This window comes from Callospermophilus lateralis, chromosome 5, assembly GCF_048772815.1.
Source record: "Callospermophilus lateralis isolate mCalLat2 chromosome 5, mCalLat2.hap1, whole genome shotgun sequence".
NCBI classification, from domain to species: Eukaryota; Metazoa; Chordata; class Mammalia; order Rodentia; family Sciuridae; genus Callospermophilus; species Callospermophilus lateralis.
Window position 1 is genome coordinate 111,706,206 of NC_135309.1, and position 72,089 is coordinate 111,778,294.

At 36.5% G+C, this 72,089-nt stretch overlaps 1 protein-coding gene and 1 pseudogene across 2 annotated transcripts; both read right to left on the reverse strand.

Annotated features, from left to right (window-relative positions):
• Positions 1-957: 957 nt before the first annotated feature.
• On the reverse strand, positions 958-36,732 carry Slc30a5 (solute carrier family 30 member 5). 2 transcript variants are annotated; one of them, XM_076857178.1, is made up of 16 exons: positions 36,416-36,732; positions 30,341-30,463; positions 29,273-29,339; positions 27,556-27,641; positions 23,129-23,216; positions 19,721-19,808; positions 18,635-18,711; positions 17,820-17,990; positions 16,620-16,908; positions 16,228-16,436; positions 15,483-15,640; positions 14,178-14,307; positions 10,642-10,843; positions 7,980-8,206; positions 4,122-4,250; positions 958-2,842 (listed from the first exon to the last, which is right to left on the reverse strand). In XM_076857178.1, exons 1-16 carry the CDS (start codon positions 36,499-36,501, stop codon positions 2,672-2,674), a joined length of 2,301 nt encoding a protein of 766 aa, XP_076713293.1. In that variant the 5' UTR covers positions 36,502-36,732; the 3' UTR covers positions 958-2,671. The 2 variants fall into 2 exon arrangements, with proteins under 2 accessions (XP_076713293.1, XP_076713294.1); XM_076857179.1 differs by lacking the exon at positions 958-2,842 and adding an exon at positions 7,802-7,858 and having other exon boundaries at positions 4,176-4,250.
• A 24,620-nt stretch (positions 36,733-61,352) lies between these two features.
• Positions 61,353-61,881, reverse strand: LOC143399399 (cytochrome c, somatic pseudogene; annotated as a pseudogene).
• Between the last annotated feature and the right edge of the window lie 10,208 nt (positions 61,882-72,089).

The window sequence follows — 72,089 nt, forward strand, 5'->3', positions numbered from 1 at the left end:
CTTAATATCTAATAAATCTCTTAGAATGCTGATTATTTAAAAAAGAGAGAAATTAATGAAATCTGCCTTTGAAGTTAAAGTTAAAATAATGACTCCTCAAATTATTTAGCCCTTTGCAACTTTTTATTTTCACATATCCTTTTGTTCCCAAACCCTGGTGAAGCAGATTTGAGCACATTGTATTGCCTTTAAGAATGAGGGGAAAAAATATAAAAAAAGAGGCTGATTTGCCTAAAGTCACATGGTTTCCATGAAATGGAACTAGTAACCTGATTCTTTCAAAACCTAGTTGCTCTAATTTCCAGCTATACCCCTTAACTGTCAGCCCACTTCTCTTCCACCCTGATAGTTCTCAATCAATCACATTAATTTATTTTTGCTGTTATATGCCTTCTAAGGGAAAAGAAAAATTTAACATTGGTGTAATATTTATTGTACCCTCCTAACTGCTTAAATTTTTTTATTTTTTATTTATTTACTTATTATTTTTAAAAAAGATTTATTTCTTTTTAGTTGTACACAATACCTTTGTTTTTCTTTCTTTATTTTACGTGGTGCTGAGGATTGAACCCAGGGCCTTGCACATGCTAGGCGAGCCCTCTACCGCTGAGCCACAATCCCAGCCCCTATTTTTTTTAAAAAATTTTTTTTAGTTGTAGTTGGATACTTGGCTTTATTTATTTTTATGTGGTGCTGAGGATTGAACCCAGGGCCTCATGTGTGCTAGGCAAGCACTCCACTGCTGAGCCACAACCCCAGCCCATTATTTACTTATTTTTTTAAAGGACAAGACAATCAGTTCTTCCTTAGACCTTCTTTTTATTATTTTTTTAAATATTTTCTTAGTTGTTGATGGACTTTATTGTCTTTCTATTTTTATGTGGTGCTGAGGATTGAACCCAGTGTCTCATGCATGGTAAGCAAGCACGCTACCACTGAACCACAACCCTAGCCCTTAAATTTTTTTATTTTAAAAAATCTTAAAGTATAAAAATTGCATTAAAACAACAATGTGCAATTATTTTCCCACCACTCAAAAATTTTAATATGAACTGAAGATTCTGGACCGAAGAAATGTGCAAAGAGAAGACATGGAATATAAAAATAACTTATAGCAAATTTCTAAAATTCCTCACATATTAAAACTGGTAAGACAAAAATATCATTTACAATACATGTTTGCCATTATAATAGATAAGAAAATAGTACCCATATTAAATTTATGCTACTTTTCAAAATTCCTAGCATAAGAATGAAACTATTCAGATGCTTATAAATAGATATTCAAAAGTTTCTTTTGGATAACATTCTTTGGTATTCATAAAACAGCATATATTATATATTTATTATAAAGTCTTTTTGGATGATATATCTATTTAAAATCGAAATGAAAATATAATTAGATATCATTATTCAAAGTAATTATGTCAGTTTGATTTCATGCTGTCTAAATGTTTATGGACAAATTTTACTTATTAAACCACGACATAACTATTTTTTGTTTATTTCTTTTTCTTTTTGGTACCAGGGATTGAACTCAGGGGCACTTGACAACTGAGTCACATTCCCAGTCCTATTTCTGTATTTTATTTAGAGACAGGGTCTCATTGAGTTGCAAAGCACTTTGCTGAGTTGCTGAGGCTGGCTTTGGACTCGCAAACCTCCTATCTCAGTCTCCTGAGCCCATGGGACTACAGGGGCTAATGTGTGTCACCGCACTCGGCTTGATTATTTCTTACTTAGCTACATTTTCCAGAAATTAGAAAAAAGTTATATCCATAGGCAGAGAATTCAACTCTGAGTTGGTAAACATTTTCTTAATTGGCTGTTCTACAACATATGGAGGCACATGAGAAGTTGAAAAGCCTAGGATTGCTTGGATACCAGTGTGATAAACAGCTTGGAATGCCAAATGCATAATAAGAAATGGAATATTCTACCCTGGAGAAAGATGACAAGTAAATGAATAACAAGGACACAACTTAGTATAAGTTTTTTACCCTAATAAATTAATTATTCATTTGCAAATATTACCAAAAGTAAAAAAATTTATTTTACAGAGTGGTTGGTTTTGTAATACATCAAAAACTGTAAAGTTATCCTTCCCTATTCTCATTGCTTATCTCAAATCAGTGGCTGAAGTTTCTTCTAAATAATTTAGTTTACACTTAAAGTGGCAATACAGATTTTACTTTTAAGTTATAATTAGAAACCAGTTTTATATACAGAAAATCCATAAATATAGAATTTTTATTCCTATTTTATCCTCAGGCTATGCAAAAATTGACTAAAAACTTTTAATTTGGGTCTTTGTAATAAACATGTAAATACATATTTACAATGGAGATGCTTTCTGATAGAAAGTAAACATACAGAAGTAATTTTGGTCTTCACTAGAATCCATCATTATGTGTCCATTTTTGAAGACGATGCAGTACATCATGTTCCCTCAAATTTTAAATTGCTCTCATAATTCAAATATGGTAATTATTTTCCTTATACCATTATGCTTCATTCTGTATTTAAATATTCTTTAAGAAAGATTCCTTGATCCAACAGTAGGAAGCTTTAGAAGTTTTTGTACAATTATGTGCAATTTTTGTCCTTCTGGCAATATTATAAACAGCGTCATTTAATCATTGTCATTTCCCAGGTATAATTCTTGATTATCTTACATGATATAAGTACCATCTTTGCAGTATTTCAGGGACTCCATTTGTTTTGTCATAGCCAGAACATCATGAAATCCAGTACTTAGGCCAGACATGTGTTGAAAGTATGCCTCTTTTTCCACTTGAATTGTTAAATTGTTTACTCCAGCATCTTTAAGTATTCCTGTAACCTGTTACAAAAATCCAGACATTTAAAAGCATTTAAAGTATTTAATCTTTACATAAAGTATTACATCTTTACATCTTACATAATTAATATTTTTTACAGTTATAGATAGTCTAAGATTAAACCCTCAGAGAAATGTTTATTATCTAGTTAAAATGTTAGATAGATCTGTGGGGCTGTGGCTGTGGCTCAGTGGTGGAGTGCTTGCCTCGAATGTGCCAGGCACTAGGTTTTTATTCTCAGCACCGCATAAAAATAAACAAAGGTATTGTGTCAATCATCTATAACTAAAAATAAAATTAAAAAGTTAGATACATCTGTAAGAAGGTCATTAAATTACTGACCTGACATTTCAAGTAGAAAATAAAAACAGCTAAGGTTTCCATATGTTGCATCTACCATAGGGCCACAGGAATTTCTTTTTCCTTTTCTTTTATTTTGGTGGTACTGAGGATTGAACCTAGGGCCTTAACACATGCCCAGGCAAGTGCTCTACCACTGAGCCACATCTCCAGCCCTTGGGACTGTTTTGATCCTGCTGCAGTCTGGCTGGGCACAAATAACAGAGCTGCCACAAAGCCTTGTGGGTTCAAACAGCAACTCTTTATTCCCAAACTCTCACTGGCAGTCTACACACACTTCCCAGGACACACTCCCTCCACTGGCTCCTTGCGCCAATTCTCAAGGAACCCCTTGAGAGAACTCCAAAGTAGGCGACCGAGGCAGCAGGCAGCAGAATCCGCCCTAATCCCAGAGGCAACCTATTCCCGGAGCAGTGTCACCTTTCAACCATTCCCTCTGGCAAAATGCCAGGTGTCATTCCGACTAACCTATGGCTCTCAATATGATCCTCATCTCCAAATATAGCATATACCCTGCCAACCTGGTTATTATTAATTTAGGGCATATTTACAATAATTTATTTCTTGATAACCTACTGGGAACTAAGATGGATCATAAATGAAATTTTTTTGGTGACACTGGGGATTGAACCTAGGGCTTTGTACATGGTAGGCAAGCACTCTATCACTAAGCTATAGTGGTAGTCCTTTTTTTCCACTATTTTATTTTGAGACAAGTTCTTGCTAAATTGCCCAGTCTGGCCTTCAACTTGCAGTCTTCTTGCTTCATCCTCCTGAGTAGTTGGGACTACAGGCATGCACTACCATGCCTGGCTAAGACTAATATTTTTGAGGAGTAAATACTGAGCCATATAACGAGGTGTGCAATTTTATGTATAAATCATCTCAACTGAAATTACTAAAACAAAAGAATATTATTACCTGCTGTACTATTCTTTGTTCCATCACATCAGACGTCACCTGTATATGAATTGTTCCCGCCACAATGCTGGCAGAATGACGCCAAAAATGAGGGTCTCGGTATGATATTAATCCTTCAATTTTCTGTATCTGTCAAATCAAAGGAGAGGTAATATAAATGGTCTCAAAGACTAATTTATTTACTTATTTATATTTATTTTTTTAGTACCAAGGATTGAACCAAGTAATGTTTAAACACCAAGCCACATTCTCAGCCATTGTTTTATATTTTATTAAAGACAGGGGCTTGCTGAGTTGCTTAAGGCCTTGTTAAGTTGCTGAGGTTGGCTTTCAACTCACAATCTTCCTGCCTCAGCCTCTGGAGTTGCTGGGATTACAGGCATGTTCCACCACACCCAGCTAAGGCTAATTTATTTAAAATGGGATGTTCTCTGCTAGAAATCAAACATAGATTCCTTGGTCTAGAATCATTATGCTGATTTAAAGAAAAAAAAAAATGAAGAAGAAAATGGTATTAAGGATAGGCCAGAAGTAGTAAGGTGCAGAAGGATAGCTAGCTTGAAGTAAAGGTATCTTTACATAATGTACTTTGCCTATTCTAAACATTATCTGAATATGTTCAATGAAATACATGGTTCAGTTACACTGATACATACATATACACATTATTTGTCATACAGAGCTAACATATTCAAAAGTTTCTTCAATGTTCAACAATAGAGGATTGGTTATATAAATGGTACACAGTCATTAAAAATGTATTAGAGGGGGCTGGGGATGTGGCTCAAGCGGTAACATGCTTGCCTGGCATACGTGCGGCCTGGGTTCGATCCTCAGCACCACATACAAACAAAGATGTTGTGCCCGCTGATAACTAAAAAATAAATATTAAAAATTCTCTCTCTCTCTCTCTCTCTTTAAAAAAAAAATGTATTAGAGGGCTGGGGTTGTGGCTTGGTGGTAGAGTACTTGTCTAGCATGGGTAAGGCACTGGGTTCAATCCTCACCACCACATTAAAAAAATAAATAAATAAAACATAAAGTTATTATAAAAATATCTATTAGAATATTATCCAATCTATCATATTTAAATAGAGAAAATTTTACAAAACAGTACAAAAACAGTTTTTGCTTTTTATTTATTTATTATACCTTTATTTTATTTATTTATTTTTATATGGTGTTGGGGATCAAACTTAGTGCCTCATACTTGCGAGGCAAGCGCTCTACCACTGAGCCACAATCTCAGCCTGCTCTTTTTATTTCTGAAATATTTTTATATAGAAAAACAACTTGGAAAAATATTTCTTCCCAGGTGGTAAAATTTATGTGATTTTCTTTTTTGTATTTTTCTTTATTTTGAAGTTTTCTGTATTGGATTTATATTATCTTTGAAATAAAAAATACTTTTCATTTTGTTTTATTTTATCTTAGGTACTAGGGATTGAACCCAAGGGTACTTCATTAGTGAGCTACATCCCCAGCACTTTTCATTTCTTATTTTCAGACAGGGTCTCGCTAAGTTGCTTATAGCTTCACTAAGTTGGCTTCAACCTTGGAAACCTCCTGCCTCAGCCTCCCAAGCTGCTGGGATTAGAGGTGTGTGCCACATGTCTAGCTGAAATAAAAAATACTTTAAAAAGTAGAATGTATTATGAGAAAGGGAGAAAACTTGACTAACTTAATTTGTGAAAAGTGGGTTAAGATGCTACAGTTTATGTGGGCTGGGGTTATGGCTCAGTGGTAGAATGCTTGTCCAGCATGTGTGAGGCACAGGGTTTGACCATCAGCACAGTGTAAACATAAACAAAATAAAGCCATGGTGTCCACCTTACAACTAAAAAAAAAAAAAAAAAAAAAAGATGGTATAGTTTGTGTCTTTTTCTCTTTCTTTGAAGTGCTAGGGATTCAACCCAGGGCTTTGCATATGTAGGCTACCACTGAGCTTAGTTATGTCCTAGTGCAAGAGGCTAAAGAGGCTAGTTTACACATTCAGAATTCTGGGACCAGGGGTATGGCTCAGTGGTACAATATGTGTCTAGTTTTCAAAGCCCTGAATTTGATATCCAGCACAAACACACAACAAAATAAAATCACAAAATCAACATTTTTCATTCTTTTTTTAAAAAAATATTTACTTTTTTGGTTGTACACAATAACTTTATTTTAATATTTATTTTACATGGTGCTGAGGATCGAAACCAGCACATGTTAGGCAAGAGCTCTACCGCTGATCCACAACCCCAGCCCTCAACTTTTCCTTTTTTAAAGATATTAATTGGCTTTTATGTTAGTCTCTAGTAAAGAAACTCATTCCATAACATACTTTATGGACAACACTATGTTCCACAATTGCAATGCCAACCCCAATTTCTTTAATTTGATATGGCAAAGCACAAAGTGAATAAACATTGTTGTATTTGTTTTTACTAGGAATTGTTTATATCCCCAGTCTATTTTTCTATAAAACTGTTTTTTTCTTGATTTAAAAGGAATATGAATAGTAAATCTTTGTATTTTTATATATACTTCAAAGATTTCCTCTTGATCTGCCATTTGTATTTCATGTTCATTAATGGACTCTTTCTCTAACAAGCAATTTTCAATTTGTTAAATGTGTAGATCCCTGCCTTACTTTTTAGCTTCTGGTTTCACTTTAAGGTTATAAAAGCTTTTCGGGGTGGGGTGGGGTGGGGGCTGAGGTTGTGGCTCAGCAGTAGAACGCTCGCCTCGCATGTGAGAGACCCTGGGTTCGATCCTCAACACCACGTAAAAATAAATAAGTGAAATAAAGGTACTGTGTCCAACTACAACTAAAAAATAAATATTAAAAAAAAAAAAGCCTTTCCCTTCCTTTGGGACTATAAAAATATACTTTTTGGGCTTGGCTTGGGATGTAGCTCAGTGGTAAAGTGCTTACCTAGTGACTTTAGGCCTTGGGTTTAACCCCTGGTATCACAAAAAAAAAAAAAAAAAAAAAAAAAAAAAAGAAAGCTTCTATTTTATTTCAGCAATTTTATAATTTTTTGTCATTTATACATTTAATCTGTTGGAAATATATTTTTATATGGTATGGAATGGAGCTATAATTTTCTTTTCTCGAAGTAGAAATGTAATTAATTCAAAGCGATCAATTCCTTCTCCTCACAGATCTGAAATGACATCTTTGGTGTACATTGAATTTCATAAGTTTCTGGGTCTGTTTCTGGACAAACTATTAATTAATTAATTAATTAATTAATTTTAAAGAGAAAGAGAGAGAGAATTTTTAAATATTTATTTTTCACTTTTCGGTGGACACAACATCTTTATTTTTATGTGGTGCTGAGGATCAAAACCAGCGCCCCGCGCATGCCAGGTGAGCGCGTTACGGCTTGAGCCACATCCCCAGCCCAGACAAATGATTATTTTTAAAAATCATTCATTTGCTTTCTTCTTGTTAAGGACAAAACTGTTAGTTTTATATGTTAATGTATAACTTTATAATAATAAAACAGGAACCTATTAAACTAATTAGTTAATTCTATAAATTATGTATGCTTCTTTATACTCAAAAACTAACTCTTCCAAATTTCAAAATAATACTGGATTGTCTAGTCCCACAAATAAAAAGCAAAACAAAATCCCAATGTGAGGCAACTGAATTGAGTTTTAAACAACAACAACAAAAAAATAAATACCTTTATAATATAGTATCCCCATCCAAGAACATGTCTCTACGTCTCTTTATTTGGTTCCTGTTTTATATCCATTAAGTAAAAAAAAAAAATTTATTTGCACATTTCTTGTCAGTCAACTTACTCACTTTTAAATGCTACTTTAAAAGAAAAACAACAGTAAAGAAATTACATACAGTACCTTTTCTAAGGCAATATGTAATTCTTTTTCACATTCTGGTGGTAGTCTCAGAAGGAGAACTTGACAGGCATCTTTAATCAGTGGGACAACACTGAGAAATATTAATACAGCAATAAAAAGAGAACAGAGGGGATCGGCAATGAACCATCCAAACTGTTCTATAAGAATTGTGGATACAATCACACCAATACTGCCAAGAGTATCTGCCAAAACATGTAGAAATACACCTACAAAGAAAATATATAAAAACATTATAAATAAAAGTATCTAATTTAGCTTTTTTAATCCATCTTACCGATATTGCTGGGTACCTACTAGGCATCACCACTTTGCTAGTGGTACTTTGAAAGGACATGGTTAGGGCTGGGGTTGTGGCTCAGTGGTAGAGTGCTTGCTTCACATGTGTGGGGAGCTGGGTTTGATCCTCAGCACCACATAAATAAATAAAATAAAAGTATCATGTTCACCTACAACTAAAAATTAAAAAAAAAGAAAAAAAAAAAAAAGGACCAGGTTACTGTCCTCAGGGAATTTAACGTACTGTAAAAAGGTAAGGACAGGGCTGGGACTGTGGCTCAGTGGTAGCGCACTTGCCTGGCATGTGTGAAGCACTGGGTTTGATTCTCAGCACCACATATAAATAAATAAAACAAAGATCTATCAACTAAGAAAAAAAATTAGAAAAAAAAAAAAGGTAAAGGCTACTAGGACACAGTGTGGTTAAGATTTAATAAGTTGATGTACTTTTTTTGGGAAGGCTTCCTAAAAACTCATGCTTGAGCCAAGTTTTGACAATCACCCAAGTTATTTATATTAAGCAATTAGTACAAAGAATAACACAGTGGGAGATTAATATATCCACCATACTTTTTTTTTTTTTTTTGGTACTGGGAAGTGAATCCAGGGGCACTCAACCACTGAGCCACATCCCCAGCCCTATTTTGTATTTTATTTAGAGGCAGGTTCTCACTGAATTGCTTAGCACTTTGCTATTGCTGAGGCTGGCTTTGAACTTGTGTTCCTCCTGCCTCAGTCTTCTGAGCTGTTGGGATTATAGGCGTGTGCCACCACTCCCAGCTTCCCCATACTTTTTTTTTTTTAATAGCACAATAAACATCTCCTATTTTTTTGCAGTGAAAGTTCATAATAGCACATTTAGTGTTTCCCTTGCAACCAATATTTATTCAACAGTCACTATGAACAGGACTCTATAGTTATAATTTTTTTTAAATTAATTTTTATTGTTGGTTGTTCAAAACATTACATAGTTCTTGATATAGTTATAATAATTTAAAAGTAGACATTATGAACAAATACATATATATATATATATATTTGTTGGTGTTAGGAATCAAAACCCAGAACCTCGTACATGCTAGATAAGTGCTCCACCACTGAGCTACACTCCCAGGCCCTTGATTTTCACTTTCTAAAAAATCTATTTATTGTGGTAAGAACAGTTAACATAATAACTACCCTCAACCAAATTTTAATGGCATAATACATCACTGTTGCCTAGAGGTATGTTATACAAATAATCTCATAAACGTATAGATCTTATTAACTGAACCTTTATGCCTGTTTACTAGCAACTTTATTTCTCTTCCTAATCACCACTGTTCTATGAATTTCATCACATGTAAGTGAAATCACACAGGAACAGTTTTTCTGTGATAGGCTTATTTCACTTAGCATAGTATCCTCAAGACATGCTGCTGTATATTACAGAATTTCCTACTTTTTAAAAAATAATTTCTTTTACACAATACCTTTATTCTGTTTGTTTGTTTATTTATTTATTTATGTGGTGCTGAGGTTCGAACCCAATGCCTTATACAAGCTAGGTGAGCACTCTACCACTAAGCCATAACCATAGCCCCAGAATTTTCCTATTTTTTAAAAAAGATGAACAATATTCCATTTTAATTAAACAAACATGACTTTTCTTTTTTTATGGGTGGGCAATACTGGGATTGAACCCAGGGCCTGGAATATACTAAGCAAATGCTCTATCACTGAGCTACAATCCAGTTCTTTTTTTATTTTTTTGTAGTACTGGGGATTGAACCCAGAGCTTTGTGCATGTGAGGAAATCACTCTGCCAATTGAGCTATATCCCCAGCCCTCCTTTATTTTTATTTGAGATGGGATCTCACTGAATTGTGTAGCCTGGTCTTGAACTTGCGATTTTACTGCCTCAATCTCTTAAGTAGCTGAGATTAAATGTGTGTACCACTATACCTGGTCAAATAGCAGTGTTTTCTACTGAAGGTATCTTCAGATTTTTAAATTTTAATTTTTAATTAATTATTATTATTATTATTTTTTAGCACTGTGGTTGAACCGAGGGGCACTGAGTTCAATATACCTAGCCCTATGTTCCTAGTTCTTTTATTTAAAGTTTTTTTTTTTTTTTTTTTTGAGACAGGGTCTTACTAAATTGCTGAGACTGGCCTCAAACTCACAATTTTCCTTGCCTCAGTCTCTAGAGTAGCTGGTATTGCTACAGGGGAACACCAATGTGTCCTGCTCAGACTTTTTTTTTAGCCAGATTGCTCTAAAAATAACAGAGTCCTATAGGGTCAATAGTGAATAAAAATAAGCACAAAATATCAATTCAGAACACAATTGAAAGGTAGGAGAGTATTTCATAAGGACTTACCTCTCATGTTAGCATTCATGCCCCCACCTGCAGATCCATGGCTGTGACCATGCCCATGGTCACTGTGTCCGTGCATATGATGCGAATGGCTATGATCAGATGAGTGACAGCTTCCTTGAGAAGCTCCATGGCTGTGGTTATGGGCATGGCTAAAGGCACAGATACCAATAAGGTTTACTATCAGCCCTCCAACTGAGACTGGCTAGCAAAAGGGAGGAAAGAAATCCTTTAAATTTGTAAAATCAAAAGAAACTTGTTATAAAAGCTATTATATGTCTACATATTACAGTTTTGAAAATATTTACAGTTAAAACTTAAGTTTAACTTAAGTCTAAAATGTTAAAAATGTGAATTTTAGAATATTTTGGAAGAATCATTCTTTCAAATACCAAACAAAACTGACAAGTAGAGGGATTGAATTTGTTTTAAACAAGTAATTAAAGAATGATATGTAATTTCTTCATGGCTTATGCACATGTAAATAAATAGCACAAAGTTTTGTTTAAATAGAGTTGGAAAAGACTGTTCACTAGGAGAGGCATATACTATATTTGAAATCTTGTTTATATTACTATGTAAATTTTAACAATTTTATGACAATGATTGTAAATTATTAACTGATTCCAAAAAAATATCATCTTTTTGTGCCTTTATAATAAATTTTCTGAAATATAAAAGATACAATGAAAAAGCAAATATACGGTAGCAATCTCCTAATAAAATGTATGAAATTATCTTGATCCAATGGTGCCACAATAATACTCCAAAGTATAAACAAAGCTACTAATCCTTGATTATTCTCTTATGATTTTGAACAGAAGCTAAGGATGTTATTTAATTTACATGTGTCTACAATTTTTCCTTTAGAGAAATTAATTTATTAAAGGATAATATAAAATTGAGGGAGACAAATAATTTAAACTATATTTCTGTATTTCAAGGCAGTAAGAAAAGAGATTTATTTTAGTGAATGTTTAGAGCTTATCTGCTCCTTCCTGTGATTCAGACCATTTGTCTGCCAGATTTTTTTTTCTTAAATATATTTATTTTTTAGTTGGACACAATATCTTTATTTCATTTTTATGTGGTGCTGAGAATCGAACCCAGTGCCTCACGCATGCAAGGCCAGTGCGCTACCACTCGAGCCACATTCCCAGCCCCTGCCAGATTTTTTTTTTAATTAAAAAAAAAAAAAAATGTACTGGGGATTAAATCCAGGGGTGCTTTACCACTGAGTTACATCCTCAGTTCTTTTTCTTTGTTTAAAATTTTATGTTTATTTATGTGTGGTGCTGAGGATCAAACCCAGTGCCTCACATGTGCTAGGCAAGCACTTTACCACTGAGCTACAACCGTGGCTCCCCAGTCCTTTTTGTTTTGAGATGGTGTTTTGCTAAGTTGCTGAGAATGGCCTCAAACTTGTAATCATCTTGCCTCAGCCTCCTGAGTTGCTGCGATTATAGGTGTGTGCCACTGTGCCCAGCGGTCTGCCAGATTTTAAAATTTCTGTGGGCTAGAGATGTGGCTCAAGAGGTAACGCGCTCGCCTGGCATGCGCGGGGCGCTGGGTTTGATCCTCAGCACCACATAAAATAAAGATGTTGTGTCCACTGAAAACTGAAAATATTCTCTCTCTCGCTCTCCCCCCCCCCCCGCTCCTCTCTTAAAAAAAAATTTTTTTTTCTGTTAGCCTTATAAGCTTGTAGGTAGTTAACTAAGTTTGAATGAAACCAAATATTGCTTACAAAAACCCCATTATCTCATAAATACTCCTTTTCCTCTACTGAGAAACACCTCATTTTTATATATTGGCATCAGGAAAAAAAATGTAGTAGAAAGTGATAGTCCTTCTATGATTCTATCCTCGAGAACTACAGTCTCTTCTAAGAGAATAGTACTTCTTATGTAAAAGCTAACATACATAAATTTACACATTTGAAACTAAAAATAGAATTATATGTTATTTTGTAATTTTTTTGGAGGGATATTGGAGATTAAACCCACGGATGCTTTGTTACTGAGCTATATCCCCAGCCCTTTTTTGGGGGGGGTTACCAGATATTTAACCCAGAGGTGCTTAACCACTGAGCTACATCCCCAGCCCTTTTTTGTATTTCATTTAGAGGCAGGGCCTCACTAAATTGCTGAGGCTGGCTTTGAAATAGCAATCCTCCTGTTTCACCCTCCCCAGCTGCTGGGATCAGGTATGTGCCACTGCTCCCGGCTGCTCTCCAGCCCTTTTTATTTTTATAAAAGGTCTTGGCTAAATTGCTGAGGCTGGCCTCAAAGTTGCAATCCTCCTGCTTTAGACTTCCAGGTTTCTAGGATCACAGGCATGCGTTACTGTACTTGGTTGCTGTGTTTTTTATTTAATACATCTTGAAAATGTTTTTCATGCAAATATATATCTCCTTCTTGGAGAATGAAGAGAAGAGAGGGATTAATGGAAAATATACTACCAGAGAGACATACAAGCATAATCTTGAGGGAGGCTGCAGGCAGAAGTGAGGATAGGGTGTGCCAACTATAAGAAATGCTACATATAATGTTTGGAGGTACAAAGAGAACGTTAAACATTTCTATGGTACTGATATAATTTGTAGAGTAAAACCTTTAAAATTTTAATATTTTTCTGATTTCATTTCTAATGTAAAAATTTCCTCAGGTATTTAAAAATACATCTTTAGCTGGGTGTGGTAGTGCATACCTATAATCCCAGCAAGTCAGGAGGTTGAGGCAGAAGGATCACAAGTTCGAGGCCAACCTCAGCAACTTAGTGAGGCCTTAGGAAACTCAGTGAGACCCTGTCTCAAAATTTAAAAATGTTGGGGAGGTAGCTCAGTGATAAAGTACCCCTGGGTTTAATCCCCAGTATCCAAACCAAACCAAACAAAACAAAACAACAACAACAACAAAAACAAAACAAAAACAAAATAAAACAAAACAAAACAACAACAACAACAAAACAAAAACAAAATAAAACAAAACAACTTTAAGCAAAAATATTTAATAACTCAGAAATAAAACAATGTTTTACAATGTAATCTAGTATTTTGACTACTAAAATATTCAGAGAAAAGAATTATTTCCAAGAATCATTAGTATAAATGTAAACACAGTAGTCTTTCCTTATTCTTGGGAGGTGTTTCAAGGCCCCCAGTCAATGCCTGAAGCTGCAGACAGTAATAAACTCATATATACTATGCTTTTTCCTATATATTTATACCTTTTAAAAAATTTAATTTATAAATTATGCACAGTAAGAGCTTAACAACAATAACTAATAATAAAAATAGGACAATTATAAAAATGTAATAAAACATTTAAAAATTTGGAATTAATGTATGGAATATTTAGTATTTTCAGACCGTGAAAACTACAGAAAGTGAAACCTTGAGCAATGACTATATAGCAAGAAAGGAAGTTATCTTGATTTAAACAAAAATTAAAACTTCTTAGGTTAAAGATAACAAATAGTTAAACTCCAACAAGAAAAACTTTAAGTAGAAATTCAAATAGGAAAAGAAAAAGACTTACTGTTAACATGTTTGTGTCTAATTCTGGAGGATCAATTAATCTAGCTACTGACTCCATAAACACAAAAAAAGCTATTACTATCAGAAAAAGTCCATTAATAAATCCAGAGAGAATTTCTATTCGGCCGTACCTAAAAACAGAAAATTTTTTAGATAAGGAAAATGACAAGTATTTTTAAAGTACAAATATTATTAATTTATAAGTTAGGAAACAAGTCCAAATTTTCAAACTACTTAATAAATAATAATAGAAAATTACCAAGATTTAAAAAATGATATAGAAGTCCTTTGATACATATATATCTTTTGAAATTTTATATAGTCAAAGTCCTTCTTTAGTATCCTGATTATAAAAGTCTTTATTATTTATTTATTTATTTATTTTTCAGCGCTGGGAATCGAATCTAGGGACCCAGGCATGCTAGGTAAGCACTCTACAGCTGAGCTACAGATCTAGTCCTTTTATTTATTCTTGATGCAGGCTCTTGCTATGTTGCCCAGGCTGGCCTTGAACTTGGGATCCTCCTGCCTTAGCCTCCTGAGTAGTGAGGATTACAGATATGTACAATTGTACTTGGTTGCCTTTCCTAATTTCTTAGCAAGAAGTTATTTCCTTTTCCATAAACCCTTGATGTACTCTATCTGTTATGACACACAGATTCTCTTTGTACCAAAATTATTTGTAGCTTTCAAAATATAAAGTTAAAAACTGAATTTATTAATTTAGAGTAGATCTTTTTTTTTTGAATTTTTTAATATTTATTTTTCAGTTTTCGGCGGACACAACATCTTTGTTTCCTATGTGGTGCTGAGGATCGAACCCGGGTCGCACGCATGCCAGGCGAGCGCACTACTGCTTGAGCCACATCCCCAGCCTAATTTAGAGTAGATCTTATCAAAATACCTTATACAAAAGTAATTCTGATAATGCAAAATTATTTAACTAAGGGAAGGATTTTTCCTATGTGGCCATTTCAAATTTTAAATGATCTTTTTAACAACAAAGATGTGAATGTCATGCATAGTCCACTGCTTCAAAGAAACATGTTGGGCAAACATCTAAAGATTTTAACTTTCTCACTGCCTTTTAAAACAAGAATTTGTTAAGGAGTGTAAACTTGAGCTCACTGCCATTTTGTATTTATCAAATGCTTAGTTCACATCCTCTTTCATCTACTTCAAACTAGAAGAAAAATAAATACCTGAAAATTATCTATATTAAAAGTAATATAATTTTATTACCCTAAGATGGAATGTGTACTTAGATTTTTTTCATTGTACTGTATTACCTTGACACTGTACCTACCCGTAGGAGAAAATCCGAGTTGCTTTCCATCGACTCATTAGGGCAGCAAAAAGTCCCATAACCAAAGCAGAGCAGTCAAAGAGCATGTGAAATCCATCTGATATCAGACCCAGACTATTGGTTAACACACCGTAGAATAATTCCACAAAGGTAAAAAGCTAAAAAAAAAGTAAAAAAAAAAAAACAACCAGAAAGAGTATGTTGGGAATGTATTTCAACAGAGATTGATCAGAATTTATTCATGAGGATTTTAACCTTTAATTACCCAAATCATCTTTGAAGATCTGCTTAAACTCTGCATCTTCAGTCATTTAACTGCCACTTATACAAGAAACCTCATTTCATATAAATTCTAAGAAGCTAAGCTAAATCAGATATATCCATCTTATAATCTATTAAATAGGAGATAGTTTTTATTTATATGTCTATAAAAATCAATAAACAAGGCTCTAAAATATTAGCACAACTGGTGGTCTTAGTGATATACTATAAAGAGGAGATTAAACTGCTTTAAAAACTACTGTATTTACTGATTTGAAAGAGCATACAAAACAATGCTTCCACAATTTCTCAAAAATTATTTACTTAGGTAATTTGAATGATTCTTGATCTTGCTATTACTCAAAATGTAAATTTTAGCTCATCTCTAATTATTTGAAATTTGGGAAGTTCTAAAATTATATAGCTCTGCCAAAATTAAAATATTGACCTTTTAAGATATGACACTAATATTTAAAAATCTTACCAGATTCAAGCACAAGAAGTAAAAGATCTGCCTAGAATCACTCTCCTCAAGAATTTGTTTTAGTGATTCCTTAATAAACCTAGGGATCGATTGAGAGCTATGCTGAAAAGCATCACCCATGAAGTTATAAAGAGGCGTTCCTTCAGGAGAATATCCAATAAGGGTACCTTTCTGTCCTCTTTTAGAGGGAGATGATAAGATGTTGGCAGCTACAAAGAGAAAAATGTATATATTATAGAAACTTTCAAAGTTCAAGCTACCAAAAACAAACATATTAACTGTCAGAAAGTACTGAAATGCAAGCAGTGAACAAATTTCCAAATTAAGTAAATGACTTTAACACCAAGTCCATGAAAATAATGTTAAAATAAAACAAAAGGAAAAATGCTTACATAAAATGAAGAACATAGCACTCACTACCACTCCTCCAGACAGGACGTGTTCAGTGCTCTCCTGATGTGCTGCTTTGTTCATAGCCCGAAGCTGGTCTGTTATTGGATGTGTCCAAAAATTTCCAAAAAGGAGAGCACTAATAAAAATGGGAAAGGACCCATAACGAGCACATTTGGAAACTTCCATTTTGACTGAACAAATGGAATCCACATAGAAGTCCAGGATCATGACGAAAAAGATGACCGTTATGAAAGGCATAATGAGGGAAAACCAAGACTCAACTTTACTCTGGGGAAAAAAAAAAAAAGAGTCAATACTAAGTGCACATCAAGTTCATATTTCACACGATGCTATAAAACATTTTTGTTAATCCTTATATGTATAAACAGACTCAATATGATTCATAAAATGCCAACTTAGTATATCTAAGAGCTATAAACAATTGGTACATCTCCCCAGTATTCTCCTGTATGTGTGTGTATGTATGTGTGTATATGTATGTGTGTATGTGTGTAGGTATGTATGTATATGTGTGTGTGTGTATATACACACACACACATATATTTATTTTTTGTACCAATGACTTAACCCAGGGTCTCTTAACCACTGAGTCACATCTCCAGCTCTCTTTATTTTATTTTTTAAGAGAGAGAGAGAGAGACAGAGAGAGAGATTTTTTTTTTTTAATATTTATTTTTCAGTTTTCGGTGGACACAACATTTTTATTTTATGTGGTGCTGAGGATTGAACCCAGCGCCCCATGCATGCCAGGCGAGCGTGTTACTGCTTGAGCCACATCCCCAGCCCTCTCTTCATTTTTTTATCTTGACAGGGTCTTGCTAGGTTGCTTAGGGCCTTACTAAGTTGTTAAGGCTAACTTGCAAACGTCTTGCCTAAAAAAATATATTGTTTAATAATTTTATAATTACTAGTTGACTGACAATCCTTGAACCTAAATGTTATTTCTTCCACTGATTTGTTTGGGCCATAGGAAGATGAGGGATATGTAAATGTAATAATGTTTTGCCCGTATTTTTATAAACAATAACATTAATTCCAAATTTAAAAAACTACCAAGAAAAAAATAACAATAATTTAAGCTACTTTCAACCTCATATTATACTAAAATACAATATACTGGGCTAAAATTTATAAGTAATAGCAATTTATTTTAATTACCAAAAAATTCTTGTTCTTACCTCAGTCGTCACAGAAAGAACAATGACCCATGGGCACAAGAGAAGCACAGAAAGAAGCTGGGATAAAGCCTGAAGACGTTTGGCACCACCAATATCTATAGAGAGCTTTCTGGAAGCTGTATGAAAACCAACTTTGCAACACAAAGCCAGTACTAGCAACAGTACTCCACCCTACGAGTAAAATTAGGTAAGTGTTATTGGAAACACATAGTCTAATATTCAATCCTAAATATACATTGAAGAAGTGGAACCAGTATGTTTTTCCTATATTCCCAATTACCTAACTACTTAAATGGAAGGCAATATTGTAATTTAACCAGTAATTAAAAAATTTATCTTTGTAGTGCTGGGGATTCTAACCCAGGGCCTTACACATGTCAGGCAAGCATTCTATTACTGAACTCTACACCCTGATTATTTATTTATTTTATCTTATTTATTTGGAGATTATTGGGGACTGAACCCAAGGGTACTCTATAACTGAGCCACATCCCTAGTCCTTTTAATTTTTTTCCTTTGAGACAGGGTCTCATAAATTGCAGAGGCTTGGCATCTAACTTGCGATTCTCCTGCCTCAGCCTCTGGAGTTGCTGGGATAACAAGCATAAGCCGTCACACTCAACCCTGATAACTTATTTTAAATGCTTTTTTTTTTTTTGGTGATATTGGGGATTGAACCCAGTGCCTCACAAGGGCTAGGCCAGCACTCTACCACTGAGCTATATCCCCAGCCCCTTAAATGCACTTTTAAAGTTTTAGTTGCTATGACTTTTCAAAATCTTTTGATCACATTAACAACAAAGAAAGGAACATACCTTATGATCTGCCACACCTAAGAAGGCAATGGCTGTATAAAGCATGTGAGTTAGAGCACTGTCATGATGTCCTTCAGCTAAGGGAGTTGGAGTAAAGAAAAAATTCTAAATATTAACTCTTCAAAGCATGAAGTCCTTTTGAAATTTTAGCTACATTATTGTTCAGAATACAGACTAGTCTGGGTGTCACCTGACTACCCTCGATAACATGTTTCTCTTAAAAACAAAACAGTCCAAAATTCAGTTCTGGGAAATAATTAATAATGGAATGTGTTTCTTTTGTTGTTTCCAAAATAATTATAATAGTGCTTAGAATACAGAGGCTAAATTTTAGTTGACCTCCAAAAGATAGGTGTGTATGTACTATAAATAGGACAAAGGAACCATTCCTGTCCTTTGAATTAAAGTTGTACATTTAGACTAACATATAAAATTAGTCTTGACTCTGCCTTCGAAGTCATTGACCACATAAGAACCACAATAAGCAGTAAGCAAAAGTGGATGAGTAGGAGACATTGTATCACAAGCATTCTCGAGCTTTTTCAAAGTGCTACCCTCTCTTGCAGTCACAAAGTAAATTATTATTAGTTTACTAATAAGATTTAGGGCAGTGAGTATGAGTAACCAGAAGAACCAAAATGGGTGCTATGAGTCCTGCTGAATGGATTGGGCAATGGCATGGGGATAGGAAAGAATAGAACTTGTCTGTAGAATAAAATGAGTAGACATATTTGACTGGAAAGGTGGGTTTATACAAGAGAAGAGTGGGAGCTGAGTTAGCAATAATAATTTAGAGCAAGAGAGTAAAAACCAGGTAATGGAATTTAAATGATTTTTTTAGCATAAAATTCTTTCAGCATCTATTTCAGAAAACTGTGGCTATGTAGAAAATATTGAGGGGTATAAGATATTTAGAATGAATTTATTCACTTTTTGAATATTGATTCAGGATGTCTATATTAATCTGTGAAAGTGTCATATCATGATTGGTCAGTTTAACTCATTTATCTCTTTTTCATTCTGCCAGTCTTCTATTTTCTTAAATAAGTTTTAAGATTTTAACTCCAATCTACTACAAAAGGATACGGTGTTCAGCCATTTTAGCCATGAGATCATCATTGTCGAAAAGCAATAAACAGATCACAGCAATTATGAAAAAAGCAGCTCCCCTTGTCTGAAAATAAAAAAATAAAAAGGATGACTTTTTTAGAGGGTTGATTCTTAAAATAACTATACAAATGCTAACAAAATATTTTTTAAAAAATCAACATTTAAATAACAACATCTGACATTAAAGCCCTTAAATAAGTTTACAGTATTAATAGTAAAGTATAAGGAATAAAATGATTTAAGAAATTCTGCAGAATATATATTTTTTAGTATCAGGAACTGACCCCAGGAGTGCTTAACCACTGAGCCACACCCCTAACCCTTTTAACTTTTTTTTAATATTTATTTTTTTTAGTTTTAGGTGGACACAATATCTTTATTTTACTTTCATGTGGTGCTGAGGATCGAACCCAGCGCCCCACACATGCCAGGCGAGCGCGCTACCGCTTGAGCCACATCCCCAGTCCCCCTTTTAATAATTTTGAGACAGGGTCTTGCTAAGTTGTTTAAGACCTTGAGAGAAGTTGGTGGGTCTGGCTTTGAACTCATGTTCCTTCTGCCTCAGCCTCTTGAGTCAACAGGATTACAGGCATGTGCTACCACGCCTCGGTTCCTGCAGAATGTTTTAAGGTTATTTAAGACATATAATATTGACAACTTTGATTATTTCCTTGCTAATATGGCTAGACATGTTAATATGAACAACATATTAATGTTTATAAACTCAAACTTCCTCAATGTTACTTTACTTGAGTGAAAAGCCCCAATTAGCTATGGAATAATTAACAGGGAGTTACTGTCCTGCATACATGTAAAGAATAGAGAATATTATAGTTACTACCATTCCTCTAAGGAAGAAGAACCATGAGACTATGTTAAGAAAATTAGCAAAGTCATTTCTGAGGTCTAATAAGGATGTAAAAAGCTGATAAACTTTTTTTTTTTGTGTGTGTGGCATTGGGGCTTGTGAACCCAGGGCCTCATGCACGCTAGGCAAGTGCTGGACCATGGAACTACATTCTCAGCTCCTGAAAAACTTTAAGTTTATGTTCTCATTTCAGGGAAAGGATTTTGATGAAAGGAAATTATAGAAAGGATACATTGGCCTAGTTGATGTAAATATTTCATAATGTCAGGTATAAAAATGATCTAAAATATCATTACTATATATTTGATATTTACAGGTACTTTCTGCATAATATGCATACTTATATATTTCATATATTTATATGTGAGTATAAATACTTATGAAAATATAACACAATAACACAATACTTCTAGTAAATAAAGTTTTAAAATGAAAAGTTAAAATACTATCCTATTCATATGATTGACCACTATACTTGATGAATTTTCAGTGTGGTGGGCATTATGTCAAATCAGAGTATATATTAAAAAACATACAATTTAAAAGTTCTTAAAATTTCATTGAGGGGCTGGGGATGTGGCTCAAGCGGTAGCATGCTCGCCTGGCATGTGTGCGGCCTGGGTTCAATCCTCAGCACCACATACAAACAAAGATGTTGTGTCCGCCGAAAACTAAAAAAATAAATAAGTATTAAAATTCTCTCTCTCTTTAAAAAAAAAAAGTTTCATTGAATTAGGATATGGTAACATCAAGAACACTCAAATACAGAAAATACAATTTAATCTTATGCTAACAAAGAGGGCAACTGAGAATTCTGTAGTGCTTCAGAACCTTAATTATATATTTATATAATCAATGAGTCCTAGACAGATGCTCTGATTTCATTACTAATACTAATGAGAGGATATGTAAGATCTATACTCTCATTTCATTTCTGTTAGTGCTGCCAAACTTTTTTTTTTTTTTTTTTTTTTAGTGTTTTAAAGTCATTTGTATTCTTTGGTGAGCTGTTTTTCCGCTGCTCTTTGCTCATTTCTGTTGAGGAACTAAGCATTTTCCTTAACTGATATGAGTGATTTATATTTTAAAATAAATATAAAACTTTTATTTGTAGTATTTTTTTCACATTTTACTGCTGCATTGTAATTATACATAATAGTGCGATTTGTTCTTACATATTTGTACATGCACACAATATAATTTGATAAATTTTGTTTCTAAGTAAGTACCTCCCTTCCTCCCCTGCTTGGTCTCCTTTCTCTATTCTACTGATAAATGATCCCTGAAAACAGTTTTTATTTGTGGTAATTTTTATGGTTAAGTTTTCCTCCACTGCTTTTTATGCTTGCAGAGTTCTTCTTCAACCATAAATTACTCTTATGTTTTTATAAATATCTTTTTTTTTTTTTAAAGCACAATATTCTTCAATTCACTTGAATTTTATCTTGGAGTACTATGTTAGTGAGGGGGAATGATTAAAGAGTGGCCTAGGGGAGCTGGGGTTGTGGCTCAGTGGTAGAACACTCACTTAGTATGGGTGAGGCACTGGATTCCATCCTTAGCACCACATGAAGATAAATAAATAATGGTATTGTGTCCATCTACAACTGAAACATATTTGTTAAAAAAAAAAAGAAAAAGAAAAAAGAATGGCCTAGGTTTTCACACTAATGATCTAATTTGAAATCTACAGTCTGGGCACTCTTCGCTCTACTTGGCATGTTACTTTGTTCCCTTTATTATTTTATTTATCTTCCTCTACTCCACTCATATGTGATTACTATTACATTTGATAAATGAGAACATAAACTTAACTGGAAAGTTCCTTTCAGAGCACAGTTATACCTTGTCTTTATTTCTTCTTTCCTGTGTTTCTAGGACAATATACCATGCACAGGAAATGTTTAATTTGGTAATACAGAAACATTATAGCTTTAACAGTTTGAAATTATAGATTGGTAACTCACTTTACCAAAAAGGATAATACTTGAATTACTTAACAGGGATTCTAATTGTCAAAATGTTGGACAAATCTTCATCAGACTTTAAATACAAGTTTATAGGTATTTTCCAAAAATGATTATCAGGGTTAAGAACAAGGTGGGGGAAAGAGATCTTTGTGGTTTTATGTCAGCTCTGTATCTTGGTTGTGGTGGTAGCCACATGAATCTCTATATATATATTCAAGTGTACATAAAACCGATAAATCTTGATAAGATCTCTGGATTGTACCAACATCAATTTGCTGGCTTTTGATAGTGTACTTTTGTTAGGTAAGAAGTTAATCTTTGGGGGAAACTGATTGAAAGGTAGAATCTCTGCTTTTCTTTGAACTTTCTAGGAATCTGTAATCCTTTCAAAATAAACACAAGAAAAATGTTTTTGTAAGAAAAATGTAAAAAACAAAACCAACATAAAACAGCAAAATATATGATTTTTTTTGTTTTGATTTTTGCTTTGGATAATATTTTACAACAATACTTTAATTTTTGAGTAACTGATAATGGAAAATCTACCTTTGCTGGTCCTCCTCCAGAACTAGTGAATAACACACTGAGTAGAGAGATAACAACAATATCACTGTGTTCAAATAGCAGCAAAGTCCTATGGAAAAAAGATATAATTTATGAAATGTATCTAACCTTTATCAGGAAGCATCATCTAGAGTACAAGAAAAGAAAATAAGTATTTCCCTTGATTTCACAAAAACATATACATTATAAGAGTAAGTAGGTATAATTGCTGTGGAAAACGTTTTGATATTATCTACCTTTGAAAGGCGAACACCACAAATATCCAACAAGACCACTCCTAAGGGGAGGGGAGGGGAGGGGGGATAGTAGGGGATAGGAAAGGTAGCAGAATACAACAGTCACTAATATGGCATTATGTAAAAATGTGGATGTGTAACCGATGTGATTCTGCAACTTGTATTTGGGGTAAAAATGGGAGTTGATAACCCACTTGAATCAAACGTATGAAAGATGATATGTCATGAGCTTTGTAATGTTTTGAACAATAAAAAAAAAAAGACCACTCCTAATGTTAATCATATGGATTTCTTGTATGTGTATATCAAGAAATACTTGAGATTGCCCATATCAGCACTGTTTGCAGTAGGTCCAAAGGGCAAACAATCCACTAATCCATTTACCCACTAATAAAAGCATAAATAATATAAACTAGAGTATTTCCATTCAGTAAACTATTATACGGAGTATGAATGAATGAAATCTTATTGATATGTGAAATACTGAAGTATATACTTTTTTTTTGCGGGTGGGTGGGTGGGTGGTGTAGGTGGGTACTGGAGATTGAACCCAGGGCTGCTTAACCACTGAGCCACATCCCCAGCCCTTTTTATTTTTCTATTCTGAGACAAGGTCTGCTTAGGGCCCTCAGTAAGTTGCTGAGGTTGGCTTCCAACTTGCAATCCTCCTGCCTGGCCTCCTGAGTCCCTGGAATTACAGATGTGTGCCACCGTGCCTGGTTAAAGTATACACTTTATTTTTTTGGAGACAAGATCTCACCGTGTTACCCAGGTTGGCTTTGAACTCCTGGGCTCAAGTGATTCTTTTGCCTCAACTTCCCAAGTAGGTGGGACTATCGGTGTATGCTACAACCAGCCCTGAAGTGTATACTTTGAAAAGGTGAATTTTAGGCTGGAGTTACAGCTCAGCTGGACTAGCACATGTGAGGCATTGGGTTTGATCTTTAGCACCACATAAAAATAAACAAATAATGTCCATCTATGATTAAAAGAATTTTTAAAAAATTGTATACTGAGTTGGGCACAATGGTGCACGCCTATAATCTCAGAGGTTTGGGAGGCTGAGGCAGGAGGATTCCAAGTTCAAAGCTAGCTTCAGCAACTTTCCCTAAGCAACTGGGAAAATAAATAAATAAATAAATAAAATATAAAAAAAGATCTGTGGCTGTGGCTCAGTTGTTGAGTACCTCTTGGTTCAATCCCCAGTACTGCCCCCTGGCAAAGTGTGTGTTTATAAAAAAAAAAAAAAAAAAAAAAATATATATATATATATATATATATATATATAAAATCAACACTGAATGGGAGAAGCATGTTGCAGAAAAATACATGCAATGTAATTCCATTTATATAAAGTAATAAAGTAAAAAACTTTGCAAAGTTAAACACTAAAAGAAAGAGGGAGGGGCTGGGGATGTGGCTCAAGCAGTAATGCGCTCGCCTGGTGTGCATGCGGCCCGGGTTCGATCCTCAGCACCACATACAAAGATGTTGTGTCTGCCGAAAACTAAAAAATAATAAATAAAAAAGTTAAAAAAAATAAAAGAAAGAGGGAGGAAAAGAAAGAGAGAAAAAAAGAGAAAACTACAAAAAAGTGGACAGTAATAAAAACAAAATCTAAGATATTGGTTATATCTAAAGGCAGGAAAAGGAGGAGATATAATCAGGAGAGTCACAGGGCTCCAAAGGTATTAATAAGGCTTTATTTTGGGGGCTGAGTGTTAAGATACATGCATATCATTTTATTATTCTTCAAATATATTTTTATCTATATTTATTCTTCTTATGTGGAAATACTTCTTTTAAAAAAATAGAAATCATTATCACTATTCATAAGGAGACTTATGAGTTCTAAATAGTAATTATTTCAGCTGCTTATTAAATGTTTTCAATTTTTCTCTTTACCTAAAAATCTGTAATGAGAGCCCACTGATGATAATCTTAGCTGTATTAAAATTTGGAAATTTAAGAAAATAAATGTCAACAGTAATATTAACCTAAAATTAGATAGACTATAAAACATGAAAGGAATCTTTCTTTCTTTCTTTTTTTGGAGGCACTGGGGATTGACTCCATCACTGAGCTATGTCACCAGTCCTTATTTTGTTTTTTTACCATTTTTTTTTTTTTTTTTTAGTTTTCGGCGGACACAACATCGTTGTTTGTATGTGGTGCTGAGGATCGAACCCGGGCCGCACGCATGCCAGGCGAGCGCACTATCGCTTGAGCCACATCCCCAGCCCCTGTGCTACCATATTTAGCTTGAAAGGAGCCTTTCTCATCAAGTAATTGCATGATGGTTTTAGTCAAAGAATAAGAGGAACAGTGTTGTTGGTGGTAGAGTTATAAGAGTAGAAGGTAGATGACTAAAGAAGGAGCAAGTAAGAGTTTTAAGTTATTTCCCCTTTCCTTCCCTATCTTAATACATAGAGACAGTGATTTAACAGCATATGAACTAAATAATAACTTTGTGAATAATAAATTTAAAATCTTACAAATGATAAGCAACAGTACCACTCAATTATATTCAAGAACAAATTGAAAAAGTTATACCCAGAATGAGAAATTTTGACAGCTTTTCCAAACCTCCTCCAGGATGCTATTGCAGTTGTGGACAGAGATATGACATTTGGATTTAACATACTCTGCAGCTTACAAAGCACAGAGCAAAACACCCAAAGGGACCCAGAAGCTATTCTAATGGCTATGAGAGGGAAAAGAACTTTACACAAAGCATTTCTCATTCATGACCTTCCTCTCTGTTCACCCTACTACTCTGAGTGAAAGTCTTTAAAATATCCTTCATTTTTTACTCCTCACCTCTTGTCCTCACACTCCCCCCCATCATTGGCAAGTAAACAAAACCCTTTAGAAACAGAAAAAATATTAAAAGAAGCCTTACATACAGTTTCATATTCTATTAAGTGTCCTTAAGTATTTCTTTTCTAAACTGGCTCATGTGCATAAAAAAGAACATGAACATGAAATGGGAGTAGTCTACTAATTTACCACCTTTAAGCTGATGACTGATACACTATTTCAAAATATTTGTTTATAAGTGACTTGCTGAATTGGGCCAAAAAATTAGATGAAGGGGAATGAAGGGAAGGGAAGGGGTATGAGACTAGGAAAGATAATAGAATGAATTGGATATGACTTTCCTATGTTCACATATGAATACAAGACCAGTGTAATTAATTCCACATTATGTACAACCAGAAGAATGGGAAACTGTATTCCATGTATGTATAATATATCAAAATATGCTAGGCATGGAGGCACACACCTGTAATCCTAGCGGCTCAGGAGGCTAAGCCAGGAGGATTGCTAGTTCAAAGCCAGCCTCGCAGCTTATAGAAGCCCTAAGCAAATGAGTGAGAACCTGTCTCTAAATAAAATACAAAAAAGGACTGCTGATGTGTCTCAGTGGTTAAGTGCCCCTGATCCTGTCTCTAAATAAAATACAAAAAAGGACTGGTGATGTGGCTCAGTGGTTAAGCGCCCCTGAGTTCAATCCTTGGTTCTAAAAAAAAAAGAAAAAAAATTCTACTGGCATGTTAACTAAAAAGAACAAATAAAAACAACAATAAGAAGCTAGACACAGTGGCATAAGCCTGTAATCCCAGCATCTAAGGACGCTGAAGCAGTATTGCAAATTCTAGGCTAGTCTCAACAATTTAGTGAGCCCCTGTTTTAAAAAAAAAGGGCTGGGCTAGGAACGTAGCTTAATGGTAAATCACCCTTGGGTTAAATTCCCAGTGCGCGCGCACACACACGGACATACAAATGCTTTTAAGTACTTGGGTTTCTCCTTATTGGTTGATTTTATTTACCATTACAGACCTTTTAGCCTACAAATTAGCAAGTAAAAGGATCACTAATAAATGATTAAAAAAAAAAAAAGCCACTTATGATAAACATTTTCTGAAACTCCTTGGATGCTAACTAGTAAAATATCTATGATAGATCATGAACAAATACATTATGATATTCCCCAAAGAACTAATCCACAAACCAGAAGTTCTCTCTCTTTTGTTGAATTCTATGCAAAACTATAGAAGTTATAGAAATATTTGTACAAATAAATATTTGTCAGGAAAAAAAAATAGAACAAAATTAACATTCAAAATAAGGAAATGTAAACAAACATTCTAAATATGCACTTTTATTTACCTTAGTGGTCCACAGAGAGTAAGGCCAAAAAACCACAAGAGTGAAATTATACATCCAGCTACTGCATGTTTAAATATTTTGATCCACTATAAATAGAAAAAAAAAAGAAAAATTTCAGTCACATATTTCACTAAGTAACTTCATTTTAGATAAATATGAAAGACAAATGATAGAAATGGTAACAGAGAAAGAGAAAAAAATAAACATTTTAAAAACTAAATAACTACATATTTTAAAATTAAAATTAGAAAATGTTTAGATCCCTTGATTAACTCCAGATTTGCAAGACAGCATTGCTTTCATTATCTGTGTTGTTGTATCTTGAAATCTTTTTCTTATAGTTTTTCTGTTTTCTTAGTTTCTCACTAGGAATACTGAATGATTTAGTCTTTAAATTCTTTTCCATCAGGAGTTTTTAGTGCTCCAATTATTCAAAAACAGAGAAAGACTAAAAAGTTTCTTCTCAGCAAAAGAAATAATCTATGAGGTGAACAGAGAGCCTATATCTTGGGAGCAAATCTTTATCCTCACGCATCAGTTAGAATCACTAATTTCAAGGGTATATAAAGAACTCGAAAAGCTAAGCACCAAAGAAACAAATAACCCAATCAATAAATGGGCCAAGGACCTGAACATACACTTCTCAGAAGATGATATACAATCAATAAACAAATATATGAAAAAATGTTCATTATTGCTATCAATTAGAGAAATGCAAATCAAAACTACTCTTAAGATTTCATCTCACTCCAGTTAGAATGGCAGCTATTATGAAGACAACAATAAGTGTTGATGAGGATGTGGGGAAAAAGGTACACTCATACACTGCTGGTGGGACTGCAAATTGGTGCAGCCAGTATGGAAAGCAGTATGGAGATTTCTTGGAAAATTGGGAAAGGAACCACCATCTGACCCAGCTATCCCTCTCAGTCTATAACCAAAGGACTTAAAAACAGCATACTACAGGGACATAGCCACATCAATGTTTATAGCAGCACAATTCACAACAGCTAAACTGTGGAACCAAGCTAGATGCTCTTCAATAGATGAATGGATAAAAAAGAATATTACTCAGCAATAAAAGAGAATAAAATCATGGCATTTGCAGATAAATGGATGGAGTTAGAGAAAGTAATGCTAAGTGAAGTTAGCCAATCCAAAAATGAAATGTCGATGTTTTCTCTGATGTAAGGAGGCTGATTCATAGTTAGGTAGGGAGGGGGAGCATGGGAGGAATACACGAACTCTAGATAGGGAAGAGCGGTGGAAGGGGAAGGGAGGAGGAATGGGGTTAGAAATGATGGTGGAATTATTATCCAAAGTACATGTATGAAGACAGGAATTGGTGTGAATATACTTTGTATACAACCAGAAATATGAAAAATTGTGCTCTATATGTGTAATAAGAATTATATGCATTCTGCTGTCAAATACAAATAAAAAAAGTTAATTAAAAAAAAACAGAGAAAGAAATGTAAAAGGGTGTTTAAAATATTAATGCTATTTTAAAAAATGTTCTTGGTCTCTAAAAACAAATACTTAAATTTGTCATTCTGATAAAAATCATGGAATAGGTTTCTAATTTGTGATATAAACCAAATATGTCAAATATGTCAAGAGCAGATTATTTGTAGAAATTTTCTGTTGTGCATTTAAATTATTAAGTATCCCTGATCAAAAAATGAGCAAGGAATAAATGATACTGCAGAAATCTTACCTGGTTTTTGGTAACTGTTTTCCCAGAAGAAAATGGCTTTTGAGACAAAACCATAAAAAACGCAGTCCTGTAAATATTGAGACAGTAACATACTAATCAATATTAAATACAAGATGTGGTTTTAAGTAAGGACACTTATTTTAAACAAATGTACCAGAACTTGAAAGGCATGCTATCTTCTGAAGAATTGTACTGGAAAATAGTACATATTTTAACAATGTTTCCATGGCAACATTTTGGGGAATTCTTCTTTTGTAATTGTCTTTGGGACCAGTCAGTTCACAAGCCACACAAGAGGAGTCTCAATATTTTTTAATACCTTGACATACTAAAGAAAATAATTCTTATTTTCTCTAGAGCTCAGTAATAACAAATCTTAAAACAATGTGACAGAAATAAAGAAAGTACTAATTATATGTTCCCACTTTTGCCAAAACGCTATATAAAAACGTGCCATGTGAGGTAGTAGCACATTCCAATAATCATGGCTACTTGGGAGGTTTTTGCAGGAAGATTTTAATTTCAAGACAACCTGGATAACTTAAAGTGTCTCCATTTCACAATATAACATAAAAGGAACTAGGGATGTAGCCCAGTGGAAGAGTGCTTGTCTAGCATGTGCAAAGCCCCGGGGGGTTCAATTTCCTGTCTCCCCCAGTTGCATACAACTGGTGCTTAAAATTTCCTAGTAAAGAATCTCTTTCCCAGGTTACCAAAATTATACTCCCAAGGGTTTAATATATTTTTAGTAATAGAAGACAGCAGAAAGTAGTCACTATCAATTTCAAGATCCAGAAATCACTATTTAGGAAGAATGGATTACTATATGTAGAAGAGGACGCAGTACACTATGAAAGGATTATACAGGAAATGCAGTTCAGCATGTTTGGTTTTTTTTTTAAACTTCTTTTCTCCAGATTAGATCTTACTATGTTGCCAGGTTGACTTTGAACTCCAGGGCTCAAGGGATTCTCCTGCCTCAACTTCTCAAATGCTGGGACTATAGGTATATGGCACTATGTCCATCTGCTAGCATGGTTTAACATAGAAAATAAGGAACATACTCACCCAAGTTTTAATATGAAAATGAACTGAACAATGTGAACAGCTTTCAGGAGATCATATGATTCAAAAAGTCCCACAGCTTTCAAAACTTTAGTGAAACATAGTAACACAATATATTTTGTTAATCTGGAAAATAAAAACAAACAACTTTCAGTATAATTGAAATCACAAGGAACTCAGTAATTTTCTTCTTATACAAGTAACAGACATTACAGAATACAAAGATATACATATAAACAAATATGAAACAATACAAAAAAGCCAAACAGAAAACAAACCCAAACAACTCATTATCCACTTGGTAACTATTGTTAACATTCTGGTGTATGTTATACCCCTGGTTTCTTTTCAATGTATATGAATGATAATATATATAGATGCAGTCTATTTTTTGAAAAAGCAACAACTAAAAATAAAGATGTTCTTGATCAACCAGTTGCCACTGATCTATACCCCTAGTCCTTTTTATTTTTTATTTTGAGACAGGGTCTCACTAAATTGCTAAGGCCGCCCTCAAATTTGCGATCCTCCATTTTAGCTTCCTGCATTGCTGGGATTACAAGCAAGTGCTACCATGTCTGGCTATAATATGCTTTTTTTTGTTTGTTTGTTTGGCATTGGGGATGGAACCCAGGGCACTTAACCAACGAGCCACATCCCCACATTCCTACCCCTTTTTATGTTTTGACAAAGGCTCTGGCTAAGTTGCTGGGGGCCTTGCTAAGTTGCCGAAACTGGCTTTGACCTCGCAATTATCCTTCCTCAACCTCCCAGGTAGCTGGGATTACAGGCGTGTGCCACCGCACCCAGCCTGTAATGTCTTCATTTTATGTATATAAACACACACATATTAGCTGTAGATTTACAAATAACTTTATTTACTTATATTTTATGTGATGCTGAGGATCAAACCCAGTGCCTCACATGTGGTAGGCAAGCGCTCTACATTGAGCCACAACCCCAGCCTCTATACTATGTCTTTTTAAAAAAATTTAAAAATTTTTTTATTTGCAGATGGACACAACGTTTATTTTATTTTTATGTGGTGCTGAGGATGGAACCCAGTGCCTCACGTGTGCCAGGTGAACGCTCCATCAAAGAGCCCCAGCCCTAGTCCTGTATTATGTCTTTCAATTTATCAATTACTCCAAACAATTAAGGAAAACAAAAATAGGGACTAAATTCTATCTGTGATGAAACCAGAAGACACTAACTTGCTAAGTGATTACAGTAAGGATTGAAAACCAAGTGCCCTGATCCAGAGATTTCTGAAAAGCTCCAGGAACCACATGCATCTGAGAAAGGGTGTGGGAAGCTACCAAAGGGAGGATCCTTAGAGAAGTCTTCTAAGTAACTAGATCCCCACGTTCTTGCCTTTCACAGCCAGGCAACATCCCTTCTCAATTACTACAGGAGTCATAAGTTTTAGCCTCTGGTTAGGTCTGAACATGAAGCAAAGAGAAAAGGAAGGATGAGGCATCGGACTAAAAATGTGGAGATTAAAAAGAAGTTTCTCTTCTTAGCCCTTCTTACCTTCTTTCCTTTAATTTCAACATCCCAACAACCAGACTTCAACCCCCCAGCAGAACCCTTCTACAAAGCCTATGAAAATCTCTAGCAGTTATCTAGGTCTGAAAGTAAATGTATATGATAGGGGAAAAAAGTTAGGACATTAACATTTAAGAGGTAAAAAAACACTTTCAAGATTGTCTAGCCCAGCTCCTCTCAGGTTGTAGATTGGAAAGAAGTAGTGCAGAGAGCTAGGCAGGTTCAATCCCAGGTCTTCTTAGCTTGCTCTTTTTAATATATTGCCCAAAAGGCCAAAGTTCATCCAAAAGGCTTTTGAGGGTTCTCCTCTTCTCAACTATTCACGATTATACATAAATCCTCCGTAGGGTTATTCAGTCATTTTTCACATAGTTCCTTGTTCACTTACTGACAGGGTGTTTTCAGGTATAGCCATCCCTCTTCCACATAAAGGGTCAAGATGTACCTGGAACTATTAATCTCATCATTCCTGCTTTAATAGGAGGATTTTTATTTAAAATTTATCTAAAAAATTTTAATCCCAAACTGCTGCATCCATTTTATAACAAGTCTGAATATGAAAGCCAATACACTAAGAATTAATGGCAGAGAGGAAAAACAAAAAGAATTTGCCTCCCAGATGGTATCACTGAGGGCTCTGAACAAACACCAGCAACATCTGGTTTCTTTGTTGTGAGAAGATAGAATCCCTATTTGTTTCAGCCTCTGTTATTTTTGTTTCTTACAACTAAACACATTTCTAGGTAATAGCTGGGACACTAAATGCATAGTAGAGACCCTACACTCAAGGAGCTTGAGTTCTACTGGGAAAGACTGGCAAATAGACAAATCTATGTGATCCACTTAACAGAGTCTGGAAAGAACACACATGGAAACAACTAACTAGGGAAGGAAAGGGTATCTCCACAGAGTTTGAGATATATAGTCTGTAATGAAGACAGTGTAGGAAATACCAAGCATGGAATAGGAATAATATTTCAAAATACAAGACAGCAGCATAGGTACAACACGAGTACTGGGAAGGAACGCTTGAATGACAGTACTATATTTACTCAGTTCATGAGATGATGCTCATAATAACTCTTAAGTCATTAAGGAAAAGGTAAATTTTGTATCTCTGCCTGTATGCCCCTACATATGTAATTTCTTTTTGTAGTGCTGGGGATCAAACCCAGGGCCTCAGACAGGCAAGTGTTCTACCACTGAGCTATATTTATAATGCACTTGGGAAGGTGATTAGTATATAGATTTCTAAATAATTTCTGACTAAAGTATTAACAAAACTTGAAAAACAGGGCACTTGAATGACAAGATTTAGTCATATGGAGCATTAACCTATGTAAAATACTTCTTGATAATATTATTACTCTTATGGTCTTTCTGACACCAATTTTCTTTACTCCTTTTATGTTCTGGTACTGGGGATTGAACTTAAACTCGGGGTACTTGACCACTGAGCCATATCCCAGCCCTATTTTGTATTTTTTTAGAGATAGGGCCTCACTGAGTTGCTTAGCGCCTTGCTTTTGCTGAGGCTGGCTTTGAACTTGCAATCCTCCTGGCTCAGCCTCCTGAGCTGCTGGGATTATAGGAGTGCACAACCATGCCTGGCTTCTTTACTCTCTTTTTTAAATTAAACACACACACACATACACACACACAGCCTGGCATGGTGGTGCATACCTGCAATCCCAGTGACTTGGGAGGCTGAGGTAGGAGGACTACAAGTCTGAGGCCAGCCTCAGCAACTCAGTAAGACTCTATCTCAAAATTAAAAAATGGGCTGGGGATGTGACTCAGTGATTAACCGCTCCTGGGTTCAAGCCCTAGTTCTGCAAGGAAAAAAAAAAAAAAGAAGAGAAAGGAAACTTTATTTAAAATAGTCCAAGGGGCTGGAGTTGTTGTTCAGTGGTAGAGTGCTTGCCTGGCACATGTAGGGCACTGGTTTGATCCTTAGCACCACATAAAAATAAATAAATAAAATAAAGATATTTAAAATAGTGTGAATTCAGGCATAATATCTTTGATTAAATAATTTATCAATTAGTTGTTGCTTTTTTGAGATACTGGGGATTAAACCCATGTTAAGCAAGTTCCCTGCCACTGAGCTATATCCCCAGGTCTTTAATGTTTTATTTTGAGACCGGGTCTTTAATATTAAATTGCTTTGGCTGGCCTCAAACTTTTGATCCTCCTGCCTCAGCGTCCTGAATAACTGGGATTACTACAGGCATGTACCACTACAGTCAGTTTTTGTTAGAGATTACAACCAGTTTTGGTTTTTAGCCTCTATAAAGAAAAACTTTTGTAACCTGGAATCCAAATTCAGCCAGTCCTGAATTGACTTTGGTTCTGCAATGATAACTGTGCTGAGCAAACAGATGGCAATTGTTTACCACATTTACCTACCTAAGACAATAAGTTCTTGAGTAAAAAAGTATTTAAACAACTCATTTAAAAATAATTTCAAATTAACAGAGAATAGTATGCCCTTTTTCTAGACAACTTAATTGTAAATATATTGTCTCATTTGTTTTATTGTGCTCTCAAATAGATTTTTTTCCCCCTGGATTATTTGAGAGTGAGTAAAATACATCAATGTTTTTTTACTCCTAAATAAGAACATGGAGGGCTGGGATTGTGGCTCAGCGGTAGTGCACTTGCCTAGCACGGGTGCGACCCGGGTTCAATTCTCAGCACCACATTAAAAAAAAAAAGCATGGGCTGGGGACGTGGCTCAAGTGGTAGCATGCACACCTGGCATGTGCTGGGCGCTGGGTTAGATCCTCAACACCACATCAGAATAAAATAAAGATGTTGTGTCCACTAAAAAATAAATATTAAAAAAATTATCTCAGGCTGGGGATGTGGCTCAAGCGGTAGCGCGCTCGCCTGGCATGCGTGCGGGTTCGATCCTCAGCACCACATACAAACAAAGATGTTGTGTCCGCTGAAAACTAAAAAAATAAATAAATAAAAAATAAATAAAAAAAAATTATCTCTCTCTCTTTTAAAAAAAAAAATAAGAACATGGAGGGCCTGGGGTTGTGGCTCGGGGGTAAAGCACTTGCCTAGCACATGCTTCGATCCTCAGCACCACGTAAAAATAAATAAAATAAAGGTATCGTGTCCAACTACAACTAAAAAAAAAAAAAAAAAAAGAACATGAAGCTGGGTGCGGTGGCACACACCTGTAATCCCAGTGACTCGAAGGCTAAGGCAGGAAGGATTTTGAGTTCAAACTCAGCCTCAGCAACTTAGTGAGGCCCTAAACAACTCAGGAGACCCTGTCTCTAAATAAATATACAAAAAAGGGCCAGGATGTCGCTGGGTGGTTAAATACCCATGGGTTCAATTCCTGATAACAAACAAACCAGAAAAACCTCACAATGCATATGGGCATTCTGCTATAAAACCACCATGGTTATCAACAGGAAACTTAACAATGATATAATAATACTTTAATCTGTAGTCCATAGTCCAATTTTGTCAAAAGACATCTAATGTCTTTTACAACATTTTCCCTTTGCGATTACCAAATCTAGACTACAACTCCCCTATATTGCATTTAGTTGTCATGGGTCAAAAATTAATATCTGATATGCTGTTATTTACAAAATGAATTGCTCAAAATAGAAAATTTATGCTACAAAAATGCAGTTGGTTGAAGTTCTGCTCCAGCATATGTGATGTTTTGATTTTCACGTGCAAAAATTACATCAGTAAGGCTGTTACTGCTATTCTAAGGAATTTGTCAAAATAATTTTTAAATCTCAAAATTGTGAAGAACCACAAAAACTTAACCTCATTAGAAACGAAGGCAATAAGTACCAGTTCTAATCAAATTGCTGGGCCTTATTTTACGCATCCTATAACACTACCTCAGAATTTAGGGCAGGTCAGGAAAGACACTGGACAGTGTCACTGTGCTACCTGCTCTCTGGCCTTTAGGTGTTGGTGGGAGGACCTTTATGAATTTTTTTTTTTGACAGCGAGCATACATTTCTTATTTAAATAATAAAAGACCCCCCCCGAAAAAAAACAAAAAAAAAAAAAAGGAAAAGAAAACTCAACGATGGGGCTTAATTCTTGCTGTGGCTGGGTTAACCTGCACACCCAAGTTAATCTGCTTGTACTTTGATTTTTTCAGAGATGACAGTGACACCTTCCCCCAATTTACGCAGGGAGACGTCGTTAAGGTTAAGTTGTCACCAAGCTACTGCTCCAGGGAGAAACAACCATGAGAAATGTTTCTCTGATTAGAAACTGGTTCTAAGGCTGACGGTCTGCCCTGAAACCTAGGGAATCTAGCAGAAGCTTCCTGGATCTCAGAGAGTCCATTCTGCAGTGGGCGCCACAGACGCCAATGAACCTAGAGGCAGGCAGCAGGCTGGGAAGCAGCGGGAGAGGACTCAAGGCTCCGCAGCGCGTGCGAGTCCAAGGGAGGCCGGAGAGAAGGTGTGTCCGAACCGCGGGGCTGGCAGTCCGGGGCCGCAGTGCGCGAGCGGCGAGTCGGGATCAGTCCCTTACCGAGAGCTGGGCACGTCTACCCGCCCGAGGCCGCCGCCGCCGCCGCCGGGGCTGGTCAGCGCGTCCCCGCTGTATTTCTCCTCCATCCCGGGCTCAGGAGCCGCCGCCGCTACCCCTGCCGCGGGGTCTCCTCATGTCTTGTCGCTGCCGCGGAACAGCGGGCGCAGGCGCGTCACTCCCCCATGGCAGCAGCCCCGTCGGGTTCCTGTAGGCCGGACGGCCACCGCTGTTCCCAGCTCCGGTTTACAAGCGCACGCGAGTAGGGACTAGGCCGCGAGCAGTTTCGATTCGCCGGTTCCCGGGAGGCCGCACCGGCAGGGACGTTGCCAGGCCACGTCATCGGGACCAGCATCCCTCACTCCCGGGGGAGTGCCCAACCCTGCGCCTGCGCACAAGGAAACACTCGCCTTCCCTTCTCCTTCTGTTGGCTCCTCCCACCATGGGGATGGCGGCTCGAATCCCCGCCCCAAATCAGTCTTTCCCTTTGAAGAGGATGAGGCACTTGCGTGCCCTTGCAGCGCCACCTATGGGCCTTCTGGGTTATAGCGGGTTCCTGCAGCACAGCGAGGGACGGGTCACAGAAAATGCACACATGTGATTAAACCAAGTTCAATAGTCTTACCCTCTGAGTAGACTGTAACACACTCGCTGCCTCGAACTTGCGTGATAAATGGATCAACATTTTTCTAATGAGAAGGCTCAAAATCTTTAAAACATTAAGTCACCCCCAAAATATAACTATTTAATTTTTTTTTACATATTGTTGGACTTTTATTTTATTCATGTAATTTTATGCGGATCTGAGAATAGAACCCAGTGCCTCACACATGCAAGAAAAAAGAGGCAAGCGCTCTACCACTGAGCCACAACCCCAGCCCAAAATGTAACTATTCTTGAATTTGGAGTTTCTATCACAAATATTGGGAGCCTGGGAAGACCTACTAATGAAAGAATGAAGATAAATGACTGCTTTTTTGGTGTTATTTGCTTGGGGCCTGGAATAATGGTCGTGATGCCTAGGCAGAGGCTGTGTAATTGCTGAAGTGCTCCAACATAAAGCATAAGAAGGACAGGATTTGGTAAAGTGTTGCTGTGAACTGTTTTATCCCTTTTTTAAAAAGTATAGAATTTTTAAAAATTTTGTCTGTGGAACTGTGCTACTTAATCCAGACACATTTGTAAACATAGGCCTTCAAAAAGGGTATTTTTCTGTTGCTAGAAAGTTAGGAACATGGGCTCCTATGTCTCTTCTAGTTTAATTCCTGACTGCCATTTACTGTCAGTCACTTGACTTTCCTTTTCCTCATATGGAAAACAGGAATAATAATAATTATATCTTGCGTTGCTGGGAGGGTTATATGTGTTAATGTTAAAAAGTATCTAGAAAAGTAAATGATATACCGTATCACTCAATAGATATTAACTATTATTGCTCATAGGGAAATTTGGGGATAGGAGTTGAAAGTGAAAATAGGATTTTGAACAGTATAGATTACAATTAGTTTATAATACTCTTAATTTGAGTACACACAAAGAGCCATAGTAACAAAGAGTCTGCTGGCGGGGACATGATAATCTATTGTGGAAAATATTTAGCAATTTGAGAGTTAGGCCCTTGGTAGTATAATGCATTAAAAGCACAAATGCTAAGCTTTCCCAAATAAGGTATAACAAGAAAAGACTCATGGGTAGACAATCCTATCTGACACTCATAAGATTTTTTTTTTGTGTGTGTGTAGGGGGAGTAGGGGGGATTGAACTCAGGGGCTACTGAGCAAGGCCCCCAGCCCAATTTTGTATTTTATATTTTGTATTTTATGTAGAGACAGGGTCTCACTGAGTTGTTTAGCACCTCACAGTTGTTGAGGCTGGCTTTGAACTTGTGATTCTCCTGCCTCAGCCTCCCGAGGTGCTGGGGTTACAGGTGTGCGCCACTGTACCCGGCTTCTCATAAGATTTTTAAAAAATGTAATTTAATTTAAGTTTTTAAATATTTTTTAACATTGTTGATGGACCTTTATTTTTTATTTACTCATTTATATGAAGTGCTGAGAATCAAACCCAATGCCTGATGCATGCTAGGCAAGCACTCCACCAACTGAGCTACAACCCTGACCCCACTCATAAGATTTTGCACATGAAAAAAACATTGGCAGAAGACACATTCTATGTGAAGAACACAGAGGAAGGCAGCCCTCAAACCCTTATAATTATGATTTATACAAAGCAAACAAAATAAGAAAACAAAAATATCTAAATCATCTTTAGGTAGTTCTACAATTTTTCAAAATAGTATTTTTAATGAGGAGATTATTACTAGAAAGTATAATTCTCAGATATTGTTTTGTTATAAAATGGTTAAACCAATAGCTATATGTGACCTTAGTTGTGTTAATATAAGTTACTTCTTCTTTTTGTGTGTGTGTGGGTGTGTGCGTGTAAGATATAAGTATATTTCAAGGAGAAGGAGAATTAATAAATGTTTTCAGCTGGAAAAAACAGAAATGTTTTATTTTAGATTGGGTGGCTGTTCATTATATTACATAATGTAATTTGGAGACTTTTGTTTGACTTGTTTTATAATGAAATGAAATAAAGCTTATTCATATTAAGAAAAACTCTGATACAAAATCCTCTGGGGATCATTATACCTTATTATTTATTTATTTATTTGTAGTACGGGATTGAACTCAGAAACTTTCTACCACTGAGCTACACACCCTTGATTTTTTAAATATTATTATTTTTGTTTTGAGACAGAGTCTTGCTAAGTTGCTGAGGCTGGCCTCAAACTTGAGATCTTTTTGCCTTAACCTCCCAAGTCACTGGGATCACAGCCACATGCCACTGTGCAGGGCCATTGTGCCTTATTTTTTAACCTAATAATATGAAGAGAAGACCTTTGAGGAGCTAGACTATTCCAGCCCCTCACCTGTGGCTTCTTAATAGTAAAATTTAGTACATAAATAAAACTCAGAATTTAAGACTCATAGGTTTTAGAACATTTCGCGAATAGTTCTTATTTATTTTAAAAGTTCTTTTATTTTGTTCATAAGTGATTTTTTTTAAATAACTCTATGCTTTTATTTATACCGATTTTGAAGTAGATTGTTGCAGGGAATTACAATAATTATTAGAAATAGTTTACAATTATTAAAGTGGAAAGAATTTAAAACTTCGAAGCCGGGTGTGGTGGTACATGCCTGTAATCTCAGGGGCTCAGCTTGGGAGGCTGAGGCAGGAGGATCAGAAGTTCAAAGCCAGCCTCAGCAAAAGTAAGCCGCTTAGCAACACAGTGAGACCCTGTCTCTAAACAAAATACAAAACAGGGCTGGGGATGTGACTCAGTGGTCAAGTGCCCCTGAGTTCAATCCCTGATGCCCACCCCGACTCCAAAACAAGAACAAAAAACTTTGAAACAGTTTCAAGAATTCAAAGAACACCTGTATTCACTAAGCTGGATTCCTCAGGTGTTAGCAATTTACCACCTCTGCCTTACCACTCTTTCTCTATATACAGGTACATTTTTTGTTGTTTTGTTTTGTGGAATCATTTGAGAGTAATTTATAAACACGATGCCACATTGCTCCTAAATATTTCAATGTCTGTTTCCTAAAAATAAGAACATTCTTCAAAAAATTATAATGTATCTATCGAAATCAGGAAATTAACATTGATACCACAGTGCTTTCTAACCCACAAACATCATTCAGATTTTTCCCCATAAAATACTTAATGGGGATCCAATCCAGAATTGGATTGCTTTTAATTGTCCTGTTTCATTGATGAGTTCTGCTTCCCTACATGTTGAGGTATAACATTAGAGAAGCACGATGAGGCAAGCATATAAAGCAGGATTTATTTAAAAAGAAGTAACAGACTTCTCCTGGGAGCGAGAAGTGGGCCATAGCTGGTATCCTGGTATCCCCAGAAGTGAGGGTGTTCTGCATTTTTTTATATGTCCTAGACATTTATGTTTTTATATGTTCTGCTGCTCTCTTCCCCTTATCTCTCTCCTTCCTGCATAGGTGACTAGGTCCAGGAGATGCTCTGGTGGGATGGCCAAAAGGTGAGAAGCAGATGGGCTGGAGAAGCCAGGGAGGAGTGATCTGATCTTTATCAGGAAAGGGGTGTAATTAACAACTTTTATAACTCCTTGGAGGGAGGGACAATCTCTGGAACAGGTTTACTTCAGCAACAGTTTGGAGCAGGGGCAGGTTATCTTGATAAGAGTGGAGGAAGGGCTCTGAGGGAGTTAACATTTCAATCCCTCCATTCTCTGGATCCCACCCCTGCCTATGTGCCTGTCAAATTCTGGCTTCATCATTAATTTCCTTTTCTTTTGCTTTTCTTACCTGGACCTTGAATTTTTGAAGAGGACAAGCCAATGACTTTGTAGAATATCCATAAGTTTGTCTGATGTTTTTGTTAGGTAGGAGTTCAGGGATGCCAAGATGGTGGAGACAGGATATGAGAAAGATGCTTTTGGAGGACAAGACAGGGACAGTCCTATTATCCTGACAACTCTGGTCATTGATTCAATATTTTAAAATGACCAATGGGAGTAAAATGGGGGTAAAATTAGCTGTTCTAAAGTAACTAATGGGAGAAAATTGGACAACATTCTCATCAGGTTTCATAAGATAACCAATGGGAACAAGTAGGGTAAGGTCTTCAATCCAGTTTGTACAGAAAAGAGAATGCCTCACAGCTGGGCATATAAGACACTAATTTCTAGATATTGGGGCCTTGAAACTTTCTTTCTTGCTCAGCGTACTCTTCTATACCTCATGGAGTGCTTCTCTCATCTTCACCTTCAATATATCTGTACTATGCCTGTTACTTGCGTGTGTTTGGCTCAGTTTTTTGTTTGAGACAACAAGGACCTGGACACACCAACTATGTCATTTCCACATCAGACAAAAGTTAATTCTTAAAAATACTTCTTAAAGTTAATTAAGAAGTATTTTGTCTGGAGATATCTTGAGACCTTTTCACACTTTCACTCATTTATATTTGTATTGATTTTTGCTTCTTGACCAAAACAATTATCACTATAAATGTAACCAAATGATAATCATCCCTCCAATCAACATTTATTATTGACCTTTGAATGTAAAGTAAAACTTTCCTGTCCCTTTATTGATCTACTAATTGATGTCAGTATGGTTTCATACCTTCCTATTTCACTTAATGAGTTGTAAGTGATTGCTATTATTATCTTGATGCACTTCAATTTCAGCTCTTTTGCTATGTTCTTCCCACATGAGTGACAACTTATTCCAATGATATGAGAGTCAGATGGGGAAGGCCTGTTTCATAGGTCACCTCCAGGAATCTGGATCAGAGAATATGGTGGACACCGTCTTGACAAACAACTTAGCATCACCTTTTTTCCTTCCAAGGAATACTTACTGAATACGTACCACATACGAGATCCAAATGTAGGTCCTGGTTAGGTTTCCCAGAGGCAGATTCTGAGATGAGGATTTATATCAAAGTGATTTGAGGTAAATAACCCAGGAAATCTAGGAAAGTGGTACAGGAGAGGAAAGAAAGACATATAAGGGTGTAATATCAGGCAAAGTTTCTCCACGGGGATTGGATATTTGAAGGTCACACACTGGGGATCACGATAGTAGTAGTTCTCAACAGAGTTAAAGATATTGGCTACTGGTATGTGTGGAAATAGGAAAATGATCCCAGCATATATAGGCAAGAACTTATTGAGAGCTTCTGCTACAGGGCTACCTGTGTTGTGGTCATCTTCCACATTGTATGTTTCACCTTCCTGAGGTCGAACCAGAGAATTCACATTTCCCTACTTTTGGCACGTAACTTCAGTTTCACTGATTAAACATATCTAGACATGACTTGACTTTAGTTGGGTGGTGACAAGTAGGGGCATTGACCTTCTACCCTGAGGAAGCATTTGGTCTTTTCTTTGAAAATAGCAGTGACAGAGCTTCTGATGACCAGTCCTGAATCATTGGTTCCAAGAGTCTGTGGCAGTGTTTTTTTTTTTTTTTGGCAGAGTGGCCTCTATGGCATGGTTGGGCATTGCTTCAGGATGCCTTGCTTTAGAGTCTGGCTCTCTGATCTTCCAAAGTGTTCTGTGAATTATCCATTATTTCTTTAAAAAATTCCTTTTTTGCAGGAATCAGAGTGGTGGCAGTGATTTGCAGTTAAGAACACTGAATACAAGTGTATCAAACCTTGGATAACAATAAGATGTACATAGATTTTATAAAATGCATTTTATTTCATAAAAGTCAACCCCTAATATGTTTGGTGGATAATATACTTTGGTGGATAAAGTTATGCCAGACTCATCAGATGACAATACCTGATGCTAAAAATATTCTTATTCTTCATGTGAAAGCAGAAAAGGAAAATGACAACGTTCAATAATTCCACAAACATCTTCAACTAGATAGGAAGAGGAGTGGGGGTGTGAGTGCTCTGGAATTCTCAGAGATATTGGGCTTCACACGATAATGGCAGAGGTATAAAGGAAGCACTAAATAGTTCTTAGGAATTGATTTCTTAGAAGTTAGGGACTCTCGTGTTGTTGTGGGGCAGGTTGCTTAGAAAACACACAAAGTCCCAGTTTTGTCCAAATTGAAGAGTATTTAGCAGGCCTGCTGGCAACTGCTCCCTGCAGGACCCATAACTGTCTCTGTAAGGAACAGCCCGAGCCTTAGCATTTTAAGATATTTAAAGGCAAAAACCACATCTGGGTTGACATAGCTGCAAGTAAGCAGGTATAGAAGCTGAACTGGGCAGTTAGTGAGACAATGCAATGGGTACATTGGTATTTCTCATGGGACTCTCCAGGTTGGCATAGCAGCAAGCAAGCAGAAGGGAAGAGAGTCAAAATGACCCTAGTTCAGTACAAGTTAGAGAATGGTTACTAAAGTCTAGATAACCAATCTCTGACAAGGTACATTGCCCAAGAAAAATGGAAAGTAAAGAGAACAATTTTACATTGTATAAGAATTGCTATTTTGTGTTGCCAAGTATGTTATTATGCTAGGTAACTATTAATGGGTACAGAAGTGGGGCTTTCCCATGGGAGAAGCATTTCTTATATGGTATGGAGTGTCAGGATAAAATGGAGTCTGTTTGGTCGTTGCCCATATAGCCTGGCCCATAACAGTGTGCGGTAATCCCTTTTGCAGCATTAAATGTGAGATATTAAAAATGAAAACACCAAGGATCTACAGGTAAGATTAGAAGAATGCCAATGAGAAGATGATGAGAAACAGCTCATGCTCAGTGTCAAGTAGCTGATCAAAATCTGCCAGTGGAGGGGGCTGGGGTTGTGGCTCAGCGGTAGAGCGCTCACCTAGCACATGAGGGGCCCTGGGTTCGATCCTCAGCTCCACATTAAAAATAAGTAAAGGTATTGTGTCCAACTACAACTAAAAAATAAATATTAAAAAAAACATCTGCCAGAGGATTTCAAGATTTCATTATAATTATGCTGTAGGCATTTCAAGTATTTGTTCTATACATCTATACCCATCCACCAGTCAAAAGATTACTTAGTGGGAGCTTACTCTGTGCCAGTGTTGGTAGTATCCAGAGTGGAGGGAAATGTGGTTAGAAACTCAACTGGTAGCAACACACATTGGGAAAAACAAACCGAAAAGTCTTTTTGGAAGGCAATTCTCTGTGGGCCTCTTGTTTCTCTGCATTTTTCCCCAGCAGTTTCCAGTTTTTGTTTCAAACTCTTCAAGGATGTTTGTATAATAAACAGTCTTCTGAGGCAGAGATAGTATCTTTCTCTGGGGCAGAGGGAAGATTCATTTGCTGATCAGGATAATAAAGAATATTTACTTCTGTGGCAAAGGTTGGACAAGTTGGCTCATTGCACCTTTAAAAGATTTGGGGTTTCTTAAGCCAGGTGAAGTGGGGCTTGCTTGTGATTCCAGAGGCTTGGGAGGCTGAGGCAGGAGGATTGAAATTTTGAGGTCAGCCTCAGCAGCTTAGCTAGGCCCTAAGCAATTTAGTGAGAACATGTCTCAGAATAAAAAATATAAATATAATAAATAATAAGCGAGGTGCGGTGGCACATGCCTGTAATCCCAGCAGCTTGGGAGGCTGAGGCAGGAGGATTGTAAGTTCAAAGCCAGCCTCAGCAAAATTGAGGTACTTAGCAACTCAGTGAGACCCTGTCTCTAAATAAAATACAATATAGAACTGGGCATGTGGCTCAGTGATTAAGCACCCCTGGGTTCAATTCTGGGTACCAAAAAAATTGGGGTTTGTTAAATTCAGGCTTCCTCAGTCGTGATGCACACTCACGGTGTGCATAGCATATGCCTAGGCTTTTGTGCTTTAGCCCCAATGAACTCAGGAGGAGGTGGGGAGGGCAAGGAAAATGATGCAAACACAAGGTTCTTGCTGCCTGCTGTATGATGAGCAATAAAGTCCTTTGTCTCTGCTGTAGTTGGATCTGGAGTGTCCCCCAGAGGTCCATGTGATAAACCCTTGGTCTCCAACTTGGGAGTCCTTTCTCTCTTTCTTATCCTAGTCATAAGGTGAATGGACTTCTTCCACCATGCACTGTCACCATGAGTTACTATGCTGTCACAGGCTCAAAGCAAAGGGGCTAACTGTTCATGGGCTGAAAACTTCACAACTGTGAGCCAAAAAAAAAAAAATAATAATAATTTTAAAAAATATTTTTAATTTTAGATGGACAAAATATATTCTATTTATTTATTTTTAAAATATTTCCTCAGTTGTAGATAGACACAATACCTTTATTTTTATTTATATCTGTATTTTTTATGTGGTGTTGAGTATTGAACCTAGAGCCTCATGCATGCTAGGCAAGCACTCTACCACTGAGCCACAACCCCAGCTCAATAAACTTTCTTTTATATAAGTTGGTCTACCTCAGGCATTTATTACAGTAAAGGAAAGCTGACTAACATAGTGTCTGACACAGGAGTCTGGTGCTTTCTGCCAGCATCCATGAAACTGTGGCAGGCTGATTATGAGGTTGCAAGCAGGGTAAAATCTTAGTCCCTTCACAGTTCTCTATGTGTCTTACCACAAAAATAATAATATTTACCATTTAATTAAAAAAATTCATGATATACTGTTGTCAAGGGTGTGGGAAAATAAGGACTCTTGAATTGTTGATGGAATTGTTAGTTCATATAGCTTATTTCAAGGGCAATTTGATAATATTTATAAAAATTCAAAGTACATGATCTAAGAGTTCACAGATATATTACACAAATGCACAAACACATAGATACAAGGATATCAATTGCTGCAATAATTGTAAGCAAGACTACTAGGTAAATGCTAATAATAACAATAATTTATTTAGGCTTTATGAGGTCTAAATCATTCTATTAATGACTTTATATGTAATGATTCATTCCTCACAACAACTCTATGAGACAGTACTATTGTTATCACCTATCTACTGATATGGAAACTGAGACACAGGTGGGCAATACAACCTTAGTCTGATCTCTTCTCTCTTTTTTTTTTTAAAGAGAGAGTGAGAGAGAGAGAATTTCAATATTTATTTTTTAGTTATCGGCAGACACAACATCCCTGTTTTGTATGTGGTGCTGAGGATCGAACCCGGGCCGCACGCATGCCAGGCGAGCGCGCTACCACTGGAGCCACATCCCCAGCCCCTCCCTTCTCTTTTTAAAATATTTCAAATTGGCACCTAAACATTTGACAAATTTGAACTAGAAGGAGACACTGGAATGTGGAAAATGTTAATCTTTGGGTAGAGGGTTATGGATGGTTTAATTTTACTTTGTGTCAGTTTTCAAACATTTAAAAAGTTTTTCTGAATACTTTTTTCATTTACTCAATATTATTGCTTTTTTTTTTTTCCTTTGGTGGCACTGGGAATAGAACCCAAGGCCCATATATGCTAAGTCAGTACTCTACTATTGAGAAACACCCTAGCCTCAATATTATTACTTTTATAATTTGAAATTAATATTCTAAAATTGTATTCATAATGGTATTATGCACTACACAGGAAAAACTGGAGACTACCCTATAAAAACCACCAAATGCAGGGCTGGGATTGTGGCTAAGCGGTAAAACGCTTGCCTAGCACATGCGAAGTACTGAGTTCCATCCTCAGCACCACATAAAAATAAATAAATAAAATAAAGATATTGTGTCCAACTACAACTAAAAAACAAATATTTAAAAAAAAAGTTTAAAAACTCCCCCACCAAATGCAGAACTGGCAGAATGGTAGAGTTCTTTTCATCTTTGTACCTCAGTTAAAATTGGAGAATATGAAAGAAGGTGAGACAGATAACTCACTTAGCCAGATGAGATTGGAACTTCAAATGATTGGCCTGCATTGTAGGGCTTCTCCTTCTGCATGTTTTATAATGAACAGTCATTTATAAGGGAATAATAGTTGATTTTGACATCATGATACTGGTGTAGTTTAAAGGATAAATATGACAACGAAAAAACATGGAACAATATAAATACAGACAGAATTTTATCCAGGTGTGGTGGCACACCTGTAATCCAAGTGAATCAGGAGGCTGAGGTAGGAGGATCTCAAAACCAGCCTAGGAAACTTACAGAGATCCTGCCTCAAAATAAAAAAATAAGAAGAGTTCAGTGGTAGAGTGTCCCTGAGTGTCAGTATCTCCCTCCACCAAAAAAAGACAGATTTTATAAAAGTATAATATGATTATATGAATCCTGACTACAATCATATTTTAAAAATATTTCTAAGATACAATTATTTCAGTGTTATGCCATTAAACTTATTTTCTAAGTTTATTGATTATGTGTGTTTTTCTAATATTTTATTACAAAAATTTCCAAACACATCATTCAGTTGAAAGAATTTTGAATAAATGCCCACATGCCTGTGATCTAGATTCTACTATTGGCAATATATTATGCCACATTCCCAGTCCCTTGTTTTATATTTTATTTAGAGATAGGGTCTTGCTAAGTTGCTTAGGGTTTCACTGAATTGCTGAGGCTGATTTTGAACTCTCAATCCTTCTGCCTCAGCCTCCTGAGCTGCTGGGATTACAGGTGTGAGCCACTATGCCCAGCTCCATCAGGTTTTTGGATGCATTTAGAAGTCAATTGTAGACATTAGTACTTCCACCCCTAAATACTTCAGTATGTGTATTGTTAAATTCAATATTTGTTTCTATTTCTTTTGATATAAAATTATTTGTCTTTTGCATTGTTGAGCATCAAATGCAGGTCCTTGAGCACACGAGACAAGAGTTATACCCCCAGATCTTTGATATAAAATTTATATATAATGAAATGCACAAATCTTAAGTCAACATTTGTCAAGTTTTGGGAAATACTTACAATAGTTTTTGAGACTAAACTTCCATCAAAATATGAAACACTGCTGGGCTGGAGATGTGGCTCAAGCCTTAGCACACTCGCCTGGCATACGTGCAGCCCGGGTTCGATCCTCAGCACCACATACAAACAAAGATGCTGTGTCCGCCGAATACTAAAAAATAAATATTAAAAAAATTCTCGGGCTGGGGATGTGGCTCAAGCGGTAGCGCACTCGCCTGGCATGTGTGCGGCCTGGGTTCGATCCTCAGCACCACATACAAACAAAGATGTTGTGTCCGCAGAGAACTAAAAAAATTAAAAATAAATAAATAAATAAATAAATAAATAAAAATAAAAAAATTCTCTCTCTCTCTCTTTAAAAAAAAAAAAAGAAAAGAAACACTGCCATCACCCCACAAATTTCCTCATGTTCCTCCTCAATCAATCTCTAACTCCACTGTCCTAGTCTGGTTAGATTGCTGTAACAAAACACCATAGGCTGGGTAACTTAGGAACAACAAAAATTTATCTCTGACAGTTCTGGAGGTTGGCAGATTTAGTATCTGGTAAGGGATGTTTCCTTGTTCATAGATGACATAGTCTTGATGTGTCCTCACAGGGTGGAAGGTGCTAGGCATGTCTCTGGGGTCTCTTTTATAAGGGCACTAACCCCATTTTTTTTTTTTTTTTAAGATTCTGCCCTCTTGAACTTGTCACCTCCCTGACGCTCTTCCTGTTAATATTATTGCACTGATGATGACATGTCAATATATGAAGGCATCCACCAACAGAGGAAACAGCTGTTTTTACTTTCATTCCACCATAGAGTATATTTGCCTGTTCTAGCACTTCACATAAATGAGTAAGACTTCTTCCACTCAACATAATATTTTTGAGATTTCTCAGTGTTGCCATGTGTATCAGTAGTTTATTATTTTTTGTTGCTATATATTTTGTTACTTTTGTTCACTGTATGGATATACCATAATTTCTTCTTTCTCTTATTCATAGATATTTGTGTTGTTTTCATTCTGGGATCTACACATGTCTTTATGTGGATTGTGGCTTTCTTTCTTCTTTGGTAAATATCTAGGAGTGGAATTGTCAAGTCACATGCAATGACCACTTCAAGCACTTTTAGCTTTACAAGAATATGGCAGGTCTTTCCCCAAAATAATTGTACCATTTTATAATTTATCAACAATGTATGAGAGTTGTTTCCTATCTGTGCCACATTTGGTACTATCAGTATTTTTGATTGAAAGTCATTCTGACAGGTACATAGTTAGTGGTATTTCATTTAACTTATGTTTCCTGATGACTAATAAAAAAATGAGCACTCTTTCACAACTTATTGACCTCTTTTGAAAACTGTCCTCTTTTGAAAAGTGTCTAAGCATTCCATTTGTATGGATTCAGTTTCACATGACTGCAGCCATCTTGAGTCATAATTGCCATGATTGCCCCAAGGTTATCCTAGTTAGGTTTTCCTGCATAGTTTTCCAGCAAACTATAAATGTGCAAAACCATTCGAATGGTATGTGGAGATTTACAACTAGATCCCAGCTCTAGGAATGTGCCTGCCTCTTTGGTATTAGCTTAAGATAAACTAAATACATTCTAACTAGGATAAAGTCACTTTTGTTCTAACCCACATCCACCCTGCTCTTTCTGACCCTAATTGTGGGGTCTTAACTGTTCTTGTCACTGCCTAGGACCACCCTTATGTCAGTAAGCCCCCAATAAATCACACTTGGTGCAATTCTAAAGCTGTCTGCCCCTCCTTCTTGGGTCTCACAACATATTGGGGCTGGTCCTTACAGGCCAAGGCTAAAATTTTCTAGAAGACCACTCAACTTTTGAATAGGTGGTTTATCTTTTATTACTGAGTTGTAGTTCTTTATATTCTATATATACCCTTTCTTTGTCAGCAAATGTCTTGAAATTAGATTTTTCCAGACAAATGATAAAACTTATTTTTACCCTCAACTACAATCCTAGCTCCTAGTTATGGTACAACTTATATTATAAAGCTTAAAATATTCCTAAGTGGACATTTTTTTCTGGAATGATGTGTTGCCTGCTTATAGAATTGGAAAATAAAGCTAATGAAGATCTTGAAATTAAAAAATAGAAAAATAGCTGAGCTTAAGCTGGAAAGTCTTTTTAGAGAGAGAGAGAGAGAGAATTCTTTTTAATATTTATTTTTTTTTTAGTTTTCTGCGGACACAACATCTTTGTTTGTATGTGGTGCTGAGGATCGAACCCGGGCTGCACGCATACCAGGCGAGTGTGCTACTGCTTGAGCCACATCCCCAGCCCAAATAACATGATTTTTTTTTTGGTGATGGTGCTGGGGATTGAACCCATGGCCTTGTGCATGTCATTCTTAAGATCTTGGTTTGGATACATTACTTGACTGTTGTTAATCTGAAGCAACTTTCTCCCACTATATGATACATTTGTTCAGGTTACAGTCAATATCTTTGATTTTTTTATGCAATATTTGATAAGGTATCTTAAAGTTTCAATATAGTTTCAATATAGACTAATGATATCAGTTATACCCCCAGATCTTTGATATAAAATTTATATATAATGTTGATATATACTGTTGATTTCCTGTGGGTGGTTTGCAATTGAGTGATTTTCATCCAGGAATGAAAGACAGATGCTATACACCCAAAGAGAATTATTTGAGAGGTGACTTCTTTCTTTTTTGAAGTCCTAAAACTCTCCCTCTATCCCTGTCTTGGGTAACTTTAAAAAACTGGTGGTATAGAAGCTGTATGTATTCTGGTTTCTCTCTATACTGTAAGCACTTTGAGGATAAGAGTGTATCCCCCATGTCCCTAAACTGACTTCAGTGTGCCTTGTACACAGTAGAAGCAATAAATGCTTATCATATGGACAAAGTTAAAAGAAAAGCAATAAGCCCCCTAAAACACCATATAACACACTGAGACAAAAGGATGAATGAGCAACAACCAATAAATGGGGTGGATTCAAACTAAAATGTTCGAAGAAACAATCAGTGAGGTGAATAGAGAGCCTGCAGAATGGGGGTAAATTTTTAACCACACACACATGAGATAGAGCACTAATCTCTAGAACACATAAAGAACTTGAAAATCTTGACACACACAACCCCCCCCACACAAAACAAACAAACAAACAAACAAACAAACAAACAAAAAACCAATCAATAAATGGGCCAAGGAACGGAACAGGCAGAAGATGATATACAATCAATCAACATATATGAAATATATGAAAAAATATTCATCACCTCTAGCAATTAGAGAAATGCAAATCAAAACTACTCTAAGATTTCATCTCACTCCAGTCAGAATGTCATCTATTAGGAATACAAACAATAATAAGTGTTGATGAAGATGTGGGGAAAAAGACACACTCATACATTGCTGGTGGGACTGCAAATTAGTGCAACCAATATGGAAAGCAGTATGGAGATTCCTTGGAAAACTTGGAATGGAACCACCATTTGACTCAGCTATCTTACTCCTTGGTTTATACCCAAAGGACTTAAAAATAGCATACTTAGTAATGCAGCCAAATCAATATTTATGACAGCACAATTCACAATAGCTAAATTGTGGAACCAAACTAGATGCCTTTCAGTAGATGAATGGATAAAGAAACTGTGATATATATACACAATGGAATATTACTCAGTGTTAAAAGAGATTAAAATTATGGCATTTACCAATAAATGGATGGAGTTGGAGAATATTATGTATGGAAGGCCATCCTCACACGTGATTTGAGTTACCTCCCTGGCTGGGTGAGAGTTGCTTAGACACAGCTGTGTCGTAGCTTTCTCCACCCTTTTCCAGTCCAAGGGCTTGTCTGTGCAGAGGCGTGTCTGGCCACTGCCCCGAAGACCTAATCGTAGCCCCTGACCTTGGGATGCTGCCCCCCTTAACCTTTATTGGATGGGATTTTCCCTGGAATTTTTTGTTCCCCAGTAAAAAAGTCCACTCCCTGGTGTGTTCTCTCTCTCTAGCTAGCCTCTTCAGTAAACCTCGCTACCGAATTAGGTGGCTGGAGGCGGGAGCTAGGAGAAGCCGTCCTGGAGCTGGTTTTAAAGGTAATTAGAGTCTTGTCTCTTTAATTTAAAACTCCCTAGTGTTTTACTCATGATTCGAACCTTCTTTAATGAAGCCAGTGCTGGTCGCTTGGCAGAATTATGCTAAGTGAAGTAAACCAATCCCCCAAAACCAAATGCCAAGTGTTTTCTCTGATAAGAGGATGCTGATCCATAATGGGGATGGGGGTATGGAGCATGGGGGGAATGGAAGAAATGTAGATAGGGCAAAGGGAAGGGAGAGGAAGGAAGGGGGCATAGGATAGGAAAAATGGTGGAATGAGATGGACATCATTACCCCAAGTACATGTATGAAGACACGAATGGTGTGACTCTACTTTGTGTACAACCAAGACATAAAAAATTGTGCTCTATGTGTGTACTATGGATTAAAATGCATTCTGCTGTCATGTTTAAAAAATTAGAATAAATAAGTAAATTTTAAAAAAGGATGAATGTGTCCTAAGTTTACATGGTTTCCCTATTTAGGAAGTGAGGTGTTTGCATTTCAGACATGACTGAGATGCAAAGGCTTGCTCTGAAATCCTTGGTAGTCACAATATTCTAGAGACAGCTTCAAATGCACTCACTGACTACTTTTGGTCATATCAATAAGAAACCTGTACTTATTATTTTTGAAATTTTTTGTGTTCCCTGGCATGCCCAAAACTTACACTGAAGCTGTACAAGAGGCTGTCTTAGCTCAGAATGCTGAGGGTGCTTAAGTAATACACATTTATTTCTTGTAGTTTTGGAGAAATAAATGATGAGGGTGCTGGCATGGTCGGGTACTGACTAGGGCTCATTTCCTGGCTTGCAGGTGGCTGCCTTCTAGCTGTGTCCTCACATGGCACAGAGGGAATGCTAGTCTCTTTCCTTTCTTAGATGGCCATTTATTCCAATATGGAGGCTCCTCCATCATGGCTTCACCTAAACCTAACCAACTCCCAAAGGTCCTTCAAATACCATCATTTGTGATTAATGCTTCAACATGAGTTTTGGGATGTGGGGCCATAGACATTCAGTCCATAGCAGAGGCAATGACAAACTATATGGCATTATCTATTTTAAAGAAAGATCAATGATGGCATAAGTTACCTAAGCCCAAGACTCCCAAACACCCATTTTCCTAATGAAACTGAGGTAGGTCATATCTAGTCTCAATCATTAAGTAGAACATAGGACCTATGTCATTAATTCTAGTTATTAAACAGGCATTTGCCAGGCACTGAGATAAACACTGCCTTGAAGGAAATGGAGAAGAAAAATTTGTAACCACTAGAGGACGATGTAATACAACACTATACACTGTGAATTCAGACAGTGCAAATGCTGCCAAAATTCAGAGAAGTGAAGGGCGAGATTTGTAGCCTGGAATGCCCTGGAAAGGGAGCAGGTTTTTAGTTGACTTCTACTTTCTGCCCTTCTACTTTCAAGGGAAAAACAGTGCACCCAATTTGGAGGCAGACCATACCTGCCCTTGCCCCAAACACCAGCATATATTTGGTTTATTTCCTGCATGTAGCAGACCTGCCAAGTACCTCTTCCTTTTCAAAAATGTTTATTTCTTTGCATGCAGTTGGATTTTGAGATGTTTCCAACCTAATGTACTTCAGTTTTCTCAGTGTTAGAAATTCTGAATAGTTCATAATTCATTATTTTAGTTTTTTGAATGGACTTTTCTTGTCTGTGTCCCCCTCAACCTTCTGTTCCTACCACAATATGATTTGAGTGGAGACTTTGAGAACTTATACTTTTCTCGTGATGTGTCTTCCTATTCATTTTTACAGGTTATTAAAATTATTTAGCAAAGTCCTCTGTCATTACAAATTAAAATGGCCTGGTTTTGATTCTCTATTTGTATCTTCATTGTGCCACATGAAATAATATACTAAGAAGGCACTAAGTACTGAATAGGCACTCAATTGTAGGCACTTAATAAATGCTTGATGAACCTCATTTAGAAAAAGTCAGAACAGGAAAATGTTGGAGTGTGGCTTGCCTAGCCATAGGCCATAGTAAAAACTTTATGTTCAGAATCTTTTCCTGAGGGAAATGGCACTGGAAAGTTCCTTATTCATAAATACCTCTAAACCACATAACTTATCCACTGCCTATTGCCTATGAACAATCCCAAGGACCATCCACCTATGGCTACAGCAGTGGTTTTCAAAATGTCATCTCAAAATTACAAACATCAGTATCACCTGGGAGTTTGTTAGAAAGACAAATTATTGAGTCTCTGCTAGAAATCTACTGAATCAAAAACTCTGAAGGTGGCATGCAGCAATCTGTACTTTTTTTTTTTTTTTTTTAACTACAGTTGTCTCATATTAAACAAAGGAGCCAAAAACATACATTGAAGAAAATATAGACTCTTCAAAAAATGGTGCTGGGAAGACTGGAAATCTATATACAGTAGAATGAAATTTAACCCCTCTCACCTTGCACAAAAAAAGTGGATCAAAGACCTAATAATTAGATCAGAAACCCTGTACCTACTAGAATAAAATATAGGCCCAACATTCCAACTTGTCCCTTCAGGAAATAACTTTCTTAACAAGACTCCTAAAATACAAGAAGTAAAAATCAAAAATGAATAAATTGGATGGCATCAGTCTTTTAATTATACATTTTTTTAAGTTGTAGGTGGACACAATATCTTTATTTTTTATTTACGTGGTGCTGAGGATCGAACCCAGGGCCTCATACTTTCAAGACAAGCGCTCTACCACTGAGCCCCAGCCTCAGCCCTTAATTTTTATATATATATATATATATATATTTATTTATTTATTTATATTTATATATTTATTTATTGGTACCGGGAATTTAATCCAGGGGCACTTTACCACTGAGCTTTATCCCTAACCCTTTCTTATTGTTTTTTGATACAGATTCTCACAAAGTTGCTTAGGGCCTTGCTAAATTGCTGAAGCTGGCCTTAAACTTGTGATACTCCTGTCTCAGTCTCCCAAACTTCTGGGATTACAAGCAATCTGTACTTTAATAAGCTGTCCAGTTGATTCCATGCTCAAGTTTGAGAACCACTGAACTAGCAATGTATGAGGTAGTCTTTGGTTAGTAGCTAAATCAATTGGGTTTTCTCAAGTGTTTGTATTAGTGATTGATAAAGGGAAAGAAGTAGATTATTGGTATTGAAAGCATACCTGGATCTCCAGATGGAGGGCAGGATGCAGATGCTAAGAGGCTGCAGAAGTCATAAACTGGCAGAAGTCAGGAGTTATGCTAGCCGTAGGGTGGAGAACAGATACTCAGAGTGAGGTGGTGGTTGAAGGCAGGTGAGCTGGAGAAGCAGAGGAAGAGAAACATTGAGTCACTGTAAATAGTGCAGGGCAGTATGCCCAGGGGCTGAAGCCACCTGGGGTTTCTTGTCTTCATTGCTGCATTGTCTCATTATACTTCTGAAAATGCAGACCAGGCTCTCCCATGCATCTGTGCCCCATAACGCCTGGCTAGTTAGCAGAGATTCCTATTTATCTTAATTCCAAATGAAACTCATTTAAAAACAAAAAAACAAAAAACAAAAAACACCTCAGTGCTTGAGGTAACCTTAAGTTGTTTTGATACCAAAAAACCTAACACATTCAGGTATCCTGGTACACTTAGCACTGTGTTTTAGCTTCATGTACAACAAATAAATTAAATCCTTCTTTGTTGGGTGTGAATTGAAAAAAATTCCTGTAAGTTGAAATGAGGTAAGCTATATCTTAGCTTCTCATAGAATCAAAAGTAAAATAGGGGGTGATATTCATTCTTAGTGGTTTCTTTTTAAAGAAACAACCCCCAAAACTATATATTTGTACTAAGTTTTACAAAGTACAAAACAGGCCAACACTAAAAAACACTACAAATAATTACACTCTGCTGTGAACTGAAGTGTGTCCCTACCTGCCACTCACATGTTGGAGCTATAACCCCCAGTGTGATGATATTTGGAGATGGGGCCTTTGGGAGATAATTAGATTTGGATGTGGTTCCTTGATGGGCCCAGGCTTCAGGCAGACAATGAGGAAAGCTTCTTCCAGCACCAACTTCTCTCTAAGACCTTTAATTTAAAATAATCAACATACATGGTGCTGTTTTTTTGGGTGACAGCCCCAGGATCCGTCACACTTAATGGAAGCAGTTTACAACATCTCTTTGGCATATTTGAACTGCCTGCACCACTACACTTGTGATTTGGGACCATTAGTAAGTAAAATAAGGGTTACTTGAACCCAAGTACTGTGATACTGGGACAGTAGATCTGATAACCTTGTTGGCTACTAAGTGTCTGGTGCAGGTAAGGTAGACAGCAGACAGTGTTACTATGTTGGACAAAGAACTGATTCACTTCCTGGGTGGGATGGAGTGGGATACAACAGGGTGGTGAGAGATTTCATCATGCTACTCAAAATAGCATGCAATTGAAAACTTAAGAATTGTTTATTTCTGGAATTTTCCATTTACTATTTTTGGAACATGATTGATTGAAACATCAGAAGGCAAAACCAAGAATCAGAGGAGACTATTGTAGTGATTTCACACTCTTCTGCTTTTCGCTCTTGCTTTACTAGTACCTTCTGCAGTATTTTGATCAACGCCTCGTCCTAGGTCTTTTCAAGGTTTTTGGGGATGAATTGGCTTCATTTTCATTGGAATTACTCCTTGCAGGTGCTTTGGTGATGGTTTATGCCAAATCAGTTATTTTGTACTTTTCATCTCTCAAACTATTGCTCCCATCTTCTGTTCTTTAGTTTTCTTCTCTCATTCTGTTTGTCTTTTTAAATATTTTTTCTTTAAAAATTAATTTAATTTAATTACTCTTGAGTAATTTCACCTTTTGATAGGTTTTGGAAGACAGAAAAATAAAAGCAAGAAATAAATGGTGATATTTGATGTTTTTCTAATTCTGTTCTTATGAATGAAAAAGTGTTAGTGTAGGGTTTTACGTTAATTTCAATTAAACTTTTTATTGTAAAATTTAGCTCATTGTTATAGCCGTTGGATCTTCCCTCTGCCATTCAATCTATCAATTCCACCTCCCAGCTATGAAAGAAGTACACAGGCTAGTAGGCTGTACACTCAGACATTAATTCCATGAACAGGTCATAACTGAAGACAAAATCCCATGGCACTAGAGACACTTGGCTGACACCAATTCATAATTTGCTTTTTTTTTTTGGTGGTCATTTGGGCCACATTCTCCTGTTTTGTTTACAAATGAGAGTCTTGTCAAATGCTGAGTTCAAACACTGAAGATATGTGATGACTTTTTCTGATTTGTGAGGCCAGCAGAGTTTGAATAAAAAAGGAAGTACTGTCAATTCATTCAATCATGATTTGTCCTTCTTCAATTTTATGCACGATTAAATGTGACCCTTTCACCTTCCTGTGTTTAAGGTGATGTTTGATAGCCCTGTCTGAGAAGTGTGTTGTTTATTCTTTTCTCAGTTTCTAGGATTTTTTTTTTTTTTTTTTGAGATAACAAACATCAGCTCATTCCACCCCAACTTCTAGGAGGAGTCTGGGATGTAATTTGCTGGGCTGGGAGGTTTGCACTGATGCAGTGAAACCAGGTGCTTTCTTATAATCTCTTTACCAGTTTGGATTTTTAGGTTATTATCTAAATGCTTATTCTACTGTTTTCTTTCTTTCTTTTTTTAATGGATGCATTATTGTTGTACATATGATAGAATTTGTTGTTATATATTCATATAACAATATAATTTGGCCAGTATTCTACTGTTTTTCTATCCAATGATCTTTCTCCTAGGCAGAGATGAAAGAGAAGATGAAGTGCTCTGTGGACTGTATATCTGTTCCTAGTATCAGTCTTTCAGTTTCTTTTTCTCATTACTCTTGAGCAATTTCAAAAAGTGCTTTAAGTCACCTTTAACATTTCAAAGTTTATAGTAGAACACAAGGGTTTACAAGGACTTGTCAGTTATTCAACAGTTCTGTTCTTTATTAAATGACTTTTTTATTGGTTTGCAGCATGGTAGTATACTGTGTAGGGTTTACAGTGGGCTCTTGACTTAATAGCTCATGGTTTAAACTTACATTAGGGAATAAAGAAAAATGTCTCACAATTCCTTTTTTTCTCTTTCCACATTTTTTATTGGTGCATTATAGTTGTACATAATGATGGGATTTGTTGTTACATATTTGTACATGCATGCAATATAATAATACAATTTGGCCAATATCACTCTTTAGCACACCCTCCCCTTCAAACCCCATCCTTCCTTTACTGATCTCTCTTTGATTTTTATGAGATCCCCATCTCTCCATTTTTCTTTTCCTTTTTCCTCTTTAGCTTCCACATATGAGGGAAAATATATGACCCTTGACCTTCTGAGTTTGGCTTATTTTGCTTAACATAATGGTCTCAAGTTCTATCCATTTTCCTGCAAATGACATAATTTCATTTTTCTTTAGGGATGAATAAAACTCCACTGTAAAAAATGCCACATTTCCTTCATTCATTCATTTATTGATGGATACCTAAACTGGTTCCATAGTTTGATTATTGTGAATTGTGCTGGAATAAACATCAGTATACATGTATTGCTACAATATGATGACTTTAATTCCTTAGGATAAATGAGTCATATGGTGTTCCATGCCTTTGAGGAACCTCCATATTGATTTCCACAATGGCTGTACTAATTTGCAATCCTACCAACAGTGTAAAGATGTGTTCCTTTTTTCTCTCCACATCCTCTCTAGCGTTTATTATTGTTTGAATTCTTTAAAATTTTTTTCATTTATTCCTTTTAGTTATACATGAAAGTAGAATATATTTTGACATGTCATACATACATGGAGTATAATGTCCCATTTTTGTGTTTGCACATGATGTGGAGTTACATTCATTGTGTATTCATTTATGAACATAGGAAAGCTATGTTCATATCTCCTCCCACGCACACACCTATTGTGAGTCAGCATCTGCATATCAGGAAAAATATTTGGGCTTTGGATTTTTGGGATTGGCTTATTTCTCTTAGCATGATAGTCTCCCTTTTATTCATTTACTGGCAAATGCCATAACTTCATTCTAATTTATGGCTGAGTAATATTTCACTATGTATATGTACCACATTTTCTTTATCCACTTATCTGTTGAAGGGCACCTAAGTTGGTTCATAGTTTAGCTATTTTGAATTGACTGCTATAAACAGTGATGTGGCTGTATCTCCGTAGTATGCTTATTTTAAGTCCTTTGGGTATAGACAGAGGAGTGGGATACCTGGTTCAAATGGTGGTTATTGTGGGTATTTTTGTGACTGCCATTCTGACTAGTTATCTCACAATTCTTTATAGCTTTATTAAATCATCTGCCTTTCTTATATATGGAATAGAATCTGATGTTATTTGGCTAGGCAAGTGTTGGCCTTCTTCAGTTTGTCCCTCTAGATGTATTCTCCACTTTTCTCTGGAACATTCTCTGTCCTGGAAGGGTTTGTCCTGAATGAATTATATCAAAGGCACCTATACTTTCTGTCTTTCTGAGAGGAAAAGAGCCATAGGGGTTCAGGGTATTTGTTTCCCTGGTTCCTTCTTATGAGATTGCCCCAGGCTGCTGTGTCCCTCTGCAAAAGGCCACCACTCTTGTTCAGGTAGCCCACTCTGTATTATTCTCTGCCTTTCCAGGTTCCAGTAAGTTCTCCCCTTTCTCCCTTTAGGGATGGCAACAGCTATTCTCTTATCTCTTATGGTTCCTCAAAACTCACCTACTGCTTTGTAATTAGTCTACTTGTAAATAAAATTGCTTCAAAATTTCCCATTTTGTGTGTATCATCTGTTTTTGTTCTTTGGGGCAGGGGGCCTTACCTGATACAGTAGTTTAAAACTTGGAGGGAAAATTTTTTTACTATCAAATTTGATTTGGCCTTATGATAAAATAGTCTTAGACATTCTAGGAACTGTCCTTTTGTAAAATTTTTGGTGCAAAATACAGCAAAATATAGAAAGAGTCAAAGAAAATATTTTAATTGATTTTTTTAGATTAGAAAATCAAACAAGATATTTTTCTGGGGCTGGAGTTGTGGCTCAGAGGTAGAGCGCTCACCTAACATGGGTGAGGCATTGGATTTGATCCTTAGCACCACATAAAAAAAATAAAAATGAAAAATAAATTAAAAAAAACAAGATATTTTTCTTTTAAGAGTACTTTTATAGGGCTGGAGTTGTAACTCAGTGGTAGGATGCTTGCCTTGCTTGTGTGAGGCACTGGGTTTGATCCTCAGCACCACATAAAAATAAGTAAATAAAATAAAGGTGTTGTGTCCATCTACAACTAAAACAAAACCAAAAAAAAATTAAAAAAGCATACCTATATAACTGAATGTTATACTAGAGAACAAATTGCTGATATTTTGGTTCCAAAATTGTTGAATAGAAAATCTGCTCAGATATATCAAACAAATGAAAAATTTCCAAAATATATGAGGGACTCCTACAAATCAATGTGAAACACACACCCAAAGGGAAAAAATATGAGCAAAGGGTATAGATAGAAAGTCACAGATGAAAAATATATATGAAAAGATTCTCAACCTCACTAGTAATCTGGAAAATACAAACTAAAAATAAAACAAGATAGCATTTCATATTCATTAAAATGACAAAATTAAAGACACCTAATAGTCTGTGGGGAATGGGTGTGAGGGTAAATTGGCACAATCACTTTGGAAAATAATTTAGCAATGTTTTCTTTTCTTTCTTTCTTTTTTTTTTTATCTGTGATTGCTTTTAATTATCTTAAATCTTATGGTAACGTATTTTACAAATTTGTATTGATGGGTATATCTCTTTTACCTTAATCGTTCCATCTAATAAGTTGGCAAAAAGCACCACTACCAACCACCTAGATGTTCCATAGTATTGTTTCTGAATAGTTGTTTAAAAACAATCCTGAATGATAACTTAGTCTTAGAAAATAAAGAATTAAAAAGTAAAGTCTAACTTGTTACTGTATTATGCTGACTTAAAAAGCATCTGAACTTATAGATCAGCTTTAAATTTGAGAAGTGTTAAATATTCTTTATTTAATATCATACATAAACCACACTAAAAATGCCTTTCCATAAGGAAAGAACAGCATTGTAGATACAGGGAATTCTAATTAAATTGGCATGGTCAACAAAAATATAAAGTAGACACTGCTTCCTTATCTTCAACCTTTAATAGGCTAATGAACAAAAATTGAAACAAATGTGAATCATGCTTGGTTCTGAGAGAGTGAAGGGATTTCCCCCATATTTTAAACATATTCACATAATCAGTTCTATAAAACTAAATATAAAACAAGTTTTCAGATGTCATTCACCATTTTTGTGAAATACTGAACATTACTAATTAAGTCCAACCACAACTTTAAAAAGGGGAAACAGTGATAGAATTTACTGAAGTGGGAATATAACCAAAATATTAATTTAACTACAAGTAAGTTTTACTTAAATCAGGATTGTCCAACAAAAATAGTTTTGTCAGTCATTCATGATCTGATTTCTGGTGTATCACATCAATTAAATTATGGTGCACATAAAAAAGCCAAGAGACATTTCTGTTTGGTAATAAATAAGGCAGTAGCTATTACTCATTAGTGGCTTTTTTGAGGTAAGCTATTAGGTCTACCCTTTCTCCCTTCTTCTTAATGCCAGCGAAGATCTTTTTTGTTCCAGGGATGTACTTTTTGGGATTCTCCAAATACTCCATCAGTGTATCCTCTCCCCAGGTGATGCCTTTGTTCTTGTTGGCATCTGTATAAGAGAATCCAGCAGCCTGACCTGTCTTCCGCCCAAACAGTCCATGGAGATTTGGCCCAGTCTTGTGCTTGCCTCCCTTTTCCACTGTGTGGCATTGGGCACACTTCTGAACAAAAATCTTCTTGCCTTTCTCAACATCACCCATTTTTAATTCGTTCTTTCGTGGCTAGCGCAAAGAAGCAAAGAAGGATCCCGATCAGAAGCCGGACGTCCCACTCTCTAGCCCAAGGACACGCCGGTCTGCGCCTATGTTAGCAATGTTTTCTAAAGTTGAAAGTAAGCATACTATAGGATTTAGCAATTCTATTCCTAGGTATTTGTTGGTCTGGGGAAAATTTTTCATATGCACATCAGAAATATGTACAAGGATGTACATTGCAGCATTGTTTGCAAAGTGGGACATTGGAAAAAAGCTAATTGTCCATCAAAAGAGGGATATATAGTCAGGCACAATTTAGCGACTGGGCAGGCCAAAGTAGAAGAATTGCAAGTTCAAGGCCAATCTCAGCAATTTAGTGGGCCCTGTCTCAAAATAAAAAAAAATTGAAAAGGCTGGGGATATTGCTCAGTGATAAAAGCTCCTGGGTTCAATCCCCAGTACAAAAAAAAAAAAAAAAAAAAAAAGGGGGGGGGCGCGGGGAGGATACGTAAATAATATATAATCAGGGTATGAATATATAATGGAAGGAGGCAAAGTTGTTGAAAAGAAAGAACTAGAATGTAATGAGATTTTATTTATTTATTTATTTATTTTTTAATTTTTTCCCCAAGCAGGTTCTAGAAAGATGTATCCTGATGATACCATTCTTTCTAATGATGAATAAAAACACACAGGAATATCCATTGTTTACAGATGTGTATATATGAATCAAAACACAGACTGAAAAACTAATTGACAGTAATTCCCCCTGTGGAGTTGGGAGAGAACTGTGATGGGCCTGGGCAATAAAGGGTCATATGCTGGGTCCCTTTCTCCAACTCTTGGGTGCTGGTCCTTCCGAACATTCTCTTTATGGCTTTTGCCCTATCAGGGCTTGTCTGTTCTTTTCTAGCACTAAGTCCCCTGTTGGGAGCTTTCTCTTCATTAGGAATCCAAAGATGGACACAGGGCCAATTCTTCTGGTATCAAATTCACTTTTTCTTTGATTTTTTTCCTTTTTACTTGTCCCCATCATCCTCCAAAATTGTTGCCAAATCTTCGTGTCTTGCATCTTATATTTAATAAATATTCATTTCCCACTTATCAAAAAGAACATGTAATTCTTTAATTCACATTAAAATTCAGCCTCGTCTTCTGCTGATACAGGGTGTCATGTTCCCTGTCCCTTGCCCCATCCCATCAGTTTTGGGGAACCTACCCTTGCTGAACTCTGCATAGCCAAGAAGTCTGTGGCTTGTTAAAATCTCAGGTTGGACTGGCTGCATTGGTTCTAAGATGGAGAAGGCAACAATGTTTTATTCAGGAATGAAATGTTCTTCAAAGCCAGGGACTGGTGGAGTCTTTTCAAACTTCTTTTCCAAGTGTCTGTGAAGTTGCACACAAACCCATGGAAATGAGGAAGGACTGGAGAGTCTTCCGCCAGCTGAGAGGGCGAAAGAGTTCTGCTCTTATCACATCTGCACACTCTCCTCCAGTTGGCCTTTTCTGACAATGGATTTCACAACCTTCAACACACTATAACTCAACATGCATTTTATTTCCTGTCAGTTTAACTCCTCTAAACTTTGGTTTAACAATAACCAATTCCTGTTCTTAATTCTCAGAAATTCGAGGATAGTGCAATAGCGCTCTGCTTCACCATTAATTCTGTCATCTCCCCTGAAGTTCCTGAAACAATATGCATGATGGTTCTTGGCAGAGCCCAGAAATCACAATGGAGCTGGAGACTCTCCCTGAGTGGACCTTCTGACCTAATCCCTCCATTTCTTTGTCTTGCCATTTCTCACTAGTCTATTATTTGATACTCCTAGTGTATCCTCTTCCTCCTCCTCCTCTTCCTCTTCTTCCTCCTCCTCCTTCTTTTTTTTTTGTACCAGAGATTGAACCAATGGACACTCAACCACTGAGCCACATCCCCAGCCCTATTTTATATTTTATTTAGAGATAGGTTCTCACTGAGTTGTTTAGCAATTTGCTTTTGCTAAGGCTGACTTTGAACTTGTGATCCTCCTGCCTCAGCCTCCCAAGCTGCTGGGATTACAGGTGTGTGCCACCATGCCCAACTATTGTATTCTTCTTTATGAGGAACATTTCCTTTTTTTTTTTTTTTTTCCTAAAGAGTGTGTTCTAAACCTAGAGACAGCTTAAAGTAATATGGCTGGCAATGACTAGGTTAACCAGGCCAAGGAAAGAAGAGTTGGTGTTCCTGGAATTAGGCAGTCCTTTCCCACCTCCAGATTGGACTAGATCTCTAGCACAAACATTTCTCTTATTTTCTTTTTGGATGTGGAGTTCACTCTCTTGAGGTGAGCAAAGAGAGATCCTCACTTACTTGCCAAGTTCATGATTCCACCTTAATTCTTGTAAATGACAACTTTGTTTAGTAACAGAATCCTGCATCTTAGAGTTGAAAGACCCATTTTGTCCAACTTTCTGATTTTAAAGATCAAGAGAAGCTGAAAGACATTAAGAGATTCTCCAAATTGCAGCAATATTATTTTACTTATGTAGCTCAAAAGTACTATTGCCTTCATTTTCAGAAGAGGAAAGGGATGATCAAGGAGATGAGGTATTTGGCCAGGGCAGCACAGGGAGCTGGAGCCAGAATCTGGGCTGAAAGCCAGGCCTCCTGATATCCACTCTGATGTTCCTGATGGACACCACATGGCTTCTGGGCATGGGAGGGGACCTTGGAGATAGCTAGTCCTGTTGTCCAGAACCCTACTTTATTTTTTCCATCTGTACTTGGTGATCTAAAACACTGTTCCAAGAGCATACACACTTAAAAAATTAGATTGTGTTTATTTGCTATTTATTGATAAAGCACATGGTATAAAGTTCAAAGGGCACAAAGGAGCATAATGAAACTAAAAAGTCCCTTCATGCTCCTGTCCCTCAGCTGTCCCTTCTCTCCCCAATCTCTTGTGTGTCCCTGGGACAGAGGCTATGCTATGAGAAGCCAATATGTAATATGCACATGTACATTTTTAATAAGAAATGGAAGCATCTTCTACTTTGTTCTCTGTCTTGCTTTTTTTAAAAAAATATTTATTTTTAAAGTTTTTTAGGTGGACACAATATCTTTATTTTACATTTATGTGGTGCTGAGGATCGAACCCAGTGCCTCATGCATGCCATGCAAGCACTCTACCACTGAGCCACAGCCCCAGCCCTCTGTCTTGCTTTTTATAACACATATTTTGGATAGCAACCCTTCCTCTTTCTTTTTAGTGGCTGCAGCATTCCACTGAATGGAGGTGATATAATTTAGTTACCTAGTTCTCTTCTGATGACATCAAGACAGTTGCCATTCCTAGGCTATTGCTGTGCTGAATACAGTGTTTTTTTGGGGGTGGGTGGGTGGGTAGGGGGTACTGGGGATTGAACTCAGGGGTACTCAACCACTGAGCCTCGTCCCCAGCCCTATTTTGTATTTTATTTACAGACAGGATCTCATTGAGTTGCTTAGTGCCTGACAATTACTGAGGGTGGCTTTGAACTCACAATCCTTCTCCTCAGCCTCCTGAACCACAGGGATTACACTGCGACTGGCCCAGTGTATGTTTTGTATGCATGTGTTCGGTTACTAGCAGGGGTTGGCAAACTGTAGCCTGTGGCCAAATTCAACTTGTCATTTTTTTTGGAAAGAAATTTTTATTGAAACACAGATGGGCCCATTTGTTTATGTATGTCTGTGACTGCTTTTTTTGCTACAATAGAAGAGTTGAGTAATCGCAACAATGATATATGACTTGGAAGTCCCAAATATTTAGTATTTGTTTCTTTAAAGAAACAGTTTATACCCAAAGGACTTAAAAACAGCATACTATAGTGGCACAGCCACATCAATGTTTACAGCAGCACAATTCACAATAGCTAAATTGTGGAACCAATCTAGATGCCTTTCAACAGATGAATGGATAAAGAAACTGTGGTATATGTACACAATGAAATATTACTCAGCATTAAAAGAGAATAAAATCAGGGCATTTGTAGGTACATGGATGGAGTTGGAGAATATCATGCTAAGTGAAGTAAGCCAATCCCCCCAACCAAAGGCCGAATGTTATCTCTGATATGTGGATGCTGATCCATAATGGGAGTGTGGGGGGCATAGGAGGAATGCAGAAATTTTAGATAGGATAAAGGGGAGGGAGAAGAAGGAAGAGGGCATGGGACAGGAAAGACGGTGGAATGAGATGGACATCATTACCCCAAGTACATGTATGGAGACACGAATGGTGTGAGTCTACTTTGTGTATAACCAGAGACATGAAAAACTGTGCTCTATATGTGTACTATGAATTGAAATGCATTCTGCTGTCATGAATAATAAATTAGAATAAATAAATAAATTAAAAAAAGAAACAGTTTGCTGGCCTCTGATCTATAAATTCCTATTGGAAGAATTGCTGGGTCAGCTGGGTGCAGCGGCACATGCCTATAGTCCCAGCAGCTCAGGAGGCTGAAGCAGGCAGATCGCAAGTTTAAGGCCAACCTCAGTAAATTATCGAGGCCCTGAGCAACTTAGTGAGACTCTGTCTCTAAATAAAAAAATAAAATGGAGGGGGGAGGGATGTGGCTCGGTGGTTAAGTGACCCTGAGATCAATCTCCGGGACCAAAAAAAAAAAAGGAAAAACAATTTCTGGATCAAAGATTTTGTATTTCACCCTTGATAATGATGGCCAAATTCTCGTTGAAAAGCTTGCATTTTTTTCCTCTCACTTGCAATATGATTTTCTCATATTCTCATCAAGGTACTTCATTGGATGTTTTCGTCTTTGCCAGTCCAATAGGTAGAAAACAACGTTTCTCTTAATTCGTTTTGCATTTTTCTTTTGAAAGAAGTTGAGTATTTTCTTCTTTTCTTTTTATGGTTGGAGGAGGTTGGAACCTGTGAGGGAAGGAGAAGTGAAGGTGCAGTATGTTGTCGGTCTGAGCTCTTCGGTGTCAGCAACAGAACTTGCACCACCACCCAAGTCCAGCAGAGAGACTACTGTCAGCCCAGGAATCCCCTGCACTCTTGGTCACTGTCTTCCATCCTGGCCAGAAAATTTCAAGTAGCACCTGCTTCCTTGTTTAGCTCTAGACATATGCTTGTGCAAACTGTGGGCCCACTGCAGGGAAGGTGAGAACTGGATTTTGATCCTGGGGAAGTGAATTTAACCCTATGGGAAATTCTTACATACAGGATGGCTCTTCAAAAGGCATAGGGCAGCCTCAAATACCCTCAACAGGTAAGTACACTGTGCAGTGAAACAGCTTTCAATGTATGGACAGAGGAAATGGTTTCTTTTCCCTTTAGGATTTGAACTGTGCTGTCCTTGGAATTAATATTTGTCAGTAGGAGCAAGCAGTGTGAGAGAGAACAAAAGATCTATAAATCTACCCAGACTCAAGAGCTCATTTGCTCCCCTCACCAGTAGGGAGGCATGTGATGAAGCTCAGGGATTTGAGGGTCTAACTTAAGCATTTTTGGGTCCTTGTTTTTCTCCAGTTTAGAATGGAGATTGGTCTTGGATCTGGTGTTTTGAGGCTGAAACTGTAAAGACTGAGAGATGCAGGGCTAAGAGCCAGCCAAGTCTTTATAGTTGTCACATATGAAGATAAATTGCTTTGAGAACAAAGCTTTATTCCAAAAAGATTGCAAGGTACTAAAGTTTTGTAGCTCATGACATTGAAGAAAAGCTTCCTAGCAACTAACTAGATATTTAAAATGTGGTAAGGCAGTAATTGCATTTAAATGTGTAAAAATTAGATTTTTAAGTTTTCAGAGAGGAACTATTAGAAATGACTCTCAGGGAAATGTGCTTCATTAGTTATGGTAAAACCATTTAATGAAATAGTATGTGGCTGTTAAAAGAATGCAACATATCCATATATATAGATATGGCATTCTTTCCAAGGCATCAATAAATGAAAAAAACAAGGTAAGTGTCTTAGGTTGAAATCTCTGGAAGCCAAGACAAGAGACAGGGATTCTTGTGCTTTTGGGAGGGGCTGCTCACAGAAAAAGGAGCAGGAACAGAAAAAATCAGGGGTAAAAGCCAAGCAAGGAGATGGTTTGTTTCAGTGGTCATTAGATTTCGTCTGATCCCACAGGGAGCTCTGGAGCATGAATTGCACCATGGAGCTGCCCATCTTTGTATCTCTTTGTGGGTTAGTATGTGCCACAAGGTGGAGAATTCTTTGTAGAAAAGACCAACTATGAACCACTGGTCACCATTAGTCAGACTCACAGATGCTGAGTGATGGGTGCACTGGCTACAGGGGATCTGAACAGAGCTACAACAACACCCACTGCAGAAGGCATGCTGCCAATTGTGGGAAAGGATATTCGTGCACATCTACCTGCTTGTACATGCCTGGAACCCTAAGAGCCGAAACAGTTACTCTGAAGGGCTTGGATGTCTAAGGCTTTTATGGATAGAATCATCTACAACATAACTAGCCTTCTTTGCATTTTAGTTTCCATACTTTCAAACATTCTTCTGAGAGGCAGATCTATAGGCTTTGTCAAACAGCCAAGGGATCCATGGTACACACAACAAGTAAAGAAAGCAAGAAAGTGGTATTAGTGTTTGCCTTGTGGGTGTGGGGGGAGATAGATTATGGGAGACTGTGGTCAGGAATGGGAAAGAGATTTCTTACTTTTTAAAAATATACTTTTGTACTATTGGAATTTTTGCTTTACATATGGATTATATTCTAAAAACTTGTTTAAAAAATTACCCATTGCTCCAAAGAACCAGAGAAGAAAGAAAAAGGAAGAGCAAATATGGTGGTGGTGGGGGGAAATATCCCTCAGAAGAACCTGATTTTTAAAAATATCTTTTACCCATTTATTTTTATGTGGTGCAGGATCGAACCCAGTGCCTTGCACGTGCTAGGCATGCACTTTACTGCTGAGCACAACCCCAGCCCTACAAATCCGATTTTTCCTGGGATTTCTGTTCAGTTCTCATTTCCTGGGTTGCTTTTTTCTGTTTTATACCATTTCTTAGATGACTTGCTTTCTTCTCCAAAATGTCTCTTCCTGTCTTTCTAATTGTTTTAAACACTTGGATGGAAACATACATAATGATCTTTTACTAATATTTGTTCCAACCTCTTTTCAAATGATCATTAAATAGAGTCATTTCTTAGCATATATACATGTACTTATAAAATAGACTGCTTGAATTTGCATAATACTTTTGAAAGTCAAAAGCGTGCCTTTAAATGAAAAAAAAATTATAATGAAAATAAATTAGGAGGCTCTTTCACACTCAGATTCTTTGAGGATTTTTAATCAGAACAGGCTTGAGGTCAATAAAGGATGTCTCCTTTATTCACCATACCGTTATTAAAAGTCAGGATTTACTAAATTCTACCTCTCAGGATTCTAAAATGGATGTGCATTCTCCACCACTTCTGTTGCCAAAGGAGAGCACATCTGCCCTGGAAAACCTTCCCAGGGAGCGATGTCAGCAGAGATAAATGAATGAGAGTACATGCGGTTCTGGAATAATAGTGCAATTTGGCTAAAGGGTGACATCATCTTTTTGCTGTTGTATCTGCCATCCTAAGTAACTGCAGTAATTCCACCCAAGCTACAGAGTGAATTACAAGGACAGTGTGCTGGCAAGGTGGGGTGAAACAAAAAAATAGAAAGTAAAATTTACAAAGAAGTGAGTTTGAATAGATCCAGTACATAATATATTTTTTCTTATGTAAGGTCTTGATCTAATTATATCATACTTTGCCATCATTTTGGATTAGAAGGAGAGATGCAAAGTTTATTTCCTAATGGCTGTTTTGCTATAGATACACATGTATAGATACACACCAGAGTATAATTAGGGACATTGCAATTGATTTTAGTCTTTAAAGGGTACATTTAAATGCTGGTAATTAAAATGCCTTTATCAGTTAAATTCACTCAACTGTGATCCCACATACTTCACTGGTGACACTAGAAGGAGGTTTTGCTGGGTTCTATTTAGATATCATGAGAAGAATGTCATCACCCTCAATGCTGAGGAACTCCCACAAAATGTTTTGTGTCTGGGGAGGAACAATTTGTGACTCTCTATTAGTTCTGGAGGGACTTGGTCAGTATTAGCTCATTGCTTTTGTTTGCTTTTTCTTTTTAAGTAGCAGTCTCGTTGAGTTAAAATTCACATACCTAACTATTGCTTCTTACACCGTTTTTTTTTTTTTTTTTTTTCAGAGTTTAAACAAAACACCTATATTCATGGCTTCTAATGTCCACAGGCAACAGATGAGTTTCTGCAAAGGCATTGATAATGGCTGGAAGGAATAAATATTGCAGATGGGTTAAATCAAAGACTCAGATTTCAAAGCTGGATTAAGGAGTCATGGAAAAAGAAGGAAGAAGCAGAATTAGAGGAAAAAGAGAATCACAGAAGTAAAATGAACAGTTGATTATTGAAAAGAAAATCTTCTGTTTGAATAAAGATCAAAAAGGAACTTTCATTGTTGGCTTCCCATATGGCTGTGCCTTTTTTGAGCAGCACAAGTCCCAGGATCAAGAAACCAGAGGAACTAAGACTTTCATTAGTAGTAATGAAAATTGACAAAACATCAACAAGAAATTTACAAGGCAATTTCATTTCCAAAACACGTTTGCATTATATCACACATCAAATTATACTTTAACAATGTCATTTTTTAACATAGGCCTTATTTGTAAAGCTATTTTTGTGACCTGGAGAACAAATGGTTCATAGAAACAGAACTTTGCTGATCTGGTTTCAAATAATTCTATTATATAAAAAAATTCTGTACATGAGATGGGATCAGGAGTCCCTGAACATAGAACAGGAATATCAGGTAATGAAAATGTTCTTTTGGTATATTATTATGTTTTATGTTTAAAAATCATTAGTATGCAAGGAACTTCAGCAGGAACAAAAAAGAGGAAGTAAATAGGAACAGTATTTTACAACTGAATAGGTTCTATACTTTCTGAACTAGACCCTGCTGAAACCTGGCAGTAAGTATTACCCTCATTCTATTGATGAAAACCATCCTTCCAAGAAAGATGTTTCACAAATAATGAAAAATTTTAACTGGCTTAAGCAAAAAAAGGTATGTAGTTCTCTCTCTCTGCCTCTCTCTGTGTGTTTTGGCTCACAGAATTGAAGAGTCTGGGGCTAGCATTAGCTTTTGGTATGCCTTGAAAGAGATGTCCTGCTGATACCCTGAATCCCCAATCTATCTTGACATCCCTCAGTTCTGTTTTCCTGATATGTAGTTAACTTAGACTAGCCAGGCTGGAGACAATGGCTCCTGAGCTGAAGGCATGGGTATTTTAATCTGAGCATGGGTAATGGTGATTGGACAGGTGTAAACAAGAGACGATCACCAAGAAGTTAACAAGATGACAGAATTAGAAAGATTTAAGTCAAGGTGAGAACCCAAATCCTCTGAATCTTGGCCAGACCTAGATGTGGAATAAAACTAGGAAAGAGGACAAGGGATGTCCTAGGAGCTTCTGATTTAACTGGAGCAACGCCAGTCATAGTTGTGGAGAGAGACAAGAAAACAGTAGTTAACAGAGGTAGATGGATTTAGAAAGAAGGCTTTTCTTTCAACAGGCTTGACCCTAGTCAACACTACGCTGGGGAAATCCCTAAAGAATGGACTCCATCCATCTTCTTCTTTTGGCATGGGCATGTCATATGTACCACATAGATGTGATGTATAAGTGGGCTCCTGGGGACGTATTGGCTTCTGGAATTTACCCTGGCCCAACTCCAAATAACTTCTTCAGTTTCAGCTGAATCTTAAGACAGACTGGTCTGCCTGGTTATTGCCTCTCACTGTTTCCTGCTTGCCAGGCTACTTGGATGGCAAGATCCTGATGTCATTCCTGTCTGTGATGCTGCCTTAACTAGTTGTTTTCTTTGTTTAGAGTTGTAAGTTCTCAATTTTTAATAGGTGAAACACAGCCAGATCAAAAGAAGGATCATTAAGACAGCATTGGAGCTGGGCATGGTGGCACACACCTGTATCCCAACAACTTTAGAGGCTGATGCAGGAGGATGGTGAGTTCAAAGCCAGCCTCAGAACCCTAGTGAGGCCCTAAGTAAATCAGTGAGACCCTGTCTCTAAATAAAATATTAAAAAAGGGCAGGGAATGTGACTCAGTGGTTAAGCACCCCTGGCTTCAATCCCCAGTATCAACAAAACAAAACAAAAACAAAACACAAAACAAAACAAAAACAAACCAACGAAAAAGCCCCAAACCAAACCAAACCAAACCAAAACAGCATTGGACCAAGACA

What these genes read in the sequence shown, in the direction of transcription:
- Slc30a5 (XM_076857178.1), bottom strand. Translation starts at nt 36,501, where the DNA reads ATGGAGGAGAAATACAGCGGGGACGCGCTGACCAGCCCCGGCGGCGGC. An exon ending in GTAGACGTGCCCAGCTCTCG is followed by an intron (nt 30,464 to 36,415) that starts GTAAGGGACTGA and finishes TTTATTTTCCAG; the next exon opens with ATTAACAAAATATATTGTGT. An exon ending in ACTTCTTGTGCTTGAATCTG is followed by an intron (nt 15,641 to 16,227) that starts GTAAGATTTTTA and finishes CTTTTTTTTTAG; the next exon opens with CTTTTTACCTTTGTGGAATT.